The sequence below is a fragment of the Talpa europaea genome (genome assembly GCF_964194135.1).
Source record: "Talpa europaea genome assembly, chromosome: 13".
Classification (NCBI taxonomy): domain Eukaryota; kingdom Metazoa; phylum Chordata; class Mammalia; order Eulipotyphla; family Talpidae; genus Talpa; species Talpa europaea.
Window position 1 is genome coordinate 29,861,411 of NC_140080.1, and position 71,829 is coordinate 29,933,239.

Sequence of the window (71,829 nt, forward strand, 5' to 3'; positions counted from 1 at the left end):
CCCAACTGCAGATTGCCTTGACCTCATGCCCTGAAGAACAATCAGAATCTCTCTTCTCCACACTGGCTCGCTTTCCTATCCCAGTGCTGAGGTTCAACCCTCCAATCTGTGGAATGACGTAACAGTGGTGCCCTTCCTGACTGCCTGAGATACGAAGTGGGAGTGCCCAGTGTGTTAGCTGACACATGGAAGGTGACAACAAATGGTCTTCTCCCTCTGAACATGAGGTCTGAACACCAGAGAAACTGGGTTTAGGGGCTTCATGGGGGAAAGCAGGCAGTCAGCATTGTCTGTGCTTCCATGTCTGTCTCACTTTGTGCTGATGAGTGACTGGGAAGACCCACAGAAGAGAGGAGGCTGAAATTCAGTGGTAAGAGCAGAGACCCAGGTCTCAGTGCAGCTCCTAGGGAACTGAGGCACCTGGTAAGAAAAGCCCCAGTCAACCCAGAGAGCAGAATGGATCCTTGGGGCCTCTCCTCACTGGCACTCTTAAGAGTCTCTGGGCACAAGTCCCTGGGCAAGCTCACTGGCCCTATCATGGAGCACTGATCTGATTCCAGAACATGTCTGCCTTCCCTTTGTTTCTCCCATGCACTCTCTCCCCTGGTCTTTCGAGAACATCTGGATTAAGCTGATTAAGAGGAGGTGATAATCACTGGTGTTGGCCTTTCCAGCAGGAGTCTCCGTAGTAACAGAGCTGAATTTCATATCTCACACCAGGCCTTGTGACTTCATGGTAGAATCTTTTCTCAACAGGAGGGATTTGTAAGGGGAAGAGGAGGCAGGAAGAAGAAGGACTGACTTGTCAAGAATCTGAAAATTTGTCTTAATCATGTGTTGACTCGGGGTTGCCACTGGCTTCAGAAGGGATGCCTGAGGCGGTGTCTATGGAAGAGCCTGCGCAGATCGTGCTGGAACTATTTTGCCGAGACCCTCTGGGGAGTTGTTGGAGACACAAGTGAGGCCAGGGGAAAAACTGGGTGGTCCCTCCTGGGCCAGCACCACAGGATGGCAGGAAAGGTAAGGCCCTAGGAGAGCCCAGCCACAGAGGGGACCTGATGGGTGAGCTCTCCAGGCCCATGTTGAGTCCCATCATTCACACAACAAGGCTGTGAGTGTTAGTGTCCCAGAGCTGCTGTAACAAATCACCACAACGGGGTGATTGAACACAACACAAATTTATTCTGTCATAGCTGTGGAGGACAGAGGTATGAAATCAAGTTGTTAGCATGCCTCCTGGGTGCTCAGAGGAAGAATCTGTCCCTTGCCTCTCTCTCTCCCAGCTCTGGTGGTTGCTGGCAATTGTTGGCATTTCTTGTCATGTTAGCAAGTCACTGATTTCTCTGCCTCTATTGTCACATGTCTTACTCCCTGTATCTGTGCCCAAATTTCCCTGGTCCTACAAGCACACCAGTCATTGGATTTAGGGTCACCCTAATACAGTGTGACCTCATCTATTGATTCATCTGCAAAGACACTATTTCCAAATATGGTCACAGTCACAGGGACTAGGAATAGAACCAGGAGTAGAACCATAACAAATGTATGGGATTGAGTGTATGAAGGACTTTTCAACCCCACTGCCATGGAAATCACAGTGAAAAGAGTACAGCAGACTTGTGTTCAAACCCTGGCACAACCACCAGCCTGTCCTGTTTCCTTGGCACAGCCACATTGGGAAGATAAATGTGTCTTCAGGGGCTTCTAAGGATTACCAGAGAAAGAGGACTGCAGCGCACCCACAGAGTGTTTGGGGAGAGGCAGAAATGCAGCAAAGGTGACCCCAAGCTGGGCACCCAGGACTCTGAGGAAGGGGCCTGGTCCTGGCCCTGCAGGAACACATAGTCTGTGGGACAGCAGGTACTTGCATGGATTAGGACTTACAGTGGGAACTGTGGGGGTGAAGCTGCACACAAGAGTTGGGGTGAGCACAGGCCACACGGAACTATGGTTGGGAAGGGGACTCAAGACCCAGGATCCCACTGGAGTTCAAGGAGCCAGGAGACAGACCATAATAGGTCCTTCTTGTGGGACCCAGTCTCACAAGAGTACCCCATGTGTCCCACCATGTGCCTCATGGGCTCTGGGTCTGGCCCTGATGGACAACGGTGGCTTTTCACCTCTGGGGTGGGATTAGGAGGCTGGGGAGACTCCTCTAAACTGAGAGTTCTGGGTACAGGTTCAAAAGCATGACCCTGCTCAGTATGCCTAAGGAAGGGCAGGAAGGCCAACATATTAGGCAGTGGGGCAGGCATAGGGGGAGGATGCAATGTGAGGATGCCAGCGGAGGCAGGCCAGGCTCCCTGAGGCTCATGGGCGAGCTCACCGTGACTGGCAACAATCACGGAATTTTAACAAAGGAGCGCCACACTCAGGTTTGCATGTTGGAAAGACCCCTCTGGCCTCCAATGTAGGTGGGAATTGTGGAGGGAGCTAGAGTGGCTGGGAAGTTGGAATGCAAAAGCAGACGGACACCCTTCACTTCCCAGACACTCCAGAAGAATTTTGAGGCTGAGCCCAGGGTCTTGACTTCTCAGAACTTCCTGGAAGAGGAGGAGGACCCAGTGCACCTGTCCCAGCAACTCCAGACCACCAGTTCAAGGGGCAGGGAGCCCCTCAGCAACCTTGACATCCCCTCTGGGGCCCTCGAGTACCTGCCCTTCTTCCGCACCTACGGGCAGCTCCCGGCCAAGGAGGAGTTGGCCCCACAGCCTGACATCTGCAAGGACAGAGGAGGAGACCAGACTATCAGAGAAATGCCATTCTCAGAGGACTCAGGCCCGCCCAGTGGGTTTTTCCCGTACTACCGCTCCAAGGAAGAGAATTTTCCCAGCCTGGCATTTCCTGGCAGGGGTTGTGGGGGCTCCCAAGACCCATCCATCAAGAAGGAGGTGCAGGCTGGTTGCTTCTGCAGGATGACAATTAGTGACAAGTGCTCTGTGAGTTGGGAGGGAATGAGAAGGTGGGGGAGACTTGCCCCCCATTATCCTTCAGACTTCTGTCCTAGGATCCCAGACCCTAATAGCCCTGGCCAGTCTCTCCGAGGTCTGTGGGGGCTGTGTCATTGGTTAACTGCAAAAGAACACAGCAGACGATCTGCTCAGGCCCAGCTCCCCCTCCCATCCACTTGTGAGGAGAATGGGCTGGGCATGTATTTAAGCTTCCTTGAGTCTTGGATTCCTTCTGAAAGGAAGTAGCCACTCTCAGTGTCACTGTGACTATCACATACACTAAGGTGATTATTGCACCATGCTCAGTCTGTGTTCCCCTCACAGAAGCATTTGTTTATTAGGGTAAGTGATTCTCTGCAACATTTATCCTAATAATAACCTACGAGACAGGTCTATCCTAAGCCTATCTCTATGAGATAGGTCTTCTTATTATTTCCATTTTATGATGAGGAAAATGAGTCCCGGGAAAGTTAGGTGATTTGACCAAGGTTACATTGCTAACAAGAGCAAATCTGGAATGTAACCCAAAAAGCCAAGAGCCTGTCACGTCACTCAGAAACACCTCCAGCACCACAGCTGGATGCCAGGCCCCTGACTAGGAAGATGGAAAAGGTGGGATGAGTGGGTCAAATCCCAGATACACCTCTCCCAGCCTGGGGACCGTGCAGGGGAGAGTGACATCTCTGAGGCCTCTCTTTCTATAGAGCAGGCACGGCCCCTGCTTTTCTCCCCTGCCAACACTAGTGTTGCAGGCATAGGCCTCCCAGGAGTCTGGGCCCAAACCTGGCTGACCTTCTGGTTTCCTTTTGACCCAGGCTGCCTCCCGCCTGGACCTTGTCTCTGGGTCCTCATACTCACTGACCTGCTGCCCCAGCCTGCTGGTCTCAGCAGGGCACTCCCATCACAGTGGCCTGGACACCCTGCTCTCCAGCGATGCTGCCTCCAGGAGCCAGGCTCTTTGTGCCTCAGGATTTGTGCCTTACTACAGAACCCCTGAGGAGGGGTTACACACTAGCCCTGGACCTCCTGCTTCTCCATTGGGGACCCCAGAGGCCCACAGGGGAGCTCCCCAGGCCTGGGACTGCCACACTGTGAGAGAGCAGGAGCCAGCAGAGAATAAGTCCCCAGAGCCCACTGATCAGCAAGAGGTGGAGGTGGTTAGGGGTGAGGCTTCCAGAGCTCAGTTTGTCCCTGGGGCCAACACTGGCCTGGGACCACTGCCCTCAGGCCTTTTCCCCTGCTACAGTGCCCACAACCTGCAGGGCTGCCAGGAGCCACCCAGTCCTGGGCAGTCTCGCCCATCCTCTCTCAGTGCACTGAGTTGGACAAGCAAGAAGCCCCTGCGCCCTGCTAGCATGTGGCTCTACCCAGGTATCTAGCTCGGCAGGCCTGGGGTTTGCATTCTTTCAGGAATAGAGGAGAGAAGCTTAGCCTATACCCCACATTCAGACCCCACAGTCCCAGGCTGCTCCAATCTGGTTCTTGGCTAGAAAAACTACCACATGAGAGTAGAGAGCAGTAGCCTGAAAAGTGAATCCACAAAGGAAGGGGATATCTGTCTGGTCCAGCACTTCCCACACATCCTGCTATGGTCTGTCCCAATTCAGAGGGTGGGAGTTGGGCACACTGAACAGGGATGCACAGGCTGCTTTTCTAAATAAATCATTGCACTACAAGGACTGGAGTTGGTGCACTGCTCTCAACAGGGGTTGAGAGTTTTCTGGGAGTGTGTTAGGAGCTGGGGCCACTTTCTCTGGGTCTGTATGTGGCAGCTCTTCTGTGTGTGACATCCAGAGCATGGGTGAGGTCAGGGATGCTGCAGTCACCTGCCAGTACCTCCTAGGGGAGCTGGAGGAACCTCATTTGCTGGTGGCCTGAAGAGACCCTTGAGGTCTGCTGCAAGAGACCAAGAGTGCAGGAAGGATCTGGAGCAAGAAAGAGCCTGGGTGAGGGGCTGGGCCTACCTGGAATAGCAGTTTGCTTCTCATCCATCCAGCTGGCCTCTGCTGGTAGCTGCTCTGTGTGACATGAATGTGAACACACTTCAGGACACAGGCCGTAACTGTGGTAAGAGATGACTTCTATTGTGTTTACTGCCTGCTGGCCACAGTGCTGAATGCTTCACATGCATTGATTTTAGGTTTGATTTCAGTGAGGTACAATCAGCACCCACATTTTACAGGTGACAATGTGGAGGCACAAGTGGGCTAAGTGGCTATTTCTGTGTAATGAATTAACCCAAAACTTGGTGGCTTAAAATAACACTTTCTCACAGTTTTGTGGATCAGGAATGTGGTTGCAGCTTAGCCAAGTGGTTCTGGTTCAGGATGTCTCATGAAGTTGTGGTCAAGTTGTTGGCCAGGGCTGCAGCCATCTGACGGCCCGAATGGGGCTAGATGACCTGCTCCTCCCTTCCCCGCCTGGTGCACTGGTGCTAGTTGTGGGCCAGATGCCTCAGGGCCCACACAACTGCTTGAGTAGCCTTGCAACGTGGTAACTGGCTTTCCCTAAGAGCAGAGAATCCCAGGGGCCAGGACAGAAGCTGCAATGACAATGACAAAGCCTCAAAAGTTGCCTATTGGGCCTCCCTGGTGGTGCAAGGGGTTAAGACGCAATCTATGATGCTCGCTGCAGTCACTGCAGCACGAGTTCAATCCCCGGCCAAGGAGCCACCCACACAGCCCAGCAGACCTCTCCTGTCTCGCCCGCTGCTCCCCTCAGCAGTGTATTTCAGTCCATCTGCCTGTTCTGTTCCCCACTCTGTCTCTGGTGAATCCTCTCATTCCCCACAACTCTGGCCTGTACCCCAGTTCTTATATGCATAAATAATCTTAAAAAAATGTTGCCTATTGTTACCTCTGCCATACTCTGTCGGTCATGAAGATTGGCCAATGTGGGAAGAGACCCCACAAAGGCATGCAGGTTGGGGGACTTCAGGAGTCGTCTTGGAGACTGGCTCCCATAATGCTCTGAGAGAAGATACATACTCAATTCTGATAATTCACAGGGACAGAGAGATTGTTCACCAGGGGCAGGCCCTAGAGCTGGGGTAGGGAGTCAGGGGGCAGTATTAACCCTCCTTGGGGAGGAAAAGGGGGTGAGACTGGCACAGGGCTTCTCAGAGGCTGAGAAGCTGTCAACTGGGTCCAACTCTGAGGGCCTCATCTCATTGCCCTGTGGTCAAATGAAGGCAGTTGAGGAAAGATTGGTCACCTCCTTTACTTCCCTGAAGGCCATTGGTCATTGTGGAGGGCTGGAGCGGAGCAAGGCTGGCCTGCGGGAGGGAGCTAGGGCTGTGTTGGAGAGCACAACACTGAGCAGCGGCCCTGTGTTGGAGAGGTGGCTGGATAAAGAGGTTGATAGGAGCAGATCTGTGCCAGGCTTAGGGGAGCAGGCAACTTCCCTCTGCCCCTGCCTCAGCAAATGCACACCATTTAAGGCTGCTGCTTCTCCTGTGCATTCACCCAGGACCTGCTTTCGTCACTTAGGAAATACCTATTTTAGAGAAAATCTAATCCTTATGGCTTAAGGACTTTATTCTTTTACATGTTTTTCTTTGTACTTGCTTCAAGCATTAAGATCTCTTTGGGGTCCTTTAAATGTCCCCTTTCCTTCAAAACAATTTTCCTTGTTCACCCCACCCTGGATCTGCAAGCAGTAGGGTTTGGGTGGGTTCAGAGCTGAGGGTCACTTTGAGGTTTCCTCAAAGTGTGGGGCCTGAAGTCTGACCTCTCTTTTTAATAGGTGGAGAAACTGAGGCTTGGGGAGGGACAGTTTATCCAAAGACTCACACACCGCAAGTGTGGTGTCCTAATAGCTCTAGTTCCTGGCCCCCATCCTGAAGGCGTTTGTAGAGTGCTGTGTGTGTGCTAAGGGATGGGGGGAGGAGTCTGAGGGGGCGGGGGCTGCCCCTTCTCAGGCAGGTGTAAGGAGGGAGACCACAACCCTCTGGTCAGCTGAGGCCTCAGCTTCCCTGCGTGAGCCTACCAGGTGCCCACAGAGAGCAAAGGCTGGTTTGCAAGGAGTCTCAGCCCACCCTAGGTGGGCTATGGAGGTTGGTCCAGGTGGGATGCACTTGGCCCTGAGATGGGTCCTCCATCCACTCATAAGGAGAAGCAGCACTGGGGACTGCTAAGAACCAGTAGATACTGTGACCCAAAGTCACATCACAGCCCTCACCTTGCTACTCATGTTCCTGCTCCATCGGACCTCAAGCCTTCAGCCTCCTCTCCCGTGAAACTGGGCCCCCACAAGGCAAAGCCCTCAACTCCTATGTTTTCTTCTATAGGGAATTGCTCAGGCTGGCCCCTCTGCCCGCTGACCCCACCTTCCCATGGCTGCCCTGGATACTTTCTCTCTACTCTCCCTCTGGACTCTATTCTTTGCAAGTCAGTCGTGGTAGGATGTCTCCTGGTGCAGGCCAGCAGCTGTGTTTGGTGGAGGAACGATGGAGGCGCGCCTCCCTGTGGCTGGCTGGGGCACACATTACAAGACAAAGACTCGCTATCCCTATACTGGGGTGCTCAGCAGGGGCTTTGACATGTCACCTCAACAGCTGCAATGGATCCTTCTACCGCCCACCCCATACCCCTCTCCTCCAGAACCCCCAATTCCTGATCTCCCTGGTCCTCGGATCAGTCTGACCTCCACCTGTTCTCAGCCCATCAGCTGAGAGGAAAAGGTCAAGGAGAGCCAGACTCTCCTGGCTCTCAAATGTTCACAGAGCCAACTCAGCCAGCAGGACACTGTCAGGGAAGAAAGGCCAGAGGGCATCCCAGGCACTTGTCCTTCCCCTTAATTATGGTGTCATCTGCTCCAGGAATTCTAAGAATATGAGTAGAGGTGGCAAATGTTGACATCACCTCACTGATGGTGGAAAACCAACGGTGGAGAAATTAGGGCATTTGTACAGAGGGGCAGGGTTGGGGCCAAGGGCTTTGGAGAAAGTCCCTTCTGCTTTCTAAGTTGTGGCCAGGGGGCAGCTCCTCAGTTCAGAACTGGGTCCTGGAGTCAAACAGCAGGTATGAGTCTGTAATTCCCCATTTACTGGCTGTGTGACTCTGCAGAAATTGCTTAACCTCCCTGAGCCTCATTCTTTTCCCCCGTAAAATGGGGGATTGTCTGAGAATTCAATGAGATGATGTAGGTAGAGCATATTGCACTGGGCCTGTTGGAGCCAAGGTGGGGAAGAGTCTGGGACATTTGATCTATGATGAATTAAGGCAGGTGACAAGATTGGGGGAATTCCCTCTCTCTACTGGGGCACCCTCCCCTCCATGTACACAGTTCCCAAGAAGCTAAAGGTGGGCTCTCATCATGCCCCTCAGAGGTCTGCCCCGGCACCCCCACGCTCCTCCTGAGCCTTCCAGGTCGGCATCTCTTTCATCACCTTAGTGTGGCATCTCTTTCATCGCCTTAGTGTAAACGGGGTGTGACTCTGCCAGCCCCAGGCTAGGGCGAGAGAGGATAAAGGGAGATCTGAGCCAGGAAAGTCTCCCCTGGAGCAGCCAAGTGCCTTTTTCCCTCGTCTGCCTGAGTACCCCAAGTGCTGTGCAACAGCACCCTCTTCTGGCACATCTTGAAAAGACACCCGCAGCTTGTGTCTCCAGGGCCCAGAATTTCATTTCTTGGGGTGCTGCTTAGGAAGAGACCTGCCTTACCCTCCAAAAGAAAAGTTGAGGCCTGGACTTTCCTGAGGTGCCTAGTGAGTCAGCAGCAGTGCCGGAATCCCAGCCCAGGCAGCCCAGGCTCCCAGTGGCTGCTTTGCCCTCACTACACAGCCACTGGGCTCTGCCTCTGTTTCTTGACTTGGCGTATCCCGCTGAATAAGGTGCTGGACCGAATATGGTCTGAACATGCTCTGAGAGACCTCCTCAAAGAATTGTCAATAAAAGCAGGTGTCCTGCCCCAAATGAGAAGCTCACATAGCACCTTGAAAACCATTATGTGCTCCCCTCCTTCCCATTGGGGTCAGGAGGGCCCTCAGAGCGCCCACTTCTGAGGCTAGCACAGGAGTGATGGAAACACCTGAAGAAGGAGGGTAACACACGCATGTGCTCCACCTCACTTAGTTATTTGCCCTCAACCATCAGGAACTGCTGTCCTGCTCATAAGCAGAAGCTAAGAATGCTGTAGTGGTGGGTGAGTCAGACAAGCCCTGCCGTCCTGGCCTTCTGGCCTTGAAGGACTGACCAACATGGAAGGGGCTGGAAGGAGAAGCAGGGATGCCTGGAGAGGGGCAAGAAGGTCTTCACCTTGAGTGAGGGGTCCAGAGCGATCTCTCTGAGCAGAGGATGTTTCAACTTATCTGAAGGAGATAGAAGCTGGCTTTGAAGAAGGTACCAGTTCATTCTGGGAAGGTGTACACTCCATTTGCACTGCTCCAGCTCATTGGAAGTTTAAGTTTCAGCTTACTGGGATCAGTAGGCCAACCCCAAGGTGGCCAAGGTCGCTACCTGTAAACTCAATGTCCCCGTTGGTGCTGACAATGGGACTGTGGGCATGGCAATCCACCTGGCACCTCTGGAGGCACCTGCAGTCCTCCGAAAGAGTGGGTCTGAGGGAACTGGAAGGCTTTCCTTCTGGGACTTGCTCCAATGGTGAACTCACAAAAGGTCACTTTAGAGTCCTTTCATGTCTCCTAACTAAGCCAGCGCATGTCCCAGGTTCAAGCTTCGGTGATCAGACTCCATCCTGCTTTGGGAGAAGAGGCCTAGCTGGCTACTGCTGCATGCATGTTGGCCCAAATGATGTGAGACTGATGCGCCAGTGAGAAAACAAACCCAGAAGAGGCCCTTCCTCCAGGCCATACCCCTCACTTTTCAATCCTGGGGTGTTGACTGCGTGCCAAAGCTCGGTGGAAACTGGTAAGACACTGGAGAAAGTCAAATCAGAAAAAAATATTTCTCCTTAGAGGGAGAACCAAGTTTGCCAGGTCATTTCCCCCATGAGCATGGACGTCCAGCTGGAACCTGGAAATAGAGAGTATGAGGGAGAAAGGACCACCGCCTGCTTTCTGGGAGGGCCGAGGTGGACAGCATAGGATAAGCCTGGGCCTGGAAGGAGCTGGGCCCCTGGTGAGCTGTACCTGAAATTGAGACATGACCTTGAAACCACCAGGGGCAGCGCTGGGGTGGCAGTAAACATTGTTTCCTGGGATTAGGATGGGGAAGAGAGAATTTGCCCACCAGATTAGGCCAGGAACCAGCCTGACAGGAACTCGGCTGGGTGGGAAAGTGGAATGGGGGAGGATGGGAGATGTGTGGGGAGAGGTCGGAGGGGACAAGCGCAAACTGTAGATTGTCCCTGGAATTTCTCTACTGCCTCGCAGCTGCGGTGGGGTGTGGGGTAGGGGGAACAATCCCTGACTGATGGAAACTCATTTCAGCTCTGAGAAGCTTGCTCTCCACATCTATTTCATAGTCACGTTTCCACCAGAGAATCAGAGACATACTTGTCCCATGATTGTGGCAGGTCTGAAGATAGAGGGCGGGCCGCAGGTCCGGGCTGACCTTGCCTCCCGCAGGTGAGATTTCTTCTTCCTGGGGGACACCCCCATTCTGCCATAAGTCCTTCCAACCTACTGGATGAAACCAGATTGGCCAGGAGAAGCTCCCTTCCTTAAAGAAAACAGGTGGTAATATTAACCACATCTGAAGATATCTTCCCTAGACTTGCATGTAACTGAATCACCAAGTTGACAAAACTACTGACCATCAGTGGGAAGGCGCTCAGGTCTGCTCTCCACCGCTGTGAGGAGAGTGTGGACTGTGTAAAGCCCTCACCACCGGTTAGGCTCGAGGACATCCTCAGGGCAAGGCAGTGCTGGGTCCATCATCCATCTGTTTGCTTGTCTGGAGTGTGCAAGTTTACAGAGAAGCAGAGGAGGGTGTGTTTGTGGTGGTAAGAAGCATTTCCCCAGGTGACTCAAAAGGGCTGGGGGCCTGCCTGTCCATAGAAACAGGGTGGTAGCTGTTCCACAGGGCCCTGGGACAGGGGTAAGGGAACTGCAGTGGCTTCTGTCCCTCAAGTGGTTCTCAGTGGCTTCTGGGGGCTGCAAGGCAGGCAGCTGCAGAGATACAGTGTGCTACCTTGCTGGGACCTCATGACCAGCTTCACCCACCTGGTGAGGGGTGCTCTCAGCAGGAGATGTGTGCCTTCTACAGGAGTGCTGCTGAATCTGCAATTCTGGATCAGGTCTCCCCTAGGCCCCCATTATGATAGCCTGGTGTGTTGGAATAAGCTCAAGTCTCTCCACACATAGCTAACTAAACCTTTCACTCAGACAAGACATTAGTCTAAATTGACCACTTTTCTGGAGATTAAAACCTTTGTGGTATGTGTGTATGTGTGTGTGTGCATGCTTGCACATGTGTGCGTGTAGAATGTTATATAAATATAGATTATATACACAAAACAGTCTTTGTCCTCATCTAGGAATGGGGACAATAATATCTCACAGGGTTGCTGTGAGGAGTACGTACAAGGACAGTGAGGAGGCATGATTTAAGTGCTCAGAAAATGTTGGGCACTGTCAAGAGCTAATATTAATTTAGAGCTAAGGGTTTCCCCCACATTATTTTAAACGTTCGTGAATAAATAAAGTTCTGAATCCTGTGTAGAGGTGTATGTGTAGGAGGCGGGGGCCCCTAATCTATAAAACCAGCTTGGGAAAATATGTCTGTCATAGTGAAGCCATCCGTGACTTTCCATCAGCTCCTCAAAAGGTTCTGGTGTAGTTGATACTTCACTGCTGTTTTAATTTAAAAGAGAACGTGTCTTCACAGGTAATAATCCTGTCACGGAGAGTCCTTGGTGCTGGTCATCAGACACTTCCTGGCCTTAGTTAGCTAAGCCTCTCTCCCCAGCTCTCCTAATGAACTTTACCAGAAGTCCCAGAAAACGTTTCCAATGGGACACCATGTGAACAGTTACGGGCTGGCACTTTGGCCTCCAGGCCTGAGGCTCCGCACTTGACAGTGCGGAGGAAGACAGCCAGAAGGCCGGCTCAGGCGATCTCCCTCGAGGGCAGCCAGCTGAGTCTGGGGTGTGCAGGCCAGTGCACCCTTGCCCTGCCAGAGTGCTGCGCCTTTAAAGTCCGCTGGGGGCGTGATGTCAGCTGCCCGCCAGCTCTTGAGAGGAGAGCGGGGCTGGTGACCCGGAGACTGGGGTTTGGAGTTAGAGCTGCCGTGCTCCTACTTTCTTCTTCTTTGGGCGCGCGCGGCTCCGTCCATGGAGGGCAGACACTGACAGGGCACTGACCCGACTCCGCGTGGCGGGGCGCCTCGGCACCAGCCATGGGCATCTTCCAGCTGGAAGACTTTGCGGCGGGCTGGATCGGAGGTGAGCGTGTTTACGGGGGACCCTTAGAGGTGAGTGTGCTTGCAGAGACCCCCCCGGGCCGGACGGAGAGAGCGCGCGAGCCCGGCTGAGCGCTGCACAAGCGGAGTTTTACACACTGTGCGGGCCCAGATTGCTCCGTGCCGGGACACTCCCAACGCGCGCCCCGGAGTGCGCCCGCCTGCGGCGCGCCGCGATCTAGCGATTCCCCGCCTGCTGCAGAAGCTAACCTCGGCGATCTTCACAACCATGACCTCTGCTTCGGATTTGTCTCAAAATTAGGATTCGCAGAACGTGATCCAACAATGATTAAACCTCTGGCCTAACCTGACGGCCAACGGAGCGTCTCGGCGCGTACACACCCTTTGGCGACCGGGCGCACACCTGAAATTGGGGGCGTGATAGAAGGAACTTGTGTGTGAGGGTAGCGCTTGGCGAGTGACCCCCGGTGGCGGGATGGCGAGCCGGCTTCGCTGTCTGGGCGGCCCTAGTAAGCGGAGAGCTGAGCTTCAGGTGCCTGTTGTCAGGAAGAATCAATCCCCTTGGCCTTCAGCCACTGTTACAGCCAGGCCTGTCCTTCGGGCGCTCTGGTCCCTTCGTACAGCTTCGGAGCCTCTCCTGGGTCTGGGATGAGCTTGCTTGGGCGAGAGTCGCTTCCATTTCCTCTCCAATCTCTTTCCAGTTGGCTTCTCCCTGTTAGTTATTGGTGGGGCGGGATGGGGGCACTTTGAGGGACTTTGCTTATTGTAAAATACTCCTCTTGCCCCATCTAAGAACATCATCAGAAACTGGGTGGTTGGCACATGCAGCCCCTCTTCCAAAATGGGGAACGGGGGAGGTTAGGGGCCAGGTTAGGGAAAAGCCAGTTGCTGAGGCAGAGGGGAGAACACAGTGGACTATGGTGGAGGTCTATGAGAGCTTTGGTGTGGGAAAACTCCGGTAACCACACCTAAGGGGAGAAATCCTAGATTGTGAGAAAATAAACAAGGATGCAAAATAATGGCTCATCATTAAAAATAAAAAAGAATGTAATAAAAAAAGAAAATAAATCAAGTCACATAATGTGACCATTGATGGTTTTTTTTTGGGGGGGGGTCTGGCCTCTTTCACTTAGTATAATGTTTTAAATGTTCATCCACATCACAGCATGTATCAGCACCTCACTCCTATTTGTGTCTAATAATGTTCCATGGTATGAAATTAGCAGTTTGTCCATTCTTCCAGGATGGACATTTGGGGCATTTCTCCCTGTGGGCTCTTGTGAATAGTGCTTCTATGAACATGTGTGCAGGTACTTGTTTCAGTGCCTGTTTTCAGTTTTTTGGGGGGACACAGGCGCAGAATTGCTCAGTTTCATGGGAATTCTATGTTCAACTTTTGGAGGAACTGTCAAACTGTCTCACCAGCAACTGTTTTGGAAAAATGTCCCATTTTCTCCATGTCCTTGCCAACACTGTTTTTTTTTTTTTTAATTTTTATTATAGCCAGCCCAGTGGGTGTGAAGGAAATCTCATTTTGATTTTTGTTTGCATCTCCTTAATGATTAGTAATGTTGAGCACCTTCCCATGTATTTGATGGTCATTGTTATATAGAGAAATGTCTATTCAAGTCCTTTGCTCACTTAACTTTTTTTTTTTTTTAGCTGTAAGAGTTCTTTATGCATTTTGGATACCAGATCCTTATCAAATATGCCATTTACAAATATTTCCCCCCACTTTGTAGGTTATTTTCACTTTCTTGATTGTATCCTTTGATGCACAAAAACTTTAAATTTTTATGATACCTAATTTTTTCTTTTGTTGATTGTGGATTTGGTGTCATATCTAAGAATCTATTGCATATCTAAGGTCATGAAGATTTTTCCCCTTATGTTTTAGTTATATGAGTTTTATAGTTTTGGTGCTTTTACTTGGGCTTTTGATCTATTTTGAGTTAATTTTTATATATGGTATAAGATAAGGGTTCTATGGATAGCCAGTTCACCTTCCTTTCTTGGGGTGCTCATTTCTTAAGTCAGGGTCCAGGTTTTACTCCATTTACTCTGCCTTATTTAGTACATTGTGGTCCCCTCTGGAAAATAGCCATTGACCTTGTAGATATAAGTGCCTTAGCCCTCTGTTCTGCCCCAACAGTCCACTGGTACTAGGTAGGAGTGCAAGGATTGAGTGACCAGTTGTTCTTCTTGATCCATAGGTGCAGCCAGTGTCATCATCGGCCACCCTCTGGACACGGTCAAGGTACAGTAGCCTTGTTAGCCATTACCTCCTGGAGTGAGTGTGTTTCCTAGGACTGTGTCAGCTGTTTCTGATCCCTGGGGAGTCACCAGCCCAGGGCAGGCTCTGTGCTAGCCCATGGGGAGTGGTGCCAGGAGGCCTGGTTTGGAATGGCTCGACCCTCTTTACTTGGCAGTGATTTTGTTGTTGTGACTGCCCCTTTTCTGCCTCCAGGTCCTCATGAGGTTGGGGGAGGGGGTTTGGGCACTGTGGGTGTCCCCCTGAAAATCCCTGTGGATTCAAGGAACCAGAGAAGGTTTCATGTGTGAGATGACATCTGAGCCCAGAATTTAAGCTTGGGTTGCAGGTGATTGGGAAAGGTATTCTAGGCTCAGGGAACAGCATAAGCAAAGGCACTGAGATGGGGACTCTGCCCAGGAAAGGCCAAAATGGCCAGATTTGCTGATATGTTGGGCTTCTGACAACAGCTAAGGATGGGGATCCAGGAAAGGGAGGTGAGGTGAGCACTCTATCTTCATAGACCTCACATCTCACATGAGGACTCTGGATATAGGCTGAGAATGGGAAACCACCGATGATGCACGTGGAGTGTGAATATTCTGGCACAGGCAGGGTATCTCGTGTGGGCTCTTCCAAGAGCCCTCTTGTTCTACAAATGTGGAGACTGAGACTTGGAAGGGGAAAGGGGCTTGTCTCAGATTTCACAGCTACTTAGTGCATTGAAGAGTAGATGCTGCAAAGGGACCCTCTTTGTCCCCAGGGGTGAGCAAGACCCAGCACCATGCCCTGAGAACATGGCCTTAAATAGTGCAGCCTCAACCCTAACTTCAGAATCAACTCTGCCTGGATCTTGCAGAGAGGAACCTTCTGGGTACTGTGTCAATTGGCTGCTGCAAATTGCCTTTCTCCTCAGTATTCCTCCATGCCTGCCCAAGGCCCCTCCTAGGTCAGAGCCCAAGCTTGCTCTCTTTTCGATGGCAAGGTCTTAAATGGTTGAAGAAACACTTTAGGTGGACAAGGGGAGTCTAGGGGAGATGGAAGGCAGGGTCTGGTGCTGGTTGCTGGACACAGAGTGGTGAGTCACAGGCTTACTCCTACCCTCCTGGGGCTGGTATAATCACCCCCTTGTTTCCTAGGAACAAGTTCAGGAACCTCCTCCAAACCTCAGAACTGGGGTGTGGCAGTGCTGGGGCTCAAAACCCAAAGTAAACTTGGCTCCTGGGCCTGTGCCTCACTGCCCAGTGCCTTCTCCATGTTTGGAGTTCCTGGAACAGAACAGAGCCCAGCAGTTGTTTCCTGAATGAAGAAAGGTGGTCTCAGCCACTTTCTTGCAGAAGTGCTTCACGCCATTGCTACAGGCCCCTGGCCCCTGAGGCTATAGCCCATAGGATTCTCCAGACATGGAGCTCCACAAAGCCTGAGTGGGACAGCGAATGCATTAAAAACAAGCTCAGCTAGCTAGGGGTTCTGTGGCAGGGCTTCTGTGGCCCAACCCCACAGTTAATGTAGGCCTAGGGGCAAGCCCTGGGGCCTACCAGCCAAGCAGGGGTAGCACCAGTCTTAAGCCCCAAGGGGGTATATTTGCTCCAGGCAGACCCCCGCCTCCGACTTGTGTGAGTAGGTGATCCTTATGGATCAAAGACTGTTAAGGATGAAGGATCTGGTTTGTCAGGAAAAACTTCAATGCCAAACTTCTGCTCAAAACCCCAAGAGAAGCAGTGGAGGAAGGCAGGTATTGGGAGGGAGAGAACCAAGCCTTCTAACCATCCAGCCATAAAGCATATCTGCCAAGTTCTATAGCTAATTTAGGCTCTGAAGATTCAGCAGTGAGGGAGACAGTCTAAGGGGGGGGTGACAGACAATGATTACAGAATGCAATCAGTGCACAAGGCATTTGCAGGCAGTGGCGATGCTGGGGAGACAAGAACATAGGTGATGACAGAGGCTGGGACTAGAGGCTTCTCTATGCCAGAGGGCCAGCAATGGCCTCTTTGCAGAGGAGGCAGCTAAGATGAGACCCAAATGACCCAAGGGAGGGTAACATGCAGAGCTGGAGCCAGTGTGCTTATGGCAGAGGGACAAGTAGCAAAGGCCAAAGGGTGAACAGGACTGAAGTATGCTCTCCACGAAAACAAAGAGGGCCAGTGGGTATGTGGAGAGGTGAGCAAGGGATATAGCATGGTGCTGGGAGAAATCTGAGCAGATTGGGATGGGGGTGAGGGGCACTGGGGTCTTGCCACTTCCCTTCTACCAGCCACACATATCCAAGTGCTGGCTCTCAGAATTCACTGAGAAGGGCAGTAAGGTCTGGCTGTGCCCAAAGTGGACTGACCAGTGTATCAAGCCTGGACCATTGCTGTCAAGAGGTAGGCCCATGCCAGACCCTCCCCAGGGCTCTCCAGAACCAAGTCAGGCCCTGGGATGCCTGCTGCGCTCTCTTTTCTCTCCCCCATCCATGGCTGACCAGTTTCCCAGCAGCTGTCAGCCTCTGACACCCCATTCAAGGCTTAGCTAGCACAGCTGGTGGGAGCACCTACTGAATGAGCGGCTATCTTGGCTATACCTTGGCTAGGTCCAGGGAGCCTGCTGTATACCTCTTTAGGGGCTGGGCCTCAGGAGACTTGGAAGACTCATGGAGACATTCTCCACATCTCCCTGAGTGTCCGAGGTGTTTCTGGCCTTCTCCATCCTCCCCCAAATTCACCTCACCTGTTCCTGGTCTGCTGCATCAGAAGTTCATTTGACATACTTGTCCAGGACAGTGTGATGATTTGGGAAGTAGCCAGAAAGCATGGCTTTGGAGTCACACAGATTCCGGATCTGTATCCTGTTTTCACCATTTCCTGCTTGCACAGCCTTCTGTTAAATAGGGCACAAATCTCTAGCCTGCAGGGTAAACGTACATTGGTGTGTCATTCCCCGTATCTAGTAAGCATTCAGAATCAGTAGCTGCTATTTGAGCAACACCATTCGATATTAAGTTTTTCTTATTTCCGTATCATGCGTAAATGTCTATCTGGATCTCAGTCAGGTTTGGAAAGTGTATTTAAAATCTTCTGACTTAAATGAAGTCTCTGTCTTTGTCTCTTTGGAGGACTATGAGGATCCCTCAAAAGGCAAACAGTTGGGCCTCCCCTGGTGGCGCAGGTGGTTGAGCACCACGCTGTGAAGCTGTCCACAGCCTCTGCAGTGCCGGTTTCATGCCAGCCCCCCGGCGAGGGTCCCACATGGCACGGCAGACCTCTCCTGTCTTGCCCCCTGCTCCCCTCAGCAGTGTATTTCATCAGTCTGCCTGTTCTGTTCCCTGTTCTGTCTCTGGTGAATTCTCTCGCCCTCCCGTGCATCTGGCCTGTACCCTGGTTCTTGTATAAATAAATAAATCAATCTTTTTTTTTAAAAAAAAAAAAAAAGGCAAACAGTCATCCTGAGTGACTTCTTCAGTTGGCTGACCCTGGAGTTTCTCACCGTCTCTGGGTGCCAAATGTGGAAAAGTGAATCGTAACAAATAGTTGTTGTAAAAAGTAACAAACAGTTGTTGAATTGTGTGTGAGAGATTCAACTACAAAAAACTGGGTGGTGTCCTAGTCTGCTTGGGGCTGCTGTAACAAATTGCCACAAGCCAAGTGGAGTAAAACAACAGAAATGCTTTTTCAGTTCAGGAGGCCAGAAGTCCAAAATGAAGGTCTTGTCAGGGTTGGCTCCTTCTGGAGGCCCTGAGGTGGGAGTGGGGGGTCTCTTCACCATTCTCCTTGGCCCTAGTGGCTGCTGGCTATCCTTGGCATTGTATGAATTTGCCCCCCACCCCGCCATCTCTGCCTCTGTCTTCGCATCACTTTCCCCCCATTACCTCTGTGCGCCAGAGCTCCCTCTCCCTTCTCCTATGAGGACATTAGTCGTTGGCTTTAGAAACCAGCATGATTTCTTTCATCTCGAGACCCTAAACTTACATCTGCCAAGACCCTATTTCTAAATAAAGTCAAATTCATAAGTATGGAGAGTTAGGACTTGGACATATCCTTTTGAGGAGAGCACAGACAATTTTATGGGGTCGCTTCATAAATGACAAATATCTTTAAGTTTCTGTGACTTAAAAGGAAAGGCTAAAAATAGTGGTTTGCTCAGGGAAATCCATTGTGGTCTTCAAAGGCAAGATATTCATCCATCAAAGATCAAGTGAATGGATGATAATGTAGAAAGGAAAGGCTTAGGGGTATGGATCTCTTTTCAGTTTTCCCTTTTTTCAGTTCACCAATCAAATAGTGTTAGTGGATAAGAAATTGGTTGCTTTGGCAAGGAGTCCTAATGTTAATGTGCTTTTCTTATCATCATTGTCATTTTCGATATGAGTCTGTTTGCCAAGGTCTTTTTTGCCAAGGTCTTTTTAGAAATCGTTTGGTAGTAGAATTCTGGACACTGACAGGCCAGTGAAGATATGTCTTGGTTTTTTGTGCCCTTCACATAGGCCCTGCCTTTTACTCACACCAAACATGTACTGGATGCTTCCTCTGTGCAGGTGTTGTGCGGATGCCAAGACGTTGGTGGACTAAGCAGGTCCGATCCCTGCCTTGGTGGCCTTTCAGCCACATTCCTGACACAGGAAATTTTGTCTCCCTGGTGGAGTGTTCTCCCCTCGCCCCAGCCTGGCCAGGGGCTGGTGGAGCGTGGTGGAGACCAGCTCCCCTCTGCTGCTTCCACAGGGCCTGCAGCATGTTGCCATTTCTCTTTCTCGCTCTCTCTCGTGCCCAGTCGTGGCCCCATGTCACCTGAAAACACTGTGGTTGTCTGCCTTCTTCTCTCTGCACTCTGAGCCTCTGGAGGGTACCTTTCCTGATCCAGAAAACTCTTCATTCAAGGCGAGGGCCTCCAAGGAGGGTTCCAGCCTGGCAACATCAGCTTATGTGACCTGCCTTTGGGCCCAGCCCCGGAATGTGCCAGGGGCCTTGTTTCTCCCTCCAAACATTCTTCCCTCCTTTTGCTGACATTTTCTCTGGAGTCACTATCCCCTGAGAAAGGCCTGCAAAAAAGCTTACCAGTCAGAATAATCTGGAGTCCAGTCCCAGCCTCCCTACTCTTTTGTGACCCTGGGCACAGCCCTTTACCTTCCTTAGTCTCCCAGTAGGGCTGTCGTGAACATTGTCCCCATAACACTGAGGGCAGAGTGACAAGCATGCTGTTCCTGCCCTGATGAGCACACACATACTGGTTGTGGAAAGATAAGGGAGAACTTGTCTGAAGTCTCAGGGCTCACATGTGGACCCACCTAGGAGGCGGGTCTGAGGTCTCTGCTTCCTCAGTGGGGAGAGCTGCCCACTGGCTGCTCGGTAGTAGTGGAGCTGAGATCAGGGTTCTCACCTGGCTCCTGGCACTGGTGCATATGGGGTTTGTGCCTGGTTTAGGGTCTCTCATCAGAGCACAGATACCTTTAGACCAACTAGTGAACTGTAAGACAATAAATTGACATTGTTTTAAGCCACTTAGTAATTTCTTTTAAAAAAAAAAAGATTTATTTTATTTATTTATACAAGCACTGGGAAAAGTCAGAAGCGCGGGAGGGCGGGAGAATTCACCAGAGCCAGAGCGGAAAGCAGACTGAAGAAGTACACTGCTGAAGGGAGCAGCAGGCAGCAGGAGAGGTCTGCACACCATGTGGGACCCTCGCCCGGAGGCTGGGAATCGAACCGGCGCTGCAGAGGCTGCAGGCAGCCTCGCAAGCCAGCGCTCAACCGCTGCACCACCAGGGAGGCCCCACTTAGTAATTTCTTATAGCAACAATTAGCCCAAGGAAATTAGCCCAAGGAGTCAGATTTATTCATCTGCAAATTAGATTAGTTTTGTGGGATAAGTGCTGTAAGATGCCCAGTGCTTGCCCAAGCATACAGTTGGTGCACACTAAATGCCAGCTCCTATTGTAATTGAAGCGCTGGAGCCCTGAGCTGGGCTGCTAGCTGTGCTCGAGGTAGCCTCCTAAGGACTCGGCAGGTTGCTGATCTTTCGTTCAAGGCTCTAAAACTTGTGTGATCTGAGTTAGGCTCTTGGGTTGAGTCCCCCATGTACCCTCTGCTTGAGTGATCAGCCACTCAACCATCTCAGTGGGAACTTGACCCCTCTGGGGGCTAAAGGGTTTTGTAGATTCATTACCCAGGGGCAGCTCTGATCGAGGTGAGGGTCAGGGGAGAGTATGCAGCCTCATACCAGCCTTAGGTGGGGCAGAAAGAGCGAGCAGAGCCTTGCCCCCACCTCCTCTGGCACCACGGTGTCTTAACTCAGGTGAGGGATACCTCATCCCAATTTAAACTTCTGTGTTTCCTTTTATCAAGACAGTGAAGACTCTGTTCTCACTTTGTTACATCTTCCTGGGCCTCTTCCCCACCACCCAATATAACATTTAATTTTCCTTCCCTACTACCCATCCTTTCTGGTCCTTGCTTATTGCTCTTCGTAGCTGTCATCGTGTATTTACTTGGGAATTTTTTTTTTCTGAATGTTTATTTTTTTAAAGATTTATTTATTTATTTTATATAAGAACTAGGGTACAGGTCAGAAGCGCAGGAGGGTGAGAGAATTCATCAGAGCCAGAGCGGGGAGCAGAACAGGCAGATGGACCCAAGGACACTGCTGAGGGGAGCAGCGGGCGAGGCAGGGGAGGTCTGCTGCGCCATGTGGGGTTCTCCCTGGCCGGCGGGGAATCGAACTGGTGCTGCAGAGGCTGCAGACAGCTTCGCAGTGCGGCGCTCAACCGCTGCACCACTGGAGAGGCCCCCTACTTGGGAATTATTTTTTTATTGATTGTCTTTTCCAAATTCTCTGCAAGTACTACCAGGGCAGAGAATTTGTTTTCTTTACTGCTGGATTCCCTGAGATTGTAACAGTGACTATTATAAAACATGTACTCAATAAATATTGGTGGAGTGAGTCAATAATTACAGCTCTCTGATAATGAAAATAATAGGGAGAGTGTGATACCATTTAGCTTTACGAGCATGACATACTTTCTAGGCTATCTATGTTTATAAAACTATTTAGATGAGTGCCTGCCAAGCTCTTAGCCAATCTTTTTTTTTTTTAAGATTTATTTATTTATACATATAAGAACTGGGATACAGGCCAGAGGTGTGGGGGTGAGAGGATTCACCAGAGACAGAGCAGGGAACAGAACAGGTGGATTGACTGAAATACACTGCTGAGGGGTGCAGTAGGCGAGACAGGAGAGGTCTGCTGCTCCATGTGGGTAGCTCCCTGGCCAGGGATTGAACTCGTGCTGCAGTGGCTGCAGATAGCTTCATAGTGCTGCATCTTAACCTCTTGTGCCACCAGGGAGGCCCTCTTAGCCATTCTAATAGCTGTGCTTATGCGCTCAGGGGAGAGGAGAGATGAGGGAGAGGAATGAGCCAAAGGAGGCTTAGTCTTATGTGTACTGTTGAATTTTTTTCTATGAAGAGAATGTGTTTTTATGTTATTTGTGCACATAAAATTACTTTTTAATTGTATAAGCTAAAAATAATGGAAACAACTCTTATTTTGGGATAGTTGGAAAATGAAGGGAAAGTTCAATGCAGTAGAACATCACCCATGATTTTCTCCCTAGAGATCACTTTTGTGCTGTGTGTTCTTCAGGGCCTTCTGACTTATCTACAGCTCAGGTTGTTAGGGTGAAGCCTTAGCCTGCACCCTGGGTCTTAGTTCCTCAGTGAAGGCTGGGTTCTGGGTGGCAGGGTTCGTGTCTCCTCTATGTGTGTGACTCTACTGCTCCTTCCTACCATCCACAGCATGTTGTGGTGCTGAGAAAGTTTTAATGGATGGGCTGCATGCCATAAAAGCAGAGGAACCCTCTGAGCCCAGGGTCGGGGGGGTGCCCTGGGCACTTTGGTGGGCTTACTCAGTCCCTCTGTTTCTATTAACTGCTGCCCATTGGTCACCAGAACCAACTTCAGTAAGAGGATGCCGCACCATCTGGCCTCTTTTCAGCCAACGTGTGCCAGAGCTGAGGCAGGCTCTGGGGATAAAAGGGAAGTAGAAACAGCCCTGCCCTAGAAGGAGAGCCCAAATAAGCCCCAAGTAAGCAGACAAACAGATATCTCCATTACAAGATTGCAAGTCAGACCCCAAAGATGTGCAAGAGGTAGGGGAAAACCAGGGGAGAGGAACAATAGGCCAGATATTCTGGAAGTGGGAAAGAATTTATGCCCCAAGGACATGTGGTGGGCATGGAGGACTGCGAAACAGAGGAAGTGACATGTGTGGGTGAGGGCTTCCTGGGGGCTGGTCCAGAGTGTGGTATTTATTCTAAGTTTAATGGGAGTCATTGGGGAGCTTTAAACAGCAATGATGAGATTCATTATTGTTCGGAAAAGATGGGTCTGGCTGTTGTGTAGACGCAGGTGAAGGAGTTGGAAGCAAGAAAGCCAGGCTGGGACTAGGCTATCACCCAGGTGAGAGATACGTGGTCCGAGGGTGAGAAGATCAGGTCATTCTGGGAATATTTAGGACAGAATGATGGGCAGCAGGTAGGACAGAGCTGTGTTTGGTTTTTAAGAAGCAGGGATCATACACCTCCGAACAAGATTGTTTCGAGCAACAAACTGGTCTTTGTTCTTCTCTCGGTGCAGGAGAGCTGCTGCTTTAGCAAGACCTGTATGGGACACGGAGGAAGGTAGTGCAGGTATGGGACTGAGCCAGCCTGGCAGGCAAACTGAAACCCAAACCCCCTTACTGGCCATGCCACTTTGGGCAGGGCCTTCTCCTCTCTGGGCCTCAGTGCTAGATGCTCGGCGTCTCGGGGGCCATGGAGATGTGCAGCACCTCTGCCTGGGCTCTCACATCCTTGCCTCTCTCCACAGGCTCGCCTGCAGGCCGGAGTGGGCTACGGGAGCACCCTCAACTGCATCCGCACGGTATACAGGAAGGAGAGTGTAAGTACCTCTTCAGGGGCGGGCGGCTAGAACCAACCCGCCTGGGCCTCCCCTGAAATGGGGTGAAACCCTGTCTGGCCTGGGGACAGTGGCCACAGCCCTCACACCAGCACACCAGGTGGGATCCTGCTTATCACTTTGGTTCAGTTGCCCCTCTCCTGTCATACCACACCTCAAACATTACATGTCACCTAAACTTACCCCTGGCACCTAGGATGATGTCCCTGGGGAAAAAAAACTGGTTTTGTGTAACTGACTCTCTGGAGAAAATCAGAGGAATTTAGAACCACAGTGTGGAAAATTCCTGCAAAAACAGGGTGTCTGGTCAGTTTCTCAAAACCCAATGTGTGGCCCATGAACCATGTGCTCACAGGCGTCCCTTTATCAGTGAGCAGTGAGAACTGGGGCTTCTGGTTCCAGATGCCCGGAGCTGGCTTGCACCACAGGTCACGCGAGATGAAGACAAGGTTTTTCCTTTCAAAGTTGGATTGCAATCTTGTAGAAGACACATCAAAAAAAATGCTCTTCTTGAGAATTAGCAAATTAGCTTTCAGGAGACTTCCTAAGACCCCTCTTTGGGGGATTTAAAGTAATTTTTAAAATTCAGAATGAAGTGAATTGTTGAGTAAAGAAACGGTCAAGACCATCCTGTGGCAGCCAAAAGCTTTTCCTGGAATTACTAGAAATGTGACCTTACGACTGACCTCTGTGTCCACCAGGCTCCCTCGTAGCGGATGCCCTGGGACTCAGGAATCTCCTGCCTGCTCCAGGAGCTTCTCCTGAGATGAAGTGTCAGAGTGCTGTTTGTACTCTCCGGATGAGGGCCTTTAAAATCAGAGTGAGCACTGTGAACCTAGCACTAGCTGTTCTCAGTGATCTGCAACTCCTCAGTGCCTTGAAAAGCAGCCGTTGGGTCTCCTTTTTGGCACACACGCCGTAGTGCCTGCCAGCCACTGTGCTAGCCCCAGGGCTCCTGCCAGCACCAAGGGTGTTCCTCGGGGACAGAGCAGCTCAGGGTCAAGCTTCATCCCAATATAGCTGAGGAAGAGCCCAAGCAGGGTATGTGTGAGTGTGTGTGAGTGTGTGTGTGTGTGTGTGTGTGTGTGGTCCCTTTATCAGTGAGCCTCTAGCAAACAGGGTGCACATGCTTAGGTCTGGATGAGCAGATTTGCATGCAACCTGGAGTTTGTATGACAGCTTCCTGATACTTTTCCATCTCAGACACGGGGCTGGAACACATGTGCTACTCTGGCTCCTCCAAAGGCCTATAGAATTTTCTAGCTTTCACTGGAGCATACGTGATGCTGAGAATGCAGTCAAAAAAGGCTGACCTCAGCCTTCTGTATCCTGTGTATGAACAGAAGCCTTTTCCTCTGCCTGCTGGACATACCCCTCTCCTATAGTCAGCCAGGAGACACCCTGGGATACCCATCTACAGCGCGCCTCAGGGTGGGTTCTTCGCCTCTAAGTTTAGCTCATTGTATTTTAATTGCCTGTCAGTTTGTCCAGGTCCTCTCCCCCTTTCCCTGCCTCAGACTGTGAGCCCAGTAGTAGCGGGGAGAATTCCTTCCTTATGCTTGTCCGCCAGGGCCTGCCACATGGCAAGTGTTTGGGCACGCTTTTGTTTGAGGGGCAAAAGAAGAGGGTGTCTGCGGTGCTTGACAAGCCCACACCCTGCGGGCTCCACAGGCTCACCCTCAGCCACAGCGTGAAGGCTTCCCAGCCCCCGAGCACTATACTGTGAGGGCGAGGACAGCTCCCGCTCAGCCGGCACTGCCCAGGGAGCAAGCCCACTCTCCTCCGGGCCAGAATGCCCGGCCCTCACAGTTCCCCTCTCCTCCCACATGACAGTCGTGTTGTGTTCAGAGGCATATTGGCTTATCTTTTCTGCAGACATCACAAGGGGGGGTCTGGGCTCTAACTTTTACAGGGGGCAGCTGGGGTGGGCTGGGTGGGGTGGGGTCGGCTCCCTTCTTGTGCACAGCCCGGCCCTCATGCTGCCTCCACTGGGTTTCCCCACAGGTGTTTGGCTTCTTCAAGGGCATGTCCTTCCCCCTTGCCAGCATCGCTGTCTACAACTCAGTGGTGTTTGGGGTCTTCAGTAACACAAAGAGGTTCCTCAGCCAGCACCACAGCAGGGAGCCTGAGGCCAATTCAGCCCGTGCGCTGTCTGACCTGATCCTGGCCAGCTCGGTGGCCGGTCTGGTCTCTGTCGGGCTGGGCACGCCTGTGGACCTAATCAAGATCCGACTGCAGATGCAAACACAGCCATTTCGGGGAGGTAAGAGGCCAAGGCCGGGGCCCCTGTCCTGGTCTCCCGGTCTGAGACACAGCTGTCAGCATACTTTTTGCTGAGCGGGGTGTCTGCGTTGTCACATAATAGCCTGTGGTTATTATAATGTTGTCCATAGTAGTAACTGTCATTGGCTCAGTACTTACTTGATGCTGGGTCCCTGCAAGGACTCCGTATGTGGTCTCATAGCTCATCCTTGACTATTCTGTAAGGCAGGGGTGGTTATTACTGTTACTTCACAGTTGAGAAAACTGAGGTTCCCTCAGGTTAAGATACTTCATCAAGGACACACAATTAATGACTGGTCAATGATGACCTGTGACATAATTTGCGACACCCAGTGCAAAATGAAAATGTGGGGTTTCTTGTTCAAAAACTAGGGATTTAAAAAGGGCATCAGTAGAACATTAAATCAAAGAAAGGCTCTGGTGTCTCAAACCCACATCTGTCTTACTCCAAAGCACGGACTCCAAGCATGCCTGCCGCATACCCAACAGTAGGGGAATGGGGGGGCTGTATCTGGACTGGCTCCAGGCATGAAGGAGCCCCTTTTCTACCTCACCCCACTGCTCCTTGCCCTTGGCATTGGCCTTGAACTCCACTTCTCAGTGTGCCATGTAGCCACTCCTGCCCCTATGCTGTGAAGGAAAGGAAGATTCTACCTCTTTTCCTTTCAATAAAGGCAAATATATGATCCGGATAGCACTGGCAGTGCAGTAGAAAGTACCATCTCTAGCGGAAAGACAAACCTAGGGTCTGAAAAGTCACATTTCAATAGCCTGTGGTTTGGTTCTTGGAATGCTTCTTCTTTAGTCTCCTTTTCTGAGGGATGGACTTACATGTATATGGGGGAGGGGATGCGGCCAGCCTGAATACCAAGGGAGATGTGAAAGCCTTTCCAGACAAATCAGTCAGTGAGCTTCCTTGACAACGTTAGCTTCCATCCTCTCTTGGCCTCATCCGCCCCCACCTTCCCTGCAGAAAGTGCTAGAATGGTGACCAACTTGACAGGCTAAAACATGAGCTACATGGAGTCCAGAGGCAAGTGAAAACCTTTGGAGACTGGAGGGAAGAGGGAGACAGTCAATGAATGGCCAAACCCAAAGGCCCCAAAAATGACTGTGCAGGAACTAGCCAATTTTAGGGAGCCAAGCAGTCACCATTGGCAGCTGCCAAAGTTAAGTGTTCTTCATGGGCCTGTTGTCGTTAAGTGCCACGTGTGCACCTTTTCATTTAATCCATGACAGTGTGAGGCTGGTGTGGCTAGTAGCCTTGTTCATTTACCCAACGCACAATAGTTATGCACCTGCTGTGTGCCAGAAAACTGTTCTTTTGGGAGGGCTTTTGATGAAAAGCTAAGGGAGAATCCTACAGGTATCATTTCTCAGGCCTGTGAAGTTTTAACTCATGAGCACCTGGGCCCACAGGCTTAGCTGAAGGTGCAGAAAAGACAATTTACTCCAGAGAGTGGAGGGAAGGTACAAACCAAGATGGCAGAGTTCACCTTATCTGTGCCGTCAAACCTCTGATCTGTGCTAAGCAGAGGGGGCACAGTGCTGGGGTTGAGTAGCCTGCACTTACTTAGCCCTTATCATGTGCCAGGCCCTGTACTAAGAGCTTCATCTATGTGTGGTCTTCACACCAACCCAATTCCAATACATTTATGAAGGCGAGGCTGAGGCACAGAGAAGGTCTGTAACCTGCCTTAGGACACCTGCCTGAGGTCATCATAGCTGGTGGAGCTGATCTAGGAACTCAGGTAGTCTGGCTCAGCTCCCAATGGGGCTGCTTCTGCCTTAGGACTTTATAGAAGCTGAAACCTTGGCACCTTTCCTAACACTTGAGCCTTTGCACAATATCATCATGCACAAAACCAGCTTCAAATTTTAAGGGTGGAATTGAGCTGGGAGCCAGTCTCCAAAATGACATTGTTCAAGTAAGTGGCACGGCTAGTGGTGCCAAGGGAAGGTTCCAGTTCTATGGCTTGGGGCAGCTACTCTGCACAGTCCACTCTTCCTTGCCTCTTACCCCAGCTGCTTGGGGGGAAGTTTTTGGTGATTACAGATGTTAGGGAGAATCAGTTACTGGGGAGGCAGGCAAAGGATCACCAGGCAGTACTTTCTGCCAAGAATCTTTCCAGAGAAATGAGAAAGGATGTAGTTTTCTTTTTCTTCTTCCTGAGATAGAGCTAGAGGTTCTAAGATAGAGGTAGAAAAACAAAGATTCATTGGAACCACAATGAATCTGACATCAATGAGCAGAGGTGTCTGAAATATGTACCCTTTTTCATTTTTCTTGACACCCACAGCCCTCCTAACCTATATTTCATTTTTCCTCTTTTTTTTGTAGATTTATTTCTTTATACAAGAACAGGGTACAGGCCAGATGTGCGGGAGGGTGAGAACATTCACCAAGACAGAGCAGGGAGCAGAACAGGCAGACTAACAAAATACACTGCTGAGGGGAGCCATGGGTGAGACAGGAGAGGTCTGCCGTGCCATGTGGGACCCTCGGCGGCTGGCTGGGATTGAACCGGCACTGCAGAGGCTGCAGACAGCTCCACAGCACGGCGCTCAATCACCTGCACCACTAGGGGAGGCCCCATTTTTCCTCTTTTGCTTGAAATGTGAACACAGCACATATCTCACTTTCCGTGTCACTCCCTTATTAAAAAAGCAGTAACTCAAGCACATGTGTCAGCTTTGGCATCTGGGAGGCATTGGGAAGTGGTGGGCATGATGGCAGCTGGGCCCATGTCCTGTCTGAGGGGTGACTATGTTGCCTGTTCTAGCTGACTATTGCCATTGAGCCTAAATCTACTGAATTTTAAAAAAAAAAACAGAAAGCTGGATTTTTCTTTGGGGTCTTTCTATTGGAAAATGTCACATAATTCAATTAAAACGGAAAGCAAGCACAGACAAACACCATACCATGCAGCCCAAAGCAATATATGGTTGATTGTGGGACTGGGGTTGGTTATAAGCTGTGGTCTCTGCTCTGGGTCAGGCCCAATCTGCATGGTGACTTGCTGAGATCATTTTCAGGCAGTCCCAGGCCAGGCTTGTGGGATTGTTCATGCCTTTAGCTTTATCTCAGAGTTACCAGTCCTCTTTCTGGATGGTGACGAGGGACCATAGAGACTGCCCACATAGCCATATGGCAAAGGTCAGGTTGAGGTGCAACTTGCAAATATAGAGCCAGTGAGTTCACCCTGACTGTCCATTAATGGTGGCCCATAGTTGAAACTGTATGTGACATAAAATATTGAGTGTAGAAGGAGAAAATACCCATCTACCCCAATACAGTCACTGTTAACACACTCACATGTTTCCTTTTCTTTTTCTATATACAAGATTAAATCTTTTAAGAGGTTGCACTATGTTATAGAGATAATTTCATATCTTTTTTTTTAAAGATTTATTTATTCATACAAGAACCAGGGTACAGGCAAGATGCGCAGGAGGGTGAGAGGATTTGCCAGAGACAGAGCGGGAAATAGAACAGGCAGACTGACGAAATACACTGTTGAGGGGAGCAGCGGGCCAGACTGCAGAGATCTACTCGCCGTGTGGGTTACTCCAAGGCCGGTGGGGATCGAACCGGCACTGCAGAGGCTGTGGACAGCTTCACAGCGCTGCGCTCAACCGCCTGCGCCACCAGGGAGGCCCCATATCTGGTTTTAAATTGAATTTTATAAGAGAAACTATTCCATTCCATGTTATTAAAATAGCATAAACATGAATAAAGTAGGTAGATAATATTTAAAATAGATGTACAATATTCCACCAAAACACACACATGTTGAGAGGGGTGATGTAGTGTGGTAATAATTTAGTTTCTGGAGTTAAGCTACCTGCTCCACCAGAGCCAGGAAACTTTAGACAACAAACCTAAAATGGCCAAAGTCTCAGTTTACTCTTCTGCAAAGTAGGGCTAACAATAGTAACTGTCTCATAACTAGGATAAAAGGGGATCAAGTATTATATACATGAAGAACTTAGCAAAATATCTGGCATGTGGAAAACACAAAATCAGTGTCAGCTATAATATTAGTCAACTCAAGATTTCCCAATTTTCCTACTAATGCATATTTAGATTGTTTACTAGGTTACAGTTTAGGTTGTTTTCCTACTTTAAAAATTGTGATGTGATCAGCAAAGTTTTTCACAAAGAGTTGCCTTCATTTAGGGTTATTTCCCTAAATGTGTGGGCTCTTTGATTCATGAGCGGGTCATTTTTAAGATTCTTGGTACATATTGTGCAATTGTTATACAGCAATGTTTTACCAAATTACCTCACAGTTGCTGAAGTTTAAAGGGAATTTCCATTTGGCACTAACTCTCGTTGCATACTAAACAAGTTATTGCTCATGAAAGCTCTTCCAACTTGGCAGGCGGGGAGGAACTGGCCTGAGTTCAGGGGGGTGTACCCTTGATAGTAAGGCACTTGTGAAAAATCCCTCCCTCTTAAAAGTTATCAGTTCCCTTTGTGTGGCATGAACCTCACTGGGTACCCTGCTGGGCCTGAGCTGAAAGCCAGGACTACGTCTCAGAGGCCAATAGTTCCTCTGCTGCCTGGGCCAAGTCACATCCTGGTGGCCAGTGGTCAATGACATTCACTCCTCCCCCATCTGAGAGCTTTCAAGTCTGTGTTTTCACTAAGAGCCTAATTAACATGCAGATCACAAAGCCCTTGACACCACAGGAGGCCAGAGTTTGGGGGGCAGAAGGAAGATTGGGCATTAACTCTGTGCTGACCATCCTAGTAATTTCACCAGGTCCAGCTGGAGGCAGAGGGCTGAGTGTTTGAAGTTACTCTTTGACTGATTCATGCACAAGCACTTCCTGAGCCCTTGCTCAGAGTCAAAGGAAATCAGAGGTAGCTGATACATAGTTCCTGCCTTCAGGGAGCATGCAGTCTGGTAGGAATCAAATGTGTAGCAGAATGAGAAGGGCCAGTGGAAGGCTCTGGAACCTCAAACTCTGCATCTGTAAATTAGGAAGGTACCAGAGAGGAAGTGACCATCGATGAGGTCTTTGAACACTGGCTAGGACTAGGAGGTGGAGACATGGGGATGGAGAGGTATTTCAAATGGAGGGAACAGTAAAAGTCAATGTCAGCGAAAGGCAGCCAGTGGCAGGTTAAGGCACACATACAAGGTGGGGATGGGTGGTTCTGAAGATGCAGAATGAGTTGTGAAGAGCTGGGATTTCATAGTAGAGGATTGTTTAGATGCTACTCTACAGGCAGTGAAGTGTTTTGGATGCCAGAACAATCCTGTGCAATGAGAACATGGATCTGGCCTTGGGAAGGGATGAAAGGGGGTGGGAATGGTGATGACAGGGAGACTGACGTGGAGATTGCTGCCACAAGCCAGGTGAAAGGCCGGGGATGCCTGAGCCAGGGTAGTGGGCATGGAAACAGAGGACAGTGGTAGATTGAAGAGGCAAGGATGATGGAAAATCAGTGGGGCAAGCAGGAGAGAGAGAATGTGAGCCAGGATTTTGAGCAGAGTGACTATGAAGAAGGTACGACCTCCCATATGGGGAATTACATGACAAATGAAGTGACACTGAGCAGGTGATCTACCAATGCTATTGTCACTGCTGCGATTTTGGAACCTGGCTGGTGCTTAGGCTGGAGGCAGGCTTGAGCGAGAACCAGCAGAGTTTGGCTTGGGTCATGTGGTTGTATGTGAGCATTGTATGTGGAAGGTCAGGGCTGAGGTATGGACAGCTGTGTGACTTAGAAGTGACACTTGACATCATGATATTAGATGCAGATGGCAAGGTGAGCTGTGAAAGGGTAGACAGGGATAAATGTTAACTGAGCAAAGGAGCTGGGGAGGAGCAGAGAGCCATGACACTAACACACACCCATTGTCATGGCACGTCTACAAAACACCCTCTGCTGGCGTTTCTGTTATTTCTGTTATTTTACAGGTGGGTTGCTGGACTAAGGTCCAGTTTGTGTAGTTTGTTGATGCTCATACAGCTGATATTGATGAGGCAGGACTTTGTCCCAGGCCATCCAACTCCGCAGCCCCTGGAAACTGAGTCCTGAGAAATGGTGAAGTGGAGAGATAGGGTGAAGTTGGGCTGACAATGGGACAAAGGGATGGAGAAGGAAAAAGCCTTTCTTTTCCAACCTGGGAAAGAGAAATGAAGGAAAAATTTCAGAGAGAACTTTGAGGCCGAAAGGAGACTTTAGTCTCCCCACCTGCAGGGCTTGCATCTGAAGGCCCGGCTCTACCACATTCAAAATAACCTGAATTAATAAAGACAACAGTGTGTGGCCAGGATTTGAGAAGTTTCTAGTTCTGGACATGCCAAGAGGAGACAAGATAGGCTGGATGGGAAGAGCAGGCAGAGGAAGAACAGCAAGGTCATCAACCAAGGGCCAGAACACAAGAATGACTGAGCCTCAGAGTCTTCACACGAAGAAAGTAAGGCAGAACCATCTCTCTGGTTTCCCTTAATCTTCAGAAATGTCTGGCTGGGAAGATAACCAACTGTTCCTGAGAAGTGATGAAAATACCAGTTTTTCTCTGGTAACATAGTTTTATTGCTACCATAAACACATGTGCCTGCCAATAAAAATACTCTCTCCAGGCAGGTTGGCCTTGGGGAGGAACAGCCTTCTGATACAGCAGATTTTCTAAGATTTTCCTGGTGTAGGGCAGGAATTATTGATGCTAATCTCCCTCAAGGGACACACATTACTCCTTTCAATAATTAAGGAAGGTAGGAGGATGGGAATCCTTAAAGTATGACAAAGTACATAAAAAACATAGAGACAAGTAAGGACTATATATTCTGGGCCACCTTCTCAAGTAGAGTGCTAGTAGGCTAATAGGAAGTAAGGGCTGGAGCAATGGCAGCCCAAACGTAGAGGGAGGTTTGCAAAGAGGCCAGGCATACAGTCATGTAATTCAAGAGTAGTCTTTGAGTTCTGTGCATTTTGACTAGTGTTTTTCAAACTGTGGTCCCATTTAGCTACCAGAGATTCTTGAAGGTGCACATAATATATCATGTGATTATGCAAATTATACATACATTGGTGATACATTCATTTGTTCTTTGAATAAGGGAAAAGAGCAAGCATTGTCTGTTTTCTGGACTTGATGCCAATATTGATAGTTCTTGGCTATGTATGGGCATCCATAATCTCCCACAGCAGGTTTGACAGCAAGCCACAGTTGCCTGAGGTTGGCAGGTCCAAGGCTTCCAGAATCTGGAGTCCCATCAGGACAGGGTAATAAAAATAGGAATGATAACTATTTGCCCAGAGTAAAGTATATTTGTACAATGTACATTTTAATAAAGTACATTTGTCAACATTCAAGCTTAATTTTCACAAAATCCAAATGAGCTGGGGAAGCTCTTATTCTTCCCTTTTTGTAGCTGATAACGAAACTGAGGACCAGTGAGGTTGAGTCTTTTGCACCCAATTGTACAGTAAATAGAAACTGAGCAGCAACGTAAATCCTGGCTGCTCCTCATCCAAGGCTTTTTCTGCTAAACCATGTGCCTATTGTGAACTTCTCAGACCATGAAGAAACTGTTGAAATCTTTGGAAACAGGAACTGGGGAAGAATTGCACAGTTGATCATGGGGAAGTGAGCTGAGGGGTACACCAGCCTGCTCTAACCAAAGTACAGAGGTTACACCCAGGCTATCTGCTGGAGTATGCAGATCCATTAGTGGAGATTTCCACAGCATCTCAGAGCAGTGCAGTCACAGGGACCAGGATTTGGAAGTTTCTTTCAGTATCTACAGCCTCTGGCACAGGGGCCAGGCAGCGCTAAGGCTTGGCTGAATGCCATGGATAGGAGGTGAAATTTTGGGAGGCTCTAATGCTGAGAATTGCCCCATCAGATGCCCAAGTGTTCTTTGAATGGATACCAAAGCACATAGGGGCTCAGTGTCAGGCACATGTCACCTCTGGGACAGGTGACACTGTGGAGTTCTTGTCATCACAAAACTCACTGCATCTGGCAGGGCAAAACAATATGCTCAGTAAACAAGACAGACTGGAATAGGAGGCATGGCCTCTGGGGGCTCCCAGCATTTTTTAAAAGTGCCTTTTTAGTATATAAAATGGGATTCAACCCTGAGAATAGCAGCTGTACTGCAAGTGTCAGTACATGAAGAACACACAGATGTTAAGAAACTGTCATGGGGACCTCCCCGGTGGCGCAGCGGGTTGAGTACAGTGCTGTGAAGCTGCCCGCAGCCTCTGCAGAGTGGGTTTGATTCCCAGCCAGCCAGTGAGAATCCCACATGGCGCGGCAGACCTCTCCTGTCTCTCCTGCTACTCCCCTCTGCAGCATATTTCAGTCAGTCTGCCTGTTCTGCTCCCCACTCTGTCTCTGGTGAATCTCTCACCCTCCCGTGCCTCTGGACTGTACCCCAGCTATCGTATAACTAAAAAATAAAACTTAAAAAAAAAGCTGTCATGGATTCCTAGTGTAGTCAAGTTGATTTTTATCATATTTCCCATAATCTACTCATAAAAGAAAAAAGATCTTACAAGTATATGTGAAATATTTTAGAAATTCTATTGATCTATAATGTTTATGGATTTGGGGATTCCTTGAAATGGCTCCACATTCCCAAATTCCACTTGAGAGCCTGCACATCTCTTACTGGGGACCAGCAAGCTTCATTTATGGATGGCTGATTTTCAAGAATTTCTAAAGAAAAGTGCCCTCTTGAGAAACGGTGTTGTGTCCCCATCACACACGGGAGGTCCAGCGAGTGGTCAGACCCTTGTATTCCTGTGAGCTCCTTGCCTCAGTGGAACAATGACCAACCATTGTGCTCATTGAACTCTCCTGTTTCCAAAGTCTTGGCACATTGAAGAGACTGAGTAGCATTGTTTGAGAAAGGGGAAGAAATGGAACTTATATTTGTGTGTGAGAATGGCACCAAAGCATGCTGTGGCTAGGTCCCTGGGTTCTGAGCAGAAGGGTAATAGTGACAGATCTATGGAGACCCCAGCATGTTTCTGGGCTGGTTCAGTCTTTTTTTTTTTTTAATAAATTTTATTGTTATATTCCCCATACAATTGCAGCCTCCCCATTCTGACCCCAATCCCTCCCCTCCCTCCCCCGCCCCCCTAAAAGTGTCTCTGGTTCATAGTTTTTTGTTGATTTTGATTTTCACTTTCTTATAGTTATTCATTTTCCTGGTCCCTTATTTAAGTTTTCTAGATTCCTGCTATGAGTGAGACCATCCGGTATTTTTCTTTTTCTTTTTGGCTTATTTCGCTGAGCATGGTCCCTTCCAGTGTCATCCATGTTGCTGCAAATTGCATGTGCTTATCTTTTTTGAATGCTGAGTAATATTCCATGGTATATATGTACCACATCTTCTTGATCCAGTCATCTATTTTTGGGCATTTGGGTTGTTTCCAAAGCTTAGCTATTGTAAACAGTGCTGCTATAAACATAGGGGTGCAGGTGTTCTTTGGAATTGATGTTTCTGTGTCCTTTGGGTAAATACCTAGGAGTGGAATTGCTGGATCATATGGAAGCTCTATGTTTAGTAGGTCCAGAAATCTCCATACGGCTTTCCACAGTGGTTGGACCAGTTTGCACTCCCACCAACAGTGCAGAAGAGTTCCTTTTTCTCCACACCCTCGCCAACATTTGTTGTTGCTAGTTTTTTTAATATGTGCCATTCTCACTGGTGTAAGATGGTATCTCATGGTAGTTTTGATTTGCATTTCCCTGATGACAAGTGATGTTGAACATTTTTTCATATGCCTGTTGGCCATTTGCATTTCCTCTTCAGAGAAGTTTCTTTTAAGCTCTTCTGCCCATTTTTTGACTGGATTATTTTCTTTGTTGTTGTTGATTCTCATCAGCTCTTTGCAGATTTTTGTGATCAGTCCTTTATCATTAGTGTTGGGTGCAAAAATGTTCTCCCAGTTGGTGGGGTTTCTCTTTGTTTTTGTTATTGTCTCTTTTGCTGTGCAAAAGCTCTTTAATTTGATGTAGTCCCAGCTGTATATCTTTGCCTTCACTATCACTGCTTTGGGTGATGTGTCTGTAAAGATGTCTTTGATGTGCAAATCACGTAGTGTTTCGCCTATATTTCCTTCTATATATTTTATGGTTTCAGGTCTTATGTCTAGTTCTTTAATCCATTTTGAGTTGATTTTTGTGTATGGTGTGAGGTGGTGGTCAAGCTTCATTCTTTTGCATGTAGCGACCCAGTTTTCTGGGCTGGTTCAGTCTTTATGAGGTGGAATGACTCTCCCCCGCTAAAATCTGGCTACATGAGTACCCGTTAGGACTCGACAACCTGGAAACCCCCTCCCTTGCAGGGGTGCCTGCCTTCCGAGGGTCTTCCTGGCCCAGGCAGGAAGCCAGCAATGCACCAGGCACTGGTGCAGAGCAGTGGAGCCAAACAGCCTCAGCAAGCATTCTGAGGAGACCTGGCAGGAACCCAGCTGGACAAGGGAGGGTCCTAGAAGAAGGGTCTTCTTATACTGTGAGTACTTTCCCCTGCTCCCAGGAGAAGTCAGGCGTGGGGCAAAGGTGGGGGCTGATTCTATTACTTTGAACATCCTGTTGGTTTTGGTAGAGAGGGCTTAAGTTGATCCCAACTGAATTTTGGAAAACAAAGAAAACCACAGGCATCCTGGGTGTTTGGGATATATAGTCCATGTCTATCATAGTGAAAGGCAAAAGGCGTTTGTTTTAGAGGGGACAGCAGAAAAAAAAAATGGTCATGAATGGCAAAGCACTAATGATTAGAAATGATCAAAATTTGATTCATAATGTAATTCTCATTTTAAAAAGTTTAATTAGAGAAACAGTACATTTCATCTAGAAGAAAATATACCTGATGTGTATCCCTTCATGCGCATGTGTATAGCCCCAAGCTCAGGCCCTGGAAGTTCATGACTCTCAGCTCAGACTGAGAGTCAGTGGCGTACTGACCCAGCTCCTCACCTTTGTCCTCAGATTCCTTGCACACACCACCTGCAAGTCCACAGAGTTCAGTTATATAAGAGCTACTAGCCAGCACCCTCCCAAGTTAGTTTTTAAGGGTCACCAAATTTTGGATTCCATAAACTAAAATTGATCCACTGCTAGAGTTACCAAGAATTCTTTTTTTTTTTTTTGAAGATTTATTTATTTATACAAGCACTGGGTACAGTCAGAAGCACAGGAGGGTGAGAGAATTCACCAGAGCCAGAGCGGGGAACAGAACAGGCAGACTGACAAAGTACACTGCTGAGGGAAGCAGCGGGTACGGCAGGAGAGGTCTGTTGCGCCATGTGGGACCCTCGCCCGTGGCCAGGGATCAAACTGGTGCTGCAGAGGCTGCGGGAAGCTTTGCAGCCCAGCGCTCAACTGCTGCACCATCAGGGGAGGTCCAGAATTACCAAGAATTCTGATTCATTAGTTGAGACTCCAGGTCCACCCCTTCCTTGCCCAAGCAGAGCATCTCATGATTTGAGCAACTGACAGGAATTTCTGGTGTTTTTGGCTTGCATTGTCCATCCCAATATTGCAGTGCAGAAGGACCAGTGACAAGCACTAAAGGAAAGATTTGGTTCTCAATACGTGGCCCCTCACTGATAGCGCAAAGCTCTATTTTCCTTTTAATATTAAAGATCTAACTGGTTTCATTAAGTGATACATGAATCACGCAGCAACCCATTTAGCAAGTAGAGGAGAGCGCCTGTCATAGAGTCCAAAGCAGGAGAGGGTGTGTAGGCTGGGAATCGTTGGTCTCAGAGTGGACTGTGACCGAAATAGCTTGCTTCAAGTACAGACGTCACTTTCTCAATAGGACACGGTTATTCACTGTCAAAGCTTTCCGACTATGCATACAGGGGCTGTTCCTTTTGTCAATAGCAACTTATACCTCAATGAAAAAGCAGACTAATGAAAACAAGAAGGCCGAAGGAGGAAGGACCAAGGGCTCTTGACAGTGAGTGATTATCTTCCTGGAAAAAAGTAAGTTTTAAGAACTGGAAGAAGGTTCTGCCAAGAATGTATGATCTCATTGTACTAACTAGGAAACATCAAACCCCAAGTGAGGAAGGTATTATTAATAAGAAGGAAGTCACTGTACTCTTAAAAAAATGTCAATGTCTTAGCAAACAAAGAAAGATTGAGGAAATGCTCCAGCTTAAAGGCAGTTAAAGAGACCTTATAACTAAATGCTATACCAGGTCTGTGACTGGATCCTGTTCCAGGGGCAGGCAGTGAGGGGTGTAGGGGAAGGTGTGAATAGGAAGGAGATACTACAAAGGGCATTATTAGGTTGAGTGTAGATTGTACATCAGTTAAAGTCTCATCAGTGTACTTTATGAAATGATAATCATGCCATGGTATATAAGGCAGTTCCACTCAAGAAATACAACTGAAGTCTTTAGAAGTTAAGGACCCTTTTGTATTGTTCGTGTGCAAAAAAAAAATATGTGTATACGTGCACAAAAATTCCCTGCTGCTTACCTTGGGGGAAAAAAAAAAAAGACAAGTACAGGTTTGGTTCTGGTTTGGCTCTTGTTGGCAAGGCCAGTTCAAGGTTTGGCAAATGTTTTTTGAATATCAGCACCTCCAAACAAGGAAGCTTTTATCAGACATACTCCCTCTATCAGTAACTGCTGAAAGCCACATAGCTGATTCATCCAGACCTTGACTCCAGGTCAAGTCACTGTTACCTGGAGATGAAGGTGGCCCAGGCCAAGTTTATGCTTTAGGACAATGGCATCTGCTCAGTTTAACTGCACTCATATGTTTGAGCAAGACAAACATGTGAGTTTGGGAGGGAGGAAAACCATAAAACAAACAAGGTAAAATGTTAGCAATAGTAAATTTGGGTAAAGGACCTCTAGGGGTATTCTTTGTGTAATATTCTGTTTAAATTTTTTTTTAATTATTTGCAAATAAGAATGTGGGGTGTTTGTTTGTTTTTTTTTGTGCTGGGGATGAGGCCGATGGAAGGAGCTCCAAGGATTTCATAGTTAAACTTGTACACCGAATTCACTGAACAGCCAGTTCAGAGTCGTGTTAGTGATGGCAGTCTCCATGACAATTATATTGCTTTAATAGTCATAAATGGATCATTCTCAAGCAATAAAGGCTAGATTGCTTGTTTGAAACCTGGTAGGAAGCCAGTGAATTTCCTTATTGCGCACCTTAGGTTTTCTGTTGACGAAGCCAGTCAGAGGGTGGACAAGTAATTTTCCAGCATCTGCATCTCCAAACAAGCAGAATGTTATCAGGACACCCTCCTTCAACCAGTGACTCCTGAAAGTCACATCCTACACAGAGCTGAAAACCTTGAAAACCTTGACTTCTGGCTTAGACCACTGTTATTTGGCCAAGTCTTTATGTTGAAACAATCGCCTCTATTTTGTCTAATGCCCCAAATTTCCCTGCATGATCCCGGGGGATAAATAAGTGTCCAGTGACCTCTCGGTGGACTTTCAAAGGCCACAGTATCTCATCTTGCTCTGAGCTCAGGAGACTCTTCTCCCAACGTTGCCTCCACCCTGCTTGCTTTCTGTGGGATCTGCTGCAGTGGTGAATGGGACTCTGCCTCCTACACATGCTGCTGTTGGCCAAATGTGGACAGCAGTGGTTACACACTCCCCACACATACACAAAAATACAGGATGAGTTTGCTCAAACATACTTCCTAGGTGCATAGAAGCCTCTTTGATCTTACCTACTTCTGGGCTGACTAAGAGTGCAGGCTGTTCTTTAATCTCAGATCTCCAGTTTGGACTGTGGAATCATGAATGCAATGTTTTATCCTAACTTTTCATGGTAAAGATGGGACCATAGGGGGCACTTAGAAGTTCATCTGTAGGGCCTCCCTGGTGGTGCAGGCAGTTGAGTGCCATACTGTGGGGCTGTCTGCAGCCTCTGTAGTGTGGGTTTGATCCTGGCCGGCAGGCGAGAATCCCACATGGTGCAGCAGACCTCTCCTGCCTTGCCCACTGCTCCCCTCAGCAGTGTATTTTGTCAGTCTGCCTGTTCTGTTCCCCACTCTGTCTCCAGTGAATCCTCTCACCTCCCATGCATCTGGCCTGTACCCTGGTTCTTGTATAAATAAATCCTTTAAAAAAAAGGAAGTTCACTATAGAATGAAAGTGGCCTGCCTCTCTGCCAGTGTGTGTAAAACCACCAGGATGCTGTCAACAGGGAGTTATACCCAGGTAGCCACATGAGCACACAGGCCCAGGCAAAGCTTCTTTATCCTCTCCCTTTCCTGATCATGACAGGTTAGTTCTTCAAGAAGAGAAAGTCAAGAATAAGAGTCTGCTTTATCTATGCTGCAACTGAAATTCTGACCACTGGGCAAAGCCGTGCTCCAGGGTTCTTAGCAGAGGAGATGGGCATCAGAGAGAGAGACTGTGGTGGGGTTGGGGCAGAGCCAGGCAGGAGAATTGAAGGAGAGAAAGTTGCTGCTTGCTGGCACAGCTCTAAAAGAAACTGGAGACATAACAACCAGTGATCTGCCAGCAGAGACACACAAGCAACTTTGCACCCTCGGATTCCAGGGCCTAAGGGTGCTACCCTACAGCTGCTTTGGGGGCACAAAACTTCCAGCCCAGGGCTGGAAGTGAGTCAGTGCACAGTTCTTCAACCATCAGGTCCTGCACCCAATTCATGCCAATCACCTCATCTCTGTAATAATCTGTAGTAACTCATAATACCTAATGTTCATGGCGTGGGAACGAGCATTCTGTTACTTTACTTATACTACTCTCTTTAAATTTTTAAAAAATATTTTCCAGCTTTGTTAAAATATAATATTCTGTAAGTTAAAGGTTTATGATGTGATGATTTAATATATGTGTGCATCATGAAATAAGTTCAGTTAACACATCTTTCACCTCTCACGGTTGCCATTTTCATTTTTGTGTGTGATGAGAACTTTTTAAGAGCTACTCTCTTATTAGCAACTTTCAAGTATACAGTATGGTATTGACTTGACCTCTTTTTAAAAGTAAGGAAACAAAACTGGGAATTAGAGTCAGGACAGTGTGGGTTCAACTCTCATATGCTTCTAACACACTGTGCACAAGAACACAGACACACACACACACACACACACACACACACGGTAGAAGTGGCTTTTCCAGCCTCTGCTTCCAAGAAAGAGCTTGGTATGTCTTGTTAGATTTGAGCCTGAGTGTTCTGCACTCACATCTGCTTAAAAAGACATCATGATGATTAAGCAGAATACTCTGGGCATTGTAAGGCAACTGGTACATTATCACCCTGCTAGGATTTTCTCCAATCTGGCTGCAGATGCTGGATGCTGGCAGGGGTTCCCTGCTGGGACTTCAGAATCCCAGTGTGAGCTGCCAAAAAGGTCAAGTTTGGTAAAAAAAAAAAAAAAAAAAAAAACCGATGGGTCACGTGAGCAGGAACTGTCAATGAACTGGGCTGCCTCCCGTGCTAAAGAATGGCCAGTTTACTGTCCCTGAGTAACCTGCTATCTTCTCCCCCTGCCTTTGCAGCCAAGGTTGGTTTGAAGCCCATGGCAGCAGCCCTTGGGGAACAGCCAGCCTACCAGGGGCCTGTGCACTGCATTGCAACCATTGTGCGCACTGAGGGTCTGTTGGGAATGTATCGGGGCGCCGGCGCCATGCTGCTGAGGGATGTCCCAGGCTATTGCCTCTACTTCATCCCTTATGTGTTCCTGAATGAGTGGATCACACCCGAGGCCTGCGCAGGCCCCAGCCCCTGTGCCGTGTGGCTGGCAGGCGGCATGGCAGGTAAGTGCGGCAGCAGCTTATCCCCGTCTGTGTGGCCACTGTAGTGGGACAACTGTGGAGCCTACCAGGCCCTTCTCAGCCCCAGGGATGACAGGATTCATCCACCAATTCCTGGTTAAGTACCTACCATGTGCCAGACCTAAGCAGGCAGAGGAAAGGCTAGGAATGGGGAATGGTCCCCCTTCTTTCTCGTATTCCCTTCCCTCTGGAGCCGTGGGGATAGCAAGTCCCTATTTGCATTCATTCAACTTTCAGTCAGAGGTATATCTGGAGCACTTACCCTGTGTCAGGTATTACTGAGCTTTGAAAAGGAAACCTGTTATCACGTTTACCTTTTTGAATGTTGGCACACAGCGTATCTTTCTAGTGTGAGGATTTCATGAGCTCCATAAGCTAGAAATCAATTTCCCTGTTTTGCAGATGAGAAAATGCAGGATCAGAGAAGTGGAGTCACATAGCTAGTGTACACAGGGAGAGAACCAAGCTCAAATATACACTTAGTCATTTCCTGGCCATGAACTGGTTACTTAGCCTGTGAAGTCAGCCCCATGCTGCATCCCCATTGCATTTAGAGTAAAAGTCAATGTCTTCACAATGGTTATCAAGGCCCTCTGTGATCTGGCTGCCTGTAGCCTTCTAACTTCATTTTCTACTCCTGTTCCCTTTCTTGCCCTGCTCTAGCTGCACTGGTCTCTGCTGCTTATTTGGGCCTGGCTCTTCCCACCGCAGGGCCTTTGCACTTGCTGTTCTTACCACTTAGATTTAATATTATATCAATACAAGTCATTGGGGACTTTGACAAGACCCATTTGGGTGGAGAGAAGCATGGGAATTTGATTGAAATGGGATCAAGAGATAATGGGATGAAAGAAGTTAGGGAGTCCAGATACTTACAACCCTTCTGAGGGATTTTTCTGTGCTTTCATGGGGAAGAGAGAAACGCAAGTATAGCCAGAGGGGTTAAGGAGTCAAGAGAGGATTGCTTTTTAAGAAGACTGATCCCATGGCATCTTTGATGCTGACAGGAAAGATCCACTGGAGAGAAGAAAATTGTCATTCCTCCTTCTTATCATCACAATTAACCACACTTGAAATTCAGCTAACATGTTACCAGGCCCATGGCTTAGCCAACAAAGTGTTCTCACTGCGTCCCCATGTGTCTGAGGACTTGCCCATACCTGGCTCCTGATAGGTGTCCCCTAAGTGTTTTGGTTGAGAAAGGAAACAAGGCCCCATCTGCTCTTACTTCTGGTGAGCAGGTGTTTCTGGCCGGTAAACTTCTTTCTTTAATATCCTTGCCCACAGACTGAGGGGTAGGAGAGTGTGCCAGGTCAGCACCTGCGCCAATTCCAGGGAAAGTGGCCCATTATCCTGGCAGCGGGCAACAGGCAGGGCAGGGCTACAGGGGCTCCCAGGGAGCCAGGGGCAGGAGGTTTCAGGGGGGAGGGGGGAGGGCAGGCAGCCTGGTTGGGCAGGGTGCCCCGTGCAGGGTGAGTCTCTTTTGGGAACAATGATAAAACCTTGCAAACAACTGCCCTGGACTTTGGCATCTGTTTGTTTTTCTCTCCCGAGGAATGTGCCAATTTCTATGTTTACACAATAATCTGGTTATTATTGGCTGAGCACAAAAGCGCTAAAACAAGGGCACCTGAGCTTATCCAACGTGGGTGACCCAGTGGTGTGGTTCTAAGGCTTCCATTTCACTTATTTGGAAAAGATGAGAGATTTTTGAAGATGTGGCCTGCTCTTCCCTGCAGTCCCCAGACTGGGCTCTTCCTGAGGGAGCAGCTTGGGTGCAAGTGTGGTGAGAGTAAATCCTGCCTCCAGGAACCTTTAGCCTCAGGCCTCATCCTAGTCTCTCTGCTGGTTGCCCCAGAAAGGCTGCAAAGTACTGGTGGGGGCCTATCCCTGTTTCTCCAATAAAATTTGCTCAGGACCCCTTCCACGTATGAGGCACTGGCTATGCAGCTGGCACTCCTCTGAGTCACATGCCTTGGTCTGTTCATCCTCACAGCAGCCCCATGAAGGCAGCTACAGCTGCTCTTTTTTACAAATGAAAGGCCCAAGACCTAAGGAAGTCAGGATACTTTTGCACAGACAAGGGAGGATCAGGAACAGTCTTTACATGCCTTGCCCCTGAGTGCTTTCTGCTTTTCCAGCGACTTACAGAGTGGAAATCCCCAGGAAGCCAGGTGTCCTCTAGATCCCAGCCAGCCAGCCCTGACATCTGTTTGTCTCTCTCTTTACAGGAGCAATTTCTTGGGCGGCATCAACTCCTATGGATGTCATGAAAAGTCGACTCCAAGCTGACGGGGTTTATTTAAACAAATACAAAGGCGTCCTGGACTGTATCTCCCAGAGTTACCAAAAGGAAGGTCTTAAAGTAAGCCCCCCAGAGATCGTGCGGGGTCAGTGTCAGTCCCTGGAAGGTGGGTCAGACACCTGAGGGAATAGAAAACCAAGCTTCTTGTGGTTAGCTTTTATCAAGCAGCGATGGGAGACTCTCGCGCTGTGCTGGTGGACAACATGGGTGCGCGCCGCCTCACAGGTTCACAGGGGCCTGATAGCCTGCTCCCGAGATCACGTTTGTACCTGGCTGAGCAAGGACCTGGAACCATATCTGCCTGTCGCCAAAGCTTGCCTTCTTGTCAAGATAGGCTGAGTTCCTGCCTCCTCCCCGTGGACAGTCCCAGAGCCGCCTTGACCCCTTCCTGTCCCTCAGTTATCACAGCTCACTTGTTTCAGCTTCCTGACCTGTCTTCTGCTCTCCCATCCCACCCTAGTCTACAGCCCATCACCTCTGGTCTCAGCCACTGAGGCAGCCTCCAACCTAGCCTGTGGCCTTCTCCTTCTCTTCCCTGCTCTTCTGAAACACAAGCCCCTTCCTGCCTCTAACCTATACCAGCACGTGGCCAGATTCCTGTGTGCAGTGTGCAAGGTCCTTAACAAATGCATCCCTATCTGCCCCATGATACCCCCTGCTCTCTTCGGTGACACCAGCATCCCAACCCTTCCATGTAAGGGACCCTGGCTTTCTTGGCCTGGCTCAAAAGAGTTGGCCAAGAGGGCCTGGGGCCGCTCACAGTCTACTGCAGAGTCCACAGCCACTGCTGGGGTCCATCCATCTGTTGCCTGATGCACAGGTGGCTGAGGCTCCCCTCGAGTCCAATCCCTTGGCATATGACGCTGGATCTCCCAACCCCCTCAGAGGTGCTTTATTCATGAATGGATGCCTCTTTTTGTGCTGAGATAGAGACAAAACAAGGGACGTCTTATGCTGCCACGATCTAATGTCACTCCTCCCCCTGGGTTTCCTTTTATGGAGACTATTTCTTCCTGCAGCTCCAAGTTACTGTCCAGTGTCATTTCATTTCAGCTTCAGGACTCCTTTGAGCATCCCGGCAGCGTAGGTCTTGTTTATCTGGGCATGTCTTCATTTTCCCTTCACCCTTGAGGGCTAGTTTATCTGCACATAGGATTCTTCACTTTCTCCAGGGGGAAAGGGGTAGCATCAGTGGGGAGAAGTGAGGTGACAATGGCCTTCCTCCTCTTTTCACCTGTGTAATCAGCAACAGCAATCAGTGATCAGAACACAGATCTCCAGTATTTTGAGGACAGGGTCACTTTCATCATCCTGACTCCCACAGTTGTTCTAGGAACATGGGCCCAGCTGCCTGCCACAGGGCCAGGGCCAGTGGGTGGGTAGCTGCTCTGTGCTAAGAGCTAAAATGGACAGAAATTAATCACAATTTACTCTCTACACCTGCCTCTGGAAATTGCAAATCTTTGGTAAACTCCAGAATTCCAAATTAGCCACCTCACATAGATTCTGCCAGGGTAATTGTTGTCCAGGTAAAGGGAAGGAGAGAAATGAGAGAGATTTTCTACTCTGCCATCTTTCTAGAATTCTCACCTCAATTGTCTTTTTTTTTTTTTTTTTAGCAGAAGTGCAGTTTACAGAGAGACATAATATAAGAGAGATTTGAACAGGACATTGTGTTTTTATTTGAGATATTTTGATCTATCTCCAAAAATGTTTATATTTCATGAATATACAAAATCTGTAGGGGCAAGATACATTGTTGATATTAAGTCTGTAAAAAATGACCATACACTATAAAAAAAACTAAGTCTTAGAAGGCAACTGAGGCCAGACAATTGATTTCTTAACCTCATAGCAGTTGGTCCATAGTTTCTATTCAGAGACAGGTTTTAAGTCCAGATAGAAATATTCAGCTCAATTAACCACCTCACTCACTGAGGTTTAAGTTTTTGAACTTTTAATTAGTTAAAAAATAGTATATAAACATAGGAAGCTTCAGAAACTTATAAGTACATGGCCTAAATTTCCCTGCTGTGGTCTCCACAGTAATCACTGTTGTGATTTTCTTGTGATATGTAACAAAAATACCCATAGCTTGTGCAGCCATTTATTGTGTATGTACATTTATGTATGAGAGTAACATGGGGGGGGGGAAAGTCCCACACAGCCCTGGGGAACTAGGTCCTCTTATAGTCAGATTCCCAGCAGCAGCAGGAGGAGAAAGAGGAAGAACTTTTCCCAAGGCCCAAGGGATGGCTCCAGTCCCAGTTGGCTTGGGCAGTGGCTCTCTGTAGTACCCATTCCCAGACAGTGTTTATGCAGCTCACTGAGGTGGGGTACAAAACCCCAAGCCACCTGTGCCCATTTTCCTTTGGAATAACTCAGTGAGTAAAGAATGGGAGAGGACTAAAATGATGATGAGTGAATTTTAGTAGCTATTTGTAATCCACTTAATGATTGCCAGTAAAGTGGCCATGATGAGGGGAAATTAGAAGTCCATGGACTTAGGTGCAATCCCAAGTCACAACAAAAGGGCCTGGTAGTTTGGGGTCCGTTCTGTGCCTGCTGTGAGGATCGTCTTGGGCCATGGCTCCTGGAAAGTTAGCATCTGAAATAAGTTCCCTACTTTTTACTCAAAGCAATCACTGGAGAAGGGACTTGGTGTCCTTGAGCACCACAGATGACTCACGAGGGGTTTATGATAGTGGGATGGGATTGGGCAATTCCAAGGAGAAACGAGAGATGATTTTTTGTAGGTGGACCAACTTCCTGAGTCACTGGGGCTGGTTGTTCTTAGTTTCTGCCACTTGGGGGTCTGCAGCCTGCCCTCCGCTTCTGGAATCCCCCACTTCCACAAGCACCACAAAAGTCTTTCACCTTAGAGACTGTTTGTTCCTTTTTCACATCAAGAAGTTCATCCATCTATTCATTCACTCACCCATCCATCCAACCACCCACCCATCCTCCATTGATTCACTTAATAAGAGTTATAGCGGGTCCTCTAAGCCAAGCACAGTGACCTCTCACTACCCCGATTGGGATCGTTAGTGGGAGGACAGGCAAGTCAAGATTGCAGGACAGTCTGAGAGGTGCTATGGCACAGATACTGAGTGCACAAAAGGCTGTGGCTTACAATTCAACAAGGTGGCCATGGGGGTACTGCCAGAGGGTGTTGGGTGCATTCCAGCAGAGGACCAAGGAGGGAGCGAGCCAGCTCATAGGGGAATGACATGTCGTGGTCTCCCTATAGTGTCAGCTTTAGCCTCCCCGGAGAAAATTCAGGGCCAGAGCTCAGGGTTCTGCAGGCCAAGAAAGGGTTTGGACTGGACCCAGGCAGTGGGGAAGCACTGAAACTTCATGAGGAGTGACTCTGTCTGGGGGTTTTGTGTTCTGAAAGCTCTGGGCCTGGAGGGGCCGGGCAGGTAAGGAGTCACAGGTCTGCACTGTATTTGCCGCCTTTGTCATCACAGAGCAGGCCACTGCTGCTGGCGGGGTAATGTGTGTCTGTCTGAAGTGTCCACAGCTCCTGTAGAGCCTGGCACTGTGGGGAAGGAGACTCAGACTCCATGCTGGGGCCTGTCTGACTCAGCCTCACAGAGTCAAGCCCAGGTTCTCAGGGAGCTTCTGTGGGCACCCACCATGGAACTTCCCTCTTGGAGCCTGACCCAGTTCCTTGTTATTCAGTCATTCTGGGTGAGCCCTTGGAATTTCAGAAAGGTTAGCCTTTAGAGAGGAGTGTTAATATTACAAGGATCCCACTTGCCCCCCTGCCTGACTTGCTGCAGGCTTGGCCTGAGCCACTGGCTCACCTCTGATGATCCAACCACCCACCCCCACTGAGGCTAGGGCTGCCCCAAGTTCACCAGGGTCCTTCTCTGCCCTCCCTAACCAACCTGCATCTCTCAGGCTGCCACACAGAGCCAAGAAGCAAGCTCCTCTCCTCTCCTGAAAGAAGGTCACCGGGCATCCTGGCAAGTGATAGCGGTGGCCAATACCCGCCCTGACAGCACCAGTGCCTGACCACCATGGAAACGGGAAAATGCCACAGGCTAGATTTCTACTTTCTTAAAATGATAGGACTGGTTCTATTTCATGAAGTTAGTATTTCTATTTCATACAGAATCAGGTAGCAACTTCAGCCCTTCCAGCTGACAGTTTTCAGTCATTTATGCCTCCATAGGGATTTGCCTGTAGCTGTTGTCATTTCCTAGAACAGAGAGCCTATGTCTGGTTTCATTATGCTCTAAGTTATATTGTAATTTTTCCAAAATGGGGCTTATCTCCTCTAGTAGATTTTACACTGTGCAAGGGCTGAAACCACATCACTTTGATCAGTGTCTACCCAGCACCAGGCAGGTAGATTCAGGGAGAAAGGGAAGCCTCTTATCATATTCTCCAGGGAGGGAAGAAAAGTACAGGCTCCTGGAGTCTTAAAGGTTGAGATTAGCAGCTCGTCACTATACCTGCCTCAGCACAGACGGCGAGGATGAGGTCGAGGGCTGCTCTGTGTAAAGTGATGGCCGTTGGTAACTAGGATGCCGATGATGGCTGTCAGCTGTCAGTGAGTCTGGGGATGTGGCAGCACTGTGAGTGCTTTGGCAGTATCCTCTCACTGGTCCCCATGGCTGTCACTGGCCAGGATGCCCGGTGACCTTCCTTAGGAGAGCAGAGGAGCCTGCATCTTGGTGCTGCGTGGCAGCCTGGGAGATGCAGCTTGGTTGGGGAGAGACGAGAAGAGCCTTGGTGAGCTTGGGGGCAGTCCTAGCCCCAGTAGGGGTGGACGGTTTGAGTGACAGACAAAATTACTGATCGGGTCAGTAATCTATTCTCCCCATTTTACACTAGGGAAAATTTAGTTCCAGAAACTTTGCCATTTGTCCAAGTGACATGACACTGAACGGCAAAGCTGTCCCTCAACTCCATGTCTGCAGTAGTAAGCATGACCTGAGCTCTCCCCAACTCTGCCCCTTGGGGCGTCCTCTGGAGCACCTCTCACAATGCCTTGTCTTGCCTGGGTGTCCTCTCTACTGTTGCGGAGTGAGTGCAATGATGAGCTCAGAGTGCCAGCTCCCTAAGAATCGTGTGAGGGCGTGGGGGTGTGTGTGCGTGTGCATGTGCATGTACGTAAGAGAGAGCAGCAATTAAGTGAGAGTTCATGGTGATCCTGGGGCTCAGCAGTTTCCCAGTAGCTTTTAGAGTATGTGTACCAGGCCTGGGAGGACAAGTGCTTTTGGGTGTGAATGGGGCATACAGGTAGCTGGTTGTGGTCTGCACAGCCCTTTGGGATCTGCGGGGTCCAGCCTGGAACAGGGGGTCTGAGTGGGCAGCCCCACCAGCCCTTACTTTGCCCTTCAATGCTGGCCCCACAGAAGGTGCAGTTCAGTCCCGCATGATAACCTGCCTCCTGTGGAAGGTGTTTTTCAGGGGCATCGCCGTAAACACTGTCCGGGGTTTCCCTATGAGTGCAGCCATGTTCCTGGGGTACGAGCTCTCGCTGCAGGCCTTCCGCAGGGACCACGCGGTGACCAGCCCCTGAGTGCCAGGTCAGTGTGCTTCCTCCAGCTAGCTGGAGCTTGCAATTCTCTTCCTTTGTGTGCTTCTCAAATGCTGCCCTTATGTATCCCTTTCTAATCTGTGTTGTCTCTTTGAAATTGCCTCTCTTCTCACCATCAAAAAGCCCTTCAGAGGTGCCCACCTGTGACTGGTGGGAAGCTGGGCACAGAATTTACCTGTTTGTAGAAAGCTCACCCATTTGTTCTTTCATTCAACAGCTTCCACAACTGAACAGATGTGCAGTTAGCTTCACCGTCCACATTTAATGACCCACGCTCAGGAGTGAGGTCTTGAACCGGGGTGCCTACCCTTGGTCACATGTGTACATTCTCCCCTCCACTGTTCCAAACTCATGGTCCAAGAGGTACCAACAGGCTTCCAAAAGGGGACCTCCACCCTTGCCCCCTAGCTTCCGCCCCTCCCCTTTTCCTCTTTCTCATTGTAGAAAGATCACTGAGACCAGGTGATCTAAAAAAAATTTTGAGCAAAATGACTCCCTTCTTTAAATGCCCCAATGGCTCTCACTACCCTCTAGGTAAAGCGTGAGTTCTTAACAGCCTCATCCAAATCCACAGTCCTAAACATACCATCCTCTCTTGTCTTTGAGTCTTTAGTCATGCTGTTCCTGTCTGATGCCCTCTCCTTTCCCTTCTTTTTCCTTGGACCTTAGCTTCAACAACTCCTCTTTGTTATCCAGGCCCTGGTCTAGATGCCTCTTCCTCCAGGAAGCCTGCCGTGATGCCTCTGCTGGGAGGAGTTGTACCTGCTGTTGATTCTTTCCCAGAGTTCCCACTCATCCCCTACCACGTCCCTCTGCATGATAAACTGACAGCTTTTCTCACTCTCCAATTAGTGTGAAAGTCCCAGGAGAGCCCCAACTATTTTTTCATTTCTGTATGGCTGATGTCTCGCACAGAGCCTGGCACACGAATGACCACTCGGAAACATCATTGAGTGATTGAGTGGATGGACAATCATCCTCCACATGGCCTCAGTTCCTCCTCTTCTTTTTCTCCCTGTTTCTCCTTCTCTGACCTCTGCAGGGGTTATCTGCAGAGCTCAGAAGACAAGGGGCAAGTCACTAAATTATCTGGTCAGTCGGGAATCATTTCACTTTGGCCTTGGTGACTGCAGATCCTCTCAAGAAGGATGGTCTTTGTCAAGAAGGTTTAGAAAACTCCCTTCTGCCTCCCCTGCGGCAGCAGAGCCCTGCAAGAATGCACGATGGGGCCAGAGCCTACACGCAGCGGAAGGACACAATGGATCAGGCTGTGTGAGTGGGCCCAGGACAAGTCCTAGAAGCTGGCTTTATATCAAATGCTTTTAGCTTTTTACTAAACTACCCACATTCACAGCTTTCCTGGCTTTTTGCCCTCTCATAAAAGGAAAGGGGTTATAATGCATTTTGCATAATTAACTGTCTTGGGTAAAGAGTTACTATATTTGGGTTATGTTCAGAGCAGGGAAGAGAAGTCTTCCTTATTCTTAAAGCTGTACTCAGATATTGGCCACTTTCCCCTTTTAGCAGATGAAAGTGATTTTTAAAATCCTCTAATATAACCAATGCATTTTATTATAGAAAACAAACAGAAGGAACAAAATTGTAATACCTATAATCCAAAGACCTAGCTATGTGATTCTTTCGAGTGTTTTTTTATGTGTTTCCTAAAATAGGATCCTACTTTACACCCACTCTGCTTTATAACCCACTCTTCCTATTCAGTTGTTCAGGATCATTTTTCCATGTCATTAAATCTTCAGTTGCAAGGTAGTTTCAATGCCAAGACCTGGCAGATCCCAGCGTGGCTGGACGCTTGCCTAGGCTGTCACACCGGCCGCTTGTGACCACCCTGGTGATTGGCTACCCCCGCAGGAAGGAAGAAGTTTCCAGCAAGTCAAATCATGATTGTCCTGGATTTGGCCTTTCAGTCCACCCCAACTGGAAGCCTTTCTTCCTGAAAGTGCTCTTGTGCAAGGACTGGGTGTGTGTCTGCCTTTCTTCTGCTGGGGTGGGGAAGAAAGCTGGTACCTCCCAGATGGAAGAGGACAGATGTTTTCCCAGAGACTTTTCTGGAGCCTCATCTTGAACAAGGCTTACCTAAGGTGTTCAACTTCCTGCTCTAACCAAGAACACCAAGACCCCAACAAGTCCTGGATCTGAATTTATCCAGTAGTCTGAGTCATGATCTGGGCAGCAGTAACATCCACTCTTTGAAGCTGGGGAGATCAGTGCTTTCCTCATAGTCTAGACTAAGGACAGCGTGAGATGATGTATAGCAGAGAAGCAGGGAGTCCTGTGGCCCTAAAGGGCAGGCAGGGACTAGCTAATGAGTCCTGGGTGCAGGCGGTGGGAATGGCATGGAATTGCTTCTGAGTGCCTGCAGAAAATCGAGTCTGATCCAAGCAGCGCCAGCCTCCTGACACAGAATCTTCCATAATGTCCCCTGGAGGACAAGCACTTCCTTTTCTTTCATCTGTTCAGTTATTTCTGTCCCAAACCACATATATGAGTGATCCATTTGAAACCCAATCAACAACATGAGAGGTGGTTATCTTGTCATGTGGTTAGTTTTATCTGTTTACATCACAAAACCCAGAATCAGACATGGGGTCCCAACCAAGGGGACCTAAGTCAGCTCTTAGGTTTGCCTGAGGCCTGTGAATCCAACTGTACCATTCGGACCTGCCCACCAGGATCCATTGCCACCAGAACCTTCCTAGAATAATGCTGGGCTGCCCCCTGCCATGACATTCATTCTCCAAACCTCATTGGCCTACTCTCAATTTCAGGAAAATTCATTTTCACAGAAAGGAGATGTTCTTCTTCTTTTTTTAATATTCACAAAAAAACCCACAACCTCTTGGCCATATACCAATCTGATGTTGTGGCAATACTTCACAAGTTATTGCTCTACCAATTACTGCTTCATAAAAAAATCAGACCCCTAGTGGGTTGTTTGGCCACTAGATCTTGCTGACTGATAACCCCAGTTAGATAAATTTCTTATCTTTCCTCCTTTTTCCCTAAAGCCACTGTCATCTGACCAGGGCTGGTGTTACCTGACCAGGGCCTCACTCCACCACAGGTTGATGCCGACAATGGAGTCTCCAGAACCCATGGCGGTGAATTTACTGAAGAGAAAGCAGGCAAAGCTACTTTTTAAAAAATAAAAATAAAAAGGAGAAGAATGAAGGACTTCCCGCCTGGCGGGCCCTCTGCCAATCACATTGACCTCGGAATCTTTTCTTTCCCAATTCCAAGTGATCTATCCCTCACCCCCTTGCTGGGTGCTGGGCAGCTGCCTTGGGAGGAAGCAGTGGACTGCTGATCCATCACCATCTATTTCAGATCCTTCCTGGCACCTGGTACAAAGCAGGACAAAACAGACCCTGCTCCACCTCCCACAACTGCTGTGAAGTCACTGGGAATTCCTGGAGGAGCTGAAGAGCCCTCTAAGTTTCCCAATAAAAACATTGAAAATCAGGTCATTTCTGTATCAGATGTTTCTGCCTGGCTTCCAGGAGACGTGAACACCTCGTTTCCCCCTCTCTTTAGACCCCAGAGTGTTGCCAGTCCAGAGAGGACCCAGTCTGCACAGCAAAGGAGAGGAACTGTGGGTGGCAGTCTCCTTTTCTTTTCCCAGCTGCCTGAGTTGGGCAGGTGAGGGCACAGTGGTCAAAGGACAAGGAATGGAGAGGAAGGGGTGTAGGAGTGCTCCCCACTCTGAGCACTGCACGTGCTGACAAAGCCCTGCAGAGTTTGGGCCAGTGAGGTGGGCATCCTCTGGGCCTTCTTCTTACAGGAAGAATAAAAACAAAATAAAATACTTTGTCCACAGTCTGCCTTCCAGGATAATGTCATTATTCTGAATTTTATTCTCACCACAACCACGTGGGAAGACTATTGTTGTTTGGCTGTTATGTGACATGTGTCCACAGCGGTACTCCCACTTTGGTGCTTACTCCCATTTGGTGCCCAATACCCCCCCAGACTTTCCTACCTCTGTGCTTTCCTTCAGTCTGGACACCTTGAACTTTGTCTTCGGGACATAAATGCTCCATTCTCCAAGGCCCAGTCATGACTTCCTTGCTTTACCTCCCCCACAGAGGCTTCCAGCCCCTCTCACACATCTGGGTGAACTGAATATGGCCACAGAATATTCAGCAGCATGCCTTGGGCAGCCACCACCAGCCAGTCAGAAATGGCAAACAGATGAATCTCTTTGCCATCCCTGGCTTAAATCCTGGTGGAGAAAATGTCCTTAGTTTCTTTTTCCCCCTTTTCTTGATTTCTCCATGCTTCCTTGAATAATTTGGATCCTGTCTTTGAAAATCCCCATAATAGATTCAACACCAAGACATAGCTCTGGCATAGTCAAGCTGAAAGTGTCCAGACTCATCACTTTAACCTGTGACAGTTGCAAAGGGTTAGTTCTTCCTTGAAGTAAAACCCTTGGTGTGCACTCTTTGATCTTTCTGCTTCACAACTCTGCCTCTGTAGGGTCTCCTGAGTAGTCTGGTCTGAGCTCTCCATCCCTTCAGCCATGCAGTGTCCACTCACTCTTTCAGTCATCATGCATTTGCTGAGCACTGAGATATGCAGGTCTTCGGTGTCAGGGACAGCCTGAAGGCCCCCAGTGGCACTTCAATTTTAGCACATTAGAGACAGTTCTATTGGCAGGACAGAGGATCTGCACATCCACTCAGCATCCCTGGACCTGGGCATGGACTGTGGGTCCTGGGGAAGAAAGTTCAGTGGCATCTAATCCATTCTTGGATGAACCTGAGGTCCTTTCTATAACATGTTCTAGAACGTGTTTCTTGTTTGCCTCATATAGGCTATTTCCTGGTGTTGGTCCTGGTTGCCCAGTTTGTTTGGAGGTAGTGCTGTTTTTCAGAAGGCCAGCTGAGGTCTTCTGCTGGATGTTCCTGATAAGGCTGAGATCCAACAACTTTCTTCAGGGGTCAGAACCCTACCCAGGCTTTCCTGATGATCTTGGTGATTCTCCATGACAGGAGGAGGTAAGCAGAGAAAGGCATTGTTAACCCATTTTATAGATGATGAAACTGAGGTGCCAATGTGCCAGAGCTGCTGAGAACTTGAATTGTCAGCTCCATAATCTTCCTGAGTCTACACTGCCCCCTGCTGTCCAATTCAGAGAACATCACAAGCGGCAATGTTGATCATTTCATATACAAACCATAGAGTCCTTGGAACAAAAACACATGGAGTCTCTAATCACAGTTGCAACTTCCATAATCCCCATCGGAGAATTATGTTCTTCCATTCTCACCTCCCTCTGCTCCAACCCTAAGCTCTGACCATTTTGCCCCATCCCATCCAATGCTGACATAAAATGGGCCTTCAAATGTTTGTTGAAGCAATGACAGCTATCTAACAAACTCACTGGTCCAGCTCCTGTCTGCCCAACACCCCCCAGACTTTCCTACCTCTGAGCTTTCCTTCAGTCTGGACATCTTGAACTTCATCTTCGGGACATAAATGCTTCCTGTTCTCCAAGACCCAGTCATGACTTCTTTGCTTCTCCCTCCACCCAGAGGCTCCCAGGCCCTCTCACACATACATCTGTGGCACTGTGTGTCCCCTTGTGCTGCCTGCACATGTGTACACCTTCTCCCCTCCTGGCACCTGACTCTCCGCCTGCCAGGTCCTGTGCAGCAGCAATCACAGGCAGTGTTTGGAATAAAGGAAGCTGACATTTATGGATGAAATAGAAGCATAACGGTGTTGAGAATTATTTGTAATAATGGAAGCTATCTAGATGTCAGCCAAAAGAAAGGAGGTTAAATAGACTGAGGTGTATCCTTACTCTGGAGTAACATCCCACTGTCACTAAAAAGAATGAGATAGATCAACATACATTCTAATGGAAATATTATGTTGTCAGTATACTAAGTACAAAAATGAAATGACAGAATAAAATATGACGTCACTTGTTAAAAAATATATGTATATTATATGTGTGATTATAGGAGTACTGGAAAATTCTGGATACATACCAAACTTAGTGCCTAATTTGGGCATGTGGGACTGGGAGAAGTCTTTCAATTTTTATTTTGATGATGATGATTTCTTTGTATACAACTAAAGTGTTCCCATTTTCTACCGAGTATACATTGCTTTATATTTTTTTTTAGTTAAGGCACATCTTTTTGCATAGCCAGTTTCCATGCTGGGAAGTTGCTCTTCAGGCTTTCACTGGCTCAGCTGCTTTCACTGTTATCAGCTGCACTGGCCAATCTCAACTGAACTGGGTTGAGACTGTTTTGCCAGGCTCTGCTAGTTATATATCCTGCAGCACACTTTCTGCACCACCTACAGAAGAACACCTGAGCTGGAAAAGGTCACAACTCAACTGGTAGTAGCCAGTAACTGGGAAGGATAAGCCAGAAATTGCCCCTGTTTCCTCTTTCTTTGTTTGAAGAAGACACTCCTGTGGAATAATTAAGACCAATAACTTAGGGGTTTTCCTCAACCAACATGCCTAGCCTCTCTCTTTCATTCAACCAAAACAACAAAACAAAAACCAGTGTTGAATCTGACTCTGTGCCCTGTGATTGTGACCTTAGCAGAGACCTTGCCCTCAGGAAGCTTTGTACCAGCCACAGATTCTGTGTTATCAGGAATGGCTTTAAACAAATTGAACTTAGTTTTCCAAAAAGGCTGAACTCTAGCTAATAATGCAGTGTTGTAAACTTAAAAGTTGCTGAGAGTTGATTTTTTTTTAAGATTTTATTTTTTTATGCATACAAGAAAAGGAGAGTGGGGAACAGAACAGGCGGATCTACTGAAAGACATTGCTGAGGGGAGCAGCAGGTGAGGTAGGAGAGGTCAGCTGTGCCATGTAGGTTGCTCCCTGGCTGGCCTGGGATCAAACTCATGCTGCAGTGGCTACTGATAGCATGATAGCGCTGTTTTTAACCCCTGCACCACCAGAGAAGGCCCTGAGAGTTGATCTTAAGCATTGTCACCACACACACAAAGTTAACTATGAGGTGGTAGGTGTGTTAGTCATCTTGATCTTAATAAGCATCCCACAATGTATATGCATATCAAATCATATCATATATATTGAATATGTATGATTATATTTGTCCATTATTCCTTGTTAAAATTGGGGGGTGGGGAGAAAAACTGATAACAGAATTCCAAGTCAAGCTCCAGTTTTGGCGTCTATAGTCTAGACTTGCTGAGGTTCAGATTTCATCAATACCTAGGCACACCAAAAAGAACAAGCATAACCATTACCCTACAATGGAAGCCCTCAAGCTGCCCCTTTCACTCTGAAAATATTAAGTCTTTCAAAGAACTGTTGTTTGGGTAGATTGTAACATTTACCAAAAATGAAAACTGAGAATTTAAAATTTTGCTGCTTATTTAAATTAGTAAAATAAAGCCATTGCACATTAATACATTTACATATTTTAATGAAAACAACTACACTTTCCAAACAAAAAACAATTAATGAGAAGACTTGCACTGATTTACAACTGCTTATCTCCCTAATGTCTAGCTTAAACAGAGGATGCTTGGATTCCCATGTTTGCTTCTGCTTTCAGTTTTGTGATATCTCCCTTGCCACTTGGTGGCAGCAGAAGTCAGCTAAATCCTCTGCAGCTTTTATTTTTTTGCAGACATTGCCAATTTACTAGGAAAATTCATATGGAAATACAAAGGATAGCCAAATGATCTTGGTAAAACAAATGGAAAACTGAGTTCCATTTGTTTAAAGCCAATACCCAGCCTTTGGAAAACTACACTGTGTACTAATGAGAAAATGAACGAAAGGGCAGATATATTAGTATCATAAAAATATACAGTGTTGTCCCTAGGTGTCCCCCCTGAGAACCTCTGTTCTACAAAAAGATCAGCCAATAAGCTCGCTTGCCACTTGGTGGCAGCAGATGTCAGCTAAATCCTCGGTGGCTTTTTTTTTTTTAATAAATTTTATTTTTATATTCCCCATACAATTATAATCCCCTTATTTTGACCCCAATCCCTCCCCTCGCAGAAATTGACAATTTAATAGGAAAATTCATATGGAATTAAAGGATAGCCAAATGATCTTCATAAAGAATTATAAAGTTGGAGGACTTACCTTCCCTCCTGCAAAGCTGTAGAAATCAAGATAGAATGGTATTAGCACAAGGATAAACGTAGATCAATGGGATACAACTGAGAATACAGAAATAGGCCCTTCTATTTATGATCAATGGATTTTTGACAAGATTTCCAATACCAAGCATTCTCAATGAAGAAAGAATAGTTTTACAAATGGTTTTGGGATAATTGGATATACCTATGTCAAAGGACTGATGTTGGGAACTTATCTCAAACTATATACAAAAATTAACTCAAAATGGATCATTGACCCAGAGATAAGATGTAAAACTATGAAATTCATAGGCAAGAACATAGAAATAAACCTTTGTGAGCTTGGGTTTGGCAAAAGTTCCTTAGAGTACCAAAGGCGCAATTGGCAAAATTAAATATGGACAAATTGGACTATAATTAAAAACGTTGTGCTATCAATGGTGCAAGAAAATAAAAGGCAACTCTCAAAATGGGAGAAAATATTTGCAAATATCAGATAAGGGACTTACATCTGGAATATATAAAGAACTCTTACGACTCAACTATGAAAAGAAAATCCAATTTGAAAATGAACAAAATATTTAATTGGATATTTCTCAAAAAAAAATATACAAGTGACCAATAAGCACATGAAAAAAATATGTCACTAATGTGATACTGTGACTTATAAGAAAAATATTTGTCGGGCCTCCCCGGTGGCGCAGCGGTTGAGCGCTGGGTTGCGAAGCTGCCCGCGGCCTCTGCGACGCCGGTTCAATCCCCGGCTGCTCCCTGGCCACCAGAGGAGGGTCCCACATGGCGTGCAGACCTCTCCTGCCGCCCGCTGCTCCCCTCAGCAGTGTACTTGGGTCCTTCTACCTGCTCTGCTCCTCGCTCTGGCTCTGGTGAATTCTCTCACCCTCCGGCGCTTCTGACTGTACCCAGTGCATGTATAAACAAAACAAACAAACAAATAAATAAATAAATATGCTTCTATAAAAAAAAATATATATATATATATTTGTCATGTGTATTTGGTCTTCAGCCCCAGTTTCTGGCTCACAGTTCCCGAAAGCCTTGGAATTTAAGTGTCCAGGGTGTTCAAGGTGTCTGTTGATGAAAGTAACTTTTGGAAAACACTTGAGGCTGGGGGGTGGGGGTGGGTAGTTGCCAGGGAAACCAGGATTTCAAGTCCCATCCCACTGACCTCCAGGTAGGGGGAGGGAGCTAGAGGTTAAGTTCAATTGTCAATGAACAATGATTTAATCGATTGTGCCTTAGTTAGAAAGCCTCCACAAAAACCCCAAGAGAAGGGGGGCTTTGGAGAGGTTATAGGCTGGTGAACATCTGATTTAGGGAGACTGCACATCTGGAGTAGGCAGAGGGCTCTGAAACTTTTCCCACACCTGTGCCTTACGCAATTCTTCCAACTGCCATGTTCCTATGTAATAAACCAGTGATCTAGTGAGTAAGTGGGTTTCCTGATTCCCATGAGCTGCTGTAGCAAATTAAGGGGGCAAGGTGTGTCCTAGGACCCTCTCATTAATGGGTGGTGGTCAGAGCACTTTGTGACTGGCATCTGAAGTGGAGGGCAGTAGTCTTGGGAGACTGAGCTCTTAACCTCTGGAATCTGATATTCTCTGGGTAGATAGTGTCAGAACTGAGTTAAATTCTCTGGATACATGCTGGTATTTGAGAAGTGCTTGTTTGTGTGGGGAATCTACATACACACTCAACACTGGAGTTCCATACAGGAACCCTATTAACTAGTGAATGGGAAATGTAAATCAAAGATCTTATACGTACTGGAATGGTTATCATTAAAAAAAGATAGATAATAAGTGTTGACAAGGAAAAAGAGAAATTGGATTCTTCATACATTGCCAATAGAAATGTAAAATGGTGCAGCCACATTGGCAATTTCCTGAGAAGTTCAGCATAGAATTACCACAAGTCTTAGCAATCCCACTTTTGGGATTGCCAAGAGAAATAAAGATACATCTCTGCAAAAACCTGTACATAAGAATTCATAGCAGCATTATTCCTAAAAGCCAAAAAGTGGGATCAACCCAAATATCTATCAACTAATAAACAAATAAATGAAGGAGTAAATGCAGCATGTTCACACCATAGAGTGTGTCTGGCAATAAAAAGAAGTGAAGTATTAAAACATGCTACAGTAAGAATGAACCTCGGAAGCATCACACTAATGAAAGATGCCAGTCACAAAAGCACACATATGGTATTATTCCATTTATACAAATCCAGAAGAAGCAAATTTATAGAGGCAGAAGGGTAGATTAGAGTTGATAACGGTTGGGGACAGGAGAAAAGGGAGTGACTGCTAATGCACATAGATTTCTTTGGGGGATGTTCTGAAATTAGATGTGGTGATGTTTGCACAACCTGTGAATATACTAACAGCCATTGAACTGTGCACTGATCTCTGCCTTTCTGGTACATAGTGAACATTTAATAAGTATTGGTTCTTCTTTCTTCAAAGTTGTTTCTAGATAAATCTCGACTCTCCCAGCACAGGGAGGAGAGTTATAATAGCACATATCACCATGAGCTCTGCTAATGCTGCCCTGGAGCTTGCCTGCAGAGGTATATCCTGTAGTTGCTGCAACTTTGCAGAAGAGCCAAAGGAAACCACCACGCTATGGTGGTGAGTAATCTGTAACAGTGGCTTGCAGCCCATCTCCCTGCCCATCTTCTCTGACAGCTGGTTGTGTTCTGAAACCATCAGCAAACCACGTGTCTGTCCTTGCTGTGATCCCACAGGGTGCACGTGTCTGCATCAGTGGCTCTCTTATGCTACAGATGCATAACCTCATCACCTAAAGAAACACTGTTCTGTCTGCAGTCAGTGATTCAGAAAACTGAGATGGGAAAGAAGAGATGAGGAGGAGAAAAGAACCTGCAGCCAAGACCCCAGGACACCATGTGGCAGGCCATCTGGGAGCCTCTGTCCCTGTCGGAGATGCCCAGGTAGGTGCCAGAGAGAGCAGTCCCCACACCCATTTCTGCAAATGTGACCTGGGCTAGAGAAATGTGTACCAGCCCCATCACAACTCTGAGATCCAAATGGCTCTGAAAGCCCAATATTTGTCAGGACTCATTTGGCTGCCAAACCTGACCACTCATATGATATTGCTACAGAAAATTAATGTGTTTAATTACAGAGTTCTGCCCCAGGCCTGCTATGGGTATTATGTAATATATGGCACTCAGATTGCTTATTCTCTTTCTGAAAGGTGAAACAGTTCAAATTCTGAAAACTATCTGGCTTGCTGGTTTTTGGATAAAGGATTATGGACCCCTATTACTGTGAACCCATTTTATCCTCAGACTGTCATCAGGAAAGACAACATACCCCCTTGATAGACACAAAATTGGACAAGAGCAGAATGAAAGAGCAGAGGTTTGAAATAAGTGACAGGGGTAGGGGTTGGCTCACTGCTCTAAATCCCACCACCTGTGGGGCCTTGGGAATGTCATTTAACTTTTCTGAGCCTTGATTTCCTTATCTACCAAACAGAAATAATATCTACCTCCTGTAGTTATTAGGCCATTGAGTACATCCAGAGTAAGTGCTTAATATAAATAAATAAGTTATATTTGATAGACCTTTTTCTTAGACCTTGCCCATGGGGATCCACAGACCAGCTGGTGAGGGAACCACAACTGGATCCAGTGTGGGTGCAGGGATGGGGTGGACCCCAGTTTCGGGAGCCCTGTGCATGAAAAGGGAGGGCATCAAGGACACTTAGTGGTCAGAATCTTGAGTCTCAAGGAACAACTCATACGGGAGATACTGGGATTTGCTTATGAAAGCAATACACCCCCTGTTATGGGTACACCCACAGAACCCTCTTAACAGACTCTGTGTTCCACCCACCACCCAGCCACAATGGTTTTCACTTCTCTTAGGAAGCAGATGGGTTGGCACACTGTGGCTATTGTCTGTCTGCCTTAGGTCTGCATGCCCTGCAGCATGCTGGATGGCCTTCAGCACTGAGGAGGACTAAGCCTAGACCAGTGGGCCCCTTTTAAAGTCCTCTTGACTTGGAGACCCAACTTGCTGCTCTTTGATATAAACATCACTGAAAATAAATCACTAGGATTTTGTCTCTTTTTATGTCTGAACTAGGACTAAAATAATTATGATTGGACATTCCCATGTACCCACAATTCCTACACCCAAGCAGATAATAAAACACTCACCTGACCTCATCTCCCTAGGCTGAAACTCCTCCTCTGGGGGATTTGGCTGCAAGTGGAGGGGGAACCCTATGCCTACCCCAGGGCCAGGCCACTTAGCTCATCAAAGTATCTCCACTTTGGCCAAGGGCTATTTACAGTGCAGGTCACATCAAATATTGCTTCACCCTCTAACTGATGGAAAATCAAAGGCAAATGAAGCCCTTTGAAGAACTCTGTCTCTTGGTGCTCAAAAGTCTCCATATTATTATAACCAAAAGTACTCAAGGCTGTCTAGCCTTATCGGGAGGAAAAGCAATTCCAATTTTGACAGAAATATATGCCACACAGTAGATTCTTCTAAGCTCTTCCCAGAACTCTAAGCCTTTAGGTATCAGGTGGGAAAGCCATTCTGATCATCAGACCATCCTAACCCTAACACCCTCGGCTTCACCCAGCCCCCACCCTGCCCATCACACAGAGCCAGGAGGTTGTGAGCAGGCTGTCCCCTTGAAAGTGGCCAGGTGACATGGATCCCAGCTTGGGACCTGGCTTGAGGTGCAGGAAGGGAACACACCGTACTTTGTGTGTTTCGTATGTTCTAGGTGGCATCCCTTTTCCAGGTGAGCAAATTCTTGGCTTTTACTTTGCTTTTGCATCTCAAAGACCTTTCATCCATTCAGTCAATATTACCACACTGGTATAGGCATAGAATAAACTCAGGATACAGCAGTGTCATGCCCTTGTGGAGCTGACTTGAAGCAGAGAGAGACAGACACTAAAGAGCAAACTTAATAATCAATGAGAAAGCCTCTGAGAAGAAGGTAGTGCTGCGGAATAGGAACCAGGATTGGGAGTTCTGGGGGTGGGGGAGAGTTGAGTATTTGGGTGAGACAGGTAGTTTATTAGAAGGTTCTTTGGGGTTCTCCAGAGAAACAAACAATACGAAGGGTAGGTGGGTGAGTGGATGGATGGATGGATGATGGATGGATGGACAGATAGATAGAGAATTGGCCTATGTAATTATGCAGGCTAAGAAGTCCCACCACCTGCTGTAAGCAAGCTGGAGGCCCAGGATAGTTGATGGTATGGTTCTACTCTGAGTCCAAAGGCTGAAAAGCAGAACTGATGGTGTAAGTCCAATTTGAATGCAGCAGACCAATGTCCTAGCTCAGACTGTCAGGCAGAGAGCCAATTCTTCCTCTGCCTTTTGGTTCTATTCAGCCCTTAGTGGACTGGGTGAGGCCCATCCACATTGGGAGAACTTCTGCTTGTTCAGTTTACTTGTTCAAATGCTAATTGCATCCAGAAAGACACATTCAGACACATTCAGAAATAATGTTTCGGCGAAATCTGGGTACCTCATGGCCTGGTCATGTTGACATAAAATTAACCACACAAGTCACACAATGCCAGCCAGACAGGCTGGTTCAGGGATCCCTCCCAGTAGACCCCTATTAGGCTCTGCACTCCCATCATACTCTGTGCCAGACATGTGGGGTAGGAGCTGAAGATCTTTCTGGAGAATAGATGACAGAGTTTCTGCTTTGTTCTCTGATGCCAAGGGCCTGCTCCATGACCACTTCCTACTTCAGCTTCAGGCATGTTGCTCTCTTGGATATGAACGTGCCCACACTCCTCAGTAGTCAGCCTCCTCCTCCACTTGTAAACTGCTGCCTTCTCAGTTCAGGTGCGTGGTTAGTTTCTCAGGATCCCAAACTCTTTGACAGTGCTCTGAGCCTTGCTTCCCCTGCACTGACAGATAGGATCCCTAGACAAGCTCTTCCCTCCTCTACTGGTAACCATCATACCTGCCACATACCCCTTCATCACTGTGCCCCCTACAGCCCAGGGCTCTGAGACCTTGGGTCTGTGTTCGGGTTGTCTTGCTGCTGTTGCAGGAGGTTGGGACCCATTCAGCCCATTGGCAGTTTTCTGTAGTTTTCTTTGTTCTGAACAGCAAGGGGGGCAGGGGTGGGGAACTAAGCACTTAAAGACCAGATTATGTTCTTATTTTTTCCATAGATATTTATTCCAAAATAAAAACATAAAAATTTAAGCAAATTATTACAAATTATTTAGATTTAGCATGGCTTGCTTGGGTTTTTTAATTGCAACAACTTAAAGAAGAGATTTTTTTCAATTCAATAAATAGAATAAATAATATTTCATCCTCATATTTTGCCTCTCATCTGTTGTTTCTGGAAATTTTCCAAGAGACTCTTCAGGAAAGTCAGCGTGTTGCCTGATGTGGCTGGTTTGCATGGCTGGTCACAGGAAAAAAACTGAGGATAAAAGTTAGCACAGTGATTAAAACAGCAGAGAACTGGCAATCCCAACAACTTCCCTGCTCAGAGCAGGGTGAAGGTGGAGTGTCAGTGGGAGGTGGGGGGGGGGTGAAGGGAGCAACCTGCAGGGGGTGCCAGACACAGAGCAAATGAATGGGGAAGTCCACGGCTAGTCCACTGTGTAGACGGAGCAGGTGGCTGACTTTGTGGTAGGATTTCAAGGGCCCGAGACACACACACACACACACACACACACACACACACCCCATTAGAGGAAATCTTTTCATGGGACAACTTGTAACCTAAAGTTTTGTTTGGTTTGGTTCTTCCAAGAGCATTTTATAGCCCAGTGGCTAAAAAGGGGGATCTTAATGACTTACAGGGATCACATAGACCAGGGTTCAAATCTCATCTCTGCCTTAAGCAGATTACTTTACCTGACTGAGCTTCAGTTTTCATAAACCCAACAATTGCCCCAAAGGAAGATATTCAATGAAATAGTATCTATTAAACACTTAGGACTGAAAACTGTGGATACTAGAAACATGTGCAATTAAATCATGGCATGAAGAGCCTCCTTGCCTCCTGTGGTGTCATGTGGAGATGCTTACACCTGAATAGTTCACCCCACTCCTTCCCTCCAGGGGTGCGGGAATGTACTGAAAAGAATGTGTGCAGATGGGCATTTAGTGCCGCTGGATCTGGTGTCTAGTCCTTTAAATACCCCCTTACCAATTGAAAAAAATATCTTTAACTTATAGGCCACAATGCCCACTAGGTTAGCAAATCAAATCTCTAGTATGTTCTCATATTATATAAGCTCTTGCCCTGATTCTCTAGATTTTAGCTCCTAATTAAAATCAGGATGGATTCTTTCATATTTAGTGGGCAAAGAGAAGTAAATGGCTACCTAAGTGTGTTTTTTTTTAAACCAAGGGAATCACAGGCTTCTCTGGGACAGATTCACCTGAATGCTGCTGTGCTGATTCCATTCATAGATGTCCCTTATCAACCTGGAGCTACCAATTTCAACTCTACCAACTATCATCCTTTCTCTTTCAGATAGAGTTGGCATCAACATTCTCATAAAAATAACTAATTAGGGGCCGCCCAGGTGGCGCAGCGGTAGAGCGCTGGGTTGCAAAGCTGCCCGCGGCCTCGGTGGCGCCGGTTCGATCCCCGGCTGCTCCCCAGCCACCAGAGGAGGGTCCCACATGGCGCGCAGACCTCTCCTGCCGCCCGCTGCTCCCCTCAGCAGTGTACTTCGGTCCTTCTGCCTGCTCTGCTCCCTACTCTGGCTCTGGTGAATTCTTTCACCCTCCCGCGCTTCTGACTGTACCCAGTGCATGCATAAACAAAAACAAACAAACGAACAAACAAATAAATAAATAAAAACATGCCTCTATTAAAAAAAATCTTTAAAAAAAAAAGTAACTAATTAAAATACTAAGTAATCAAAACAAATCACAAATAAAAGCAAACTCACTTGACACTTGTTGTACTTTAAGTTCATTACTGTTTTTTTGACCATATTTAAAATCAGTAAGGATGATACGCTGGTTTTCTCTGTGGCATTGATCATCTGTGCCAGACCCTCCTGGAAGCATGGTGTGGTGCAGTTGTCCTAGTGAATAATAAGGATTTATGAAAAGAAACATTGAGAAGACAGTTCTGAGAAGGAATCACAGAGGGAATACTTTTAGGTACTATTTTAATTTAATCACTTTAACCCAAACTGGCATTATTTATAGACAGGATGCCTGTCGGTCTAGGAAATAATCTTCAAGGTGAGGCTGATTCTCCATAGTAATGTCCCTGGGATTTCCATCCAGGGTACAAGGGGCCCAGGGAAAACAGTCAGTCTTGTCTCCTTTCCATCCGGTGGTCGCCTGCCCCCAGTTTTGCAATAGCTTGTTTGAAAGTACAGAGAAAGGAAAGGTCTTTTCACATCAAGCTGTTGAGATGTACCAACTGAATACAGCCAGCGTTTCGGCAGTAGCTACGAGAGTGGACTATAAACCAAGGGGGACAGGCTGGCCTATATAAATGAGGAGCCCTTTCCTTTCCTCATCTAATCGGGGGACCATGATGGAGTAAAATGTCTGACCTCAGCTGGGCGAGCAGCTAGGATTCTTCAGGCCTTGCTGGTGAGAGAGCAAAGCACTGTGCCTTGGATAAGTGCTCCTAACCAGAAACCCCTGCTACTCAGCCCTTGCTCTCTGCCAAAGGGACTCCTTTTTACTTCCCTGAACTCATAACCTCAGATGCTCTGTTCTCCCAGAAGGCAGTACTCTAACTATGCAATACTCAGCTAAATAGACAACAGGAAGGAAGGGAGGGAGGGAGAAGGCATAGCACACAGCTTGTGCCAGAGGAAAGAAAAAGCGTTGTTTTTTTATTTATTGTCTTGCAACACCAACATTATTGGCAAATCAATTACAAAGCAATACAATTTAAGCTGTGCCATTTGTTACCTTCTCCTTTCCAGTTTGATTTTATTGTGCACATGGCCACTGATCTACAAAGATGTTCAAGATTCTTTTTCAAATATTGAAAAGTATTCAAACTTCTCCAGGGGTATAAAGCCCATTATTATGAAGAAATTTATCTAGTCTCAAATTTCAAGAGTCTGATTTTAAAAGGAAATGCTAACCTGTGACAATTGCAATAAAGTAACTCTTTCTTATCTATCAAATAAAGCCATTTCTTTTTACTTAAAAAGCTGAAAATAACTAGATCAAGATTTTTTTTTATTGTACTTACAGGAGGGATGGGCAGGCACAAGCAATCAGTCACCTGAAAAAGAAATTTCAAAGTGAAGATTCTATATATGAACATTAAAATTAGTTTGGAAAGTTCTTAAAAGAGCATTTACTCACATTGGTGCTGCAGCTGCATCTGGAGGCATTTTCCTAAAGTAAGTAAAGAGACAAGAACCCATCTGGTTGGTGCATTTTTCCTCTAAGTCCATTACTGTATTTCCTGCTAGCTCCCTTCCCTGAAACTTACCTGTGCTTCATTGATGAGGAACCCAATGTTGCGAATGCCGTGGCTGGTTGGGCATTTCTGACTGGTTACAGAGCAGAAGAGCAGGACAGAGGCAACGATCACAGCAGAGAGCATCTTGACTAGGAGCTGGAACTTTGCCTGCAGACGCCCTCAAATCGCTGCATTTAAAGCTCCCTTGCTAACTTGGAAAAACCCTGACATCAAAATGATACCAAGTGCCCACTTTTTCTCTGTAAGTTTGGGTCACTTCAAATTGAAAAATAGATTTATTTATTTACATATAACTGAGTCACTTGGCAATTGCTATATGACATCATGTCGGGAAATATCATTCCTCAGTAAAGATGCTTTTCAAGAAGCTGGGTATGGAGATGCTGAAGGAAAGGTTAAAGATCTTAAAACCATGTATATGTTTAAGGTAAAGATTCTGGTTGTAAGAGTTCAGATACTTTCCATGAAAGTCCAGTCTGTATTTTCCCTTTTTACTTTATCAGAAATGCTGATGGAGTAGCCAGTCACAGGTATTCTGATGAAAGAGAGGATGAGGGCAGGGGGAGAGTGGAGGAGGAGAAGGAGAGCAGGAAAGCTATTCTGTTGTCTGGCCTTTTGCTACCTTGCTCTTTGCAAGCTGAATATTGTCATTGCAACCTCAAATCTTGACAACTCAAATTTTACTCTTGGGGCCAGAGTCTCCACCTCATTCAAATTCATCTTTGTGCCAGTATTCCTCTTATTAGTGCTTGAAATAGGATAATAACCAACATTTATTGAGCACTTAATACATAGAAGTCACAATTCTAGCATTTTAGAGAAATTAAGCTATGTAAGACATATAGCCACCAAATGAGATAGGTACTAATTTGTTATCTCTAATTATCACTCTTTATTTTTTTAAGATTTATTTATTTATGCATACAAGAACTGGGGTACAGGCCAGAGGTGTGGGAGATGAGAGGATTCACCAGAGACAGAGTGGGGAACAGAACAGGCAGACTGACTGAAATACACTGCTGAGGGGAGCAGCGGGTGAGTCAGGAGAGGTCTGCTGTGCCATGTGGATAGCTCCCCAGCCAGGGATTGAACTTGTGCTGCAGAGGCTGCAGAGAGCTTCACAGTGCTGCACTTAACCCCTTGCACCACTAGGAAGGCCCCCCATTTTTTACCCTTTAAAACACCATCTATATCTTAGCTTCTGGCTCTTTGAAGGGACTATTCTTATCACCATAACCTAGAAAGCAGTCTTCCTATAGTCCTGTGAGGGAAGAAGTATGATTATCCCCATTATTTTATAGATGGGGAAACTGAAGCACAGAGAGGCAAGGAATTTGCCCAGAGTCACACAGTCAGGAAGCAACAAAATTTGTATTAAAATTTAGAGTCTAGCTCCCAGGTTGAGCCCCTAATCTTCTTGCTTTCCTACTTTTCTGTGGATTTTATGTCTGCATTTCAGAATCAACTGCCCAGCATCTAATTTACTCCTAGATCCTCAGAATTTGGACAGTTCTCTTCAAATTTGTAGAATTAAAACATTACTTTGAAAAGTAGTTTTTGCAATAGTAAGAAAGATGCACGTAAACAGAGACTTCCTAAGACCTTGAATCTAGTTTCTAGGGGCCTTAGCTAGAGTTGTGAGTGCTAAAGCAATGATATCTTCAGAAAAAGTGGGCTTCTCTTACTCAGCTGTTTGAGTTGTAGTAGCCGTAAGGTTTTCTCATGCCTGTTGTAGAGGTGTGTGGCGATCTTGCATTCGTTCCTTAGGAGTGATAATGGACCTTCAGTGTTTGACTGCATTATGGGGAGGGAGTATCTTGGTGGCAAATAAGGTAAAAAGAAATTGGCTTTTTTACTAAATTCCACAAATCCTCTCCCAGATCTTCCTTCTATGCCTGTAGGCACTAAGAAGAAGGTTCAGTGGCCTCTTGGTCTATGGCAAGTTCTTCTTACATAATCTGGTATCTATGCTCTTTCCTTGTTGATAGAATCTTGATTAGTATGAGGTGACAATGTACCCAGGCAAGCACCTTTCTTGTTGCTACAGGTCACTATGTGACATGTTCTGATCAATGCACCTTTTTTTGCTTTCCTGGCAATAGGGAACAAAAGTAGCTGAAACTTGCCCTTACTTTATTTCAATTTGGACATAGATATGATGGCAGGAGCTTCAGCAGCCATCTTGCAAGCATGCAGGAATAGATAAGAGAGAGTTGTACTAATAGTGACATTCTACATAAATAGAAAATAATCATAAAAACCATGAGAGCAACAATAAAAAGTAACAATAAGATTATAATAATGGTACTAAATTTTAACTAGCTATCACTGTCTACTGAAGACCCTGAGTCTTGAAACTTAGTAAAAACAGGAAGTTCTTATCTATATGGAAGTTAGCATGTGCTGAAGAGATATTAAAGATGTGTTAGCATCAGATTGAAGTTTTTCTCCTGACATCATTGGAAGACTTAAAGAGACTTGGAAAGACAATCATCTTCTAACTAGGTGAATCAATACTATTTAATGCTATATGTGTGAACCTTTGAAGTCATTCCACTATCAGGTTTGCTTCTCACACTGAGTAAAACACTGTACAGATGAGGCAATACCCAGGAAGAAAAATGGACTAGTCCAAAACCATATATCTAGTTACAAGTGGGGTAATATATGTGCAGTGGTTAAGACCAGTGACCCGATAATCAGACCTCTTGGGTTCAAGTGTTGCTGCTATCATTTGTTAGCTGCATGTCCCAGCTCGCATTTCCTAATTGTGAAACAAGGATGGGATGTGGAAAATGGGGATGGGCCTACCTCAGGGATTCTAGAAAATATTAAAAGAGATGTTTGCTTGGTGTTTAACATGGATTAAGTAGCTTCCATGGAAATTTTTCGGGGAGATGTAGTCAAGTCAGGGTCAATAAACTTAAACTTACCTTGCCAGATTTAGTGTAAGGCCTGGCAAGATAAGGATAGCTTGTAACTTTCAATTTTTTTTTCTTTTTAATAACAAAGAAAAAAGTGTGACAAATTGCATATAATCTATAAGCCTATGTCTGCCCCTGTACAAAGAACTTGTGCCTACCCCGGTTCTAGTTCATATGGATGGTGACATCATCTATTATCTTACCCCTTAGAAAGATTAGAGCTAGGATTTGGTGGCTCAAATATCTCTTTTCCCATTGTCCTGGTTATTTAGTTAAGGCCTCAGTACAGAGGGAAAAGGAGAGGGGGCCCTGGAATCATCAGCCATTAGATTCTCCCAAGTGTTGGAAGCCCATCACTTCCTGCAGTATCTGTAGGGTGAACGGTATGGTCCCATGAGCCAAAGGTCTTCTCTTGGTGTAGCCAGATACTTTTAAAGGTATCGCAGGTACGTCCCAGTTTACTAGGAAGAATCACACATTGAAATCAGAAGAAAAGTGGATAGACTAACATTCCTTCTCCCTGGGCCAAGTCTTGGCCTAGCCAGCTGGACTTGGGTCACCCACCTCCTACCCAACCCAACAGCTGGTGAATAGTATGGCGATCAGTGGACACTGATGTCCTTGGGCAGGTTACTTAGCCTTTTTAAGCATCAGCGTAGCATAAACCACACAGGAATCTGAGGATCACCCAGCCCTTTTTTTTTAATAGAATGATAAGATTATTCCATTTGAGATACTTTCTCAGCAATGAACCACACTTCCATTTGGAAATCTGGTCTGGTCCGGTGTGGGTTCAACTTATGCTCCTCTCTCCTCCTTACCTACTGCCCTCCAGTCAGCTTGGTTTCTTTCTCTTTCCAACTTGCTCTTGCTAAGTTCTGCCTGGAGTGCCTTCCTCAGCTCTTCCGGGTATGGCCGAGACTCATCTTTCTGTTCTGAACTTAAAGGCCACCTCCTCCATGAAGCCCTCTCTGAGCACAATCATCATTGCGATATGAATGGGTCTGTTGTATTGTCTATTTGTCCAAGTAGGATGTTTAGTTCCACAATCACCAGTACAATTGACTCATTCATCATCGTGTTTTCCCAGGGCATGATCTGTAAAATGCTCAGGAATTATTGGTTAAATAAATGAATGATGAATACATCTAATTTTGTAAAAATCTATTAAATTTATGTTTTTTATGAAATAACCAATACATATGGGTCAGTAATAAAAAGCAGATATAACATATGTCTAAAACTGGGCAAGGAAAACTTTGGAAGAGTGATTAAGTAATGAATAAATCCTACTGTTTTGTAATCCTTGGGATTTTTAAAGTGCTTTTCAATCGTCTCTCCCTTTCAGTTCTCATAGTCACCTCAGGAAGAGCATTTTGGGTTTGGGAAGTCCAACTCTGTAAAGGATGAAACAGAGAGAGAGTTTGGTGACAATTCTTGACAATTCTTTCCCATTTCCCCACCCACTCAGTTATGAAAAAGAAAAGATTTGAGAGTATTTAAATGTAGCTCTGCAGTTCAAAAACACCATTGAAACGGCAGATGTTTATCTAGGTAAAGTCTACAACTTTTGAGGTTTAGATTCTAGGATTTATTTCAATACAAGAATGTAAGTATGCAAATGATCTCTTACAGAGGAAATACACCAAGCTCAAAAATTAATTACTCATCTATTTTAAATATCAAGAAGATTGGAGAGTAGAATGCATATCAAGATTTAGCATAGATAACATATTTTACAATAAATGACAAATGACAACACCTAAACATTTATTTCTTTCCAAAGATAAAGTTTGACATTTTTATTTTGTGATAAAAACTCATGTGTCATGGATTCTATAGGAATAAAACAAAATGGTTATTTGTTCTTGGAAGTCACAGCACAAAATGACATATGCACACATACATAAAAGGTCCAGAATTTCTAAGTAAAACCCATTCTCCCTTTTTCTCTCAA

The 71,829-nt window shown here is 47.2% G+C and overlaps 1 protein-coding gene across 1 annotated transcript; it reads left to right on the top strand.

Moving 5' to 3' along the window:
* Nucleotides 1-12,209: 12,209 nt before the first annotated feature.
* SLC25A48 (solute carrier family 25 member 48) lies at nucleotides 12,210-49,345 on the top strand (the record flags this gene model as incomplete). The annotated part of the gene is made up of 7 exons (XM_084252563.1): nucleotides 12,210-12,293; nucleotides 14,485-14,528; nucleotides 23,363-23,434; nucleotides 25,457-25,715; nucleotides 41,229-41,486; nucleotides 43,736-43,869; nucleotides 49,223-49,345. The coding sequence occupies exons 1-7, from the start codon at nucleotides 12,248-12,250 to the stop codon at nucleotides 49,343-49,345; spliced, it is 936 nt and encodes a 311-aa protein (XP_084108689.1). The 5' UTR covers nucleotides 12,210-12,247.
* Between the last annotated feature and the right edge of the window lie 22,484 nt (nucleotides 49,346-71,829).